General features: G+C 40.8%; 1 protein-coding gene and 1 pseudogene across 1 annotated transcript; one reads left to right on the top strand and one right to left on the bottom strand.

The window, feature by feature from the left end:
• Positions 1–25,549: 25,549 nt before the first annotated feature.
• nsfl1c (NSFL1 (p97) cofactor (p47)) lies at positions 25,550–35,543 on the top strand. The gene is made up of 9 exons (XM_047605686.1): positions 25,550–25,708; positions 26,381–26,481; positions 27,492–27,566; positions 29,231–29,396; positions 29,493–29,588; positions 31,746–31,855; positions 31,941–32,078; positions 33,321–33,491; positions 34,363–35,543. Exons 1-9 carry the CDS (start codon positions 25,607–25,609, stop codon positions 34,523–34,525), a joined length of 1,122 nt encoding a protein of 373 aa, XP_047461642.1. The 5' UTR covers positions 25,550–25,606; the 3' UTR covers positions 34,526–35,543.
• On the bottom strand, positions 35,331–43,808 carry LOC125020351 (annotated as a pseudogene).
• Positions 43,809–72,089: the final 28,281 nt, after the last annotated feature.

Here is a 72,089-nt window from a genome sequence, read left to right as displayed (position 1 = left end):
GAAACACCCGCAGACTTGTTTTGTGGAAAAGATGAAATGTTTTTGTGCAAATTTAAGTGGAACGAATCATTGTTGTCCGTGAAGGAGGTCCTCTGGCGTCCAGGTCGTCATATATATCTAAATATAAATAAACAGTTTAGATGATCAGATACAGGACCTACTGGATGTTTTATCTGATGCACTGTAAATCATTACAGCCCCATGAAGCCACGTGATGTTTTTCTTCTCTGTAATTCCAACACTCATGACACGTTTTTGATATTAAACTGTGGTTGTCGTCATTATGTCACATCCTTTTTCTATAGACTATCTTCATGACCCACGTCACTGTGACGTCACAACGTTAGCTGGAGGCAAAGCAGAGGGAGGCTTGAAGTGAACACTGTCACTTTCAACTGTGAAAATGTCGTCTTGCTGTGCTTTCAGGATAAATCTAAAACAGTAACTTGAGATTTTATCTCATATCAGCCACTGCCAGTAGTAGACAACTTTAGTTTGACTTTGCCAAGATCGATAGTTATCATCAGTGCGCAGGAATCATATCAGATAAGATTAATGTGTAATACATTATCAGTTTCAGCCTGGATGACATCATGGGTTAGAATAAGTTGTGACAAAATGTACGTTAAGTTAATCATTATTTGGAGGATTACTGTTACATATTAATGCTAATGCTAACTGCTAGGTAACACAACATTAGTTGTATGTTTCAGGGGTGTCCAAGCAGAAATTGCATTTACTACGTTCCCCTCTACAGTGGTTCCACTTATTTCTTGTAATATCTTTGTTGGAGAGACTTCACTTGATAAAGACAGACCAGCCTTCGTCCCCTCTGTGGCCTCCTTTGGTCAAATCATCCATCCAGTGAGTGGGAGTGTAGGGGTCGGTCAATATAGTCCAATCAGTCAGAGTCGACTTTTTAAAATAACACTCACGGTCTCAGGGAGTGAGTGTATTAGTATATTCTCTAAAATAAGCATATTTTCCTTGTCCATTCTGGACAAAACAGTCCGTTAAAATATGCTAACCTCCGTTTACAGCCTATAGTGTTTGGGATGTTTTGCCTCCAGCTAGGCCCCGCCCCTCAAAAAATGTCTATAGTGTCAAATAACCACAGTTGCAAAGTAGCAAAATACAAATACTTTGTTATCAGGTATCTGTACTTTACTTGAGTATTTCTTTTTCTGACAACTATTTGTGCACAAATATCTGTACTTTTGACTCGTTACACTGGAAAAACAGGATCGTTACTTTGATGATCGATGACTAGAGCATCGGACTGGAGAGGGAAAGAAGAAGAAGAAGAAGATGGAAAGTCAAAAGAAGAAGAAGAGGACCAGTTAACCTTGGAAAGGTTATGGATTAGCATTTAGCATTTAACTAATACTGTCCATAAACATAGTTCCTGGAATGAATCCTCCTTGAGTCCAAATAATGAGCTTTTGAACATCTGTGTTCAATTTAATATGAGGTTCCAGAAAATAGATTTTCTAATTTGTCTGAATATGACATATAAAATAGTTGGACTCTTTTATCTGGACTAAAGCTATAAAAAAAAAGAAGATAAAAATGTGAATACATTCTGTTGTGGATTAAACCAGAGGGGCTTGAATATGTTTTGACCGGCTCAGCTTCCAGAGGTCTGATGACCAACAATATTTCCCCATTAGACGGAGGAGAAATGGGGGTACTCAGAGGGCAGGGGGTGATTATAGACATGATCCTAAACCTCTTTTACACTGGGTGCTGGGGAGAGGTTGAGAGGACATGGGAAGGTTAAAAGGAGTAAAGGAACAAGGGGTGAAAGGAGAGTGGAGGCAGGAGATGAGCATCACCAAGGATGGAATACATCAGAATGTATTAGTGATTCACTGGGAAGGTACCTGAGGGGAAAACGAGATGGTTGAGGAGGAGATGAAGGCAGATTATGATGCACTGTTGTTGACTCGAGGCTTACAACCGGTTGATTGTTCATCTGTTTGTTTTCTCCACAGACTATTGGACACACGACCAATCCTCTTACATGCAGCCGTCTAATCCACGGACTCTTACACCGGGTCATTTTAGCCAACGTGGGTCTGTTATGATTGGAAACCGTGTCACTGAAAGCATCAACCCCCAGGCTGTTACACACATTGTAATAACTTTGGTTTCATAATAGAGGCCGGAAACAACAGCATAAGGCAAAAGAATTGGAAAATTCCTCATTACGAGTAGGTTAGCTTAGCTTAGCTTAGCATAACACAAGAAATGGCAAATCCAAAGCCAAACAGATCACATGTATCCAATAAATAATATGCGTGTTTCATATGAGCTTATCGTGGTCTACAATAAATGTAGCTAAATAAAAGATGCTAACGCTAAGAGCTTAACTGAGAAGTAACATTAGCCAAACAATACGTAACTCAAGGTAAAATACAGCATAAATTAATATTACCTGACTCTAAATGTGAACCACAACACCAGGTTTCTGTGTCTGGATTCCAGTTGTTTCTTTCGATCCATTTACTTTCCTTTTCTTTGGCTTTTGAGAGCCTGTAAAAATAAATCTCTGACTGCTTTTCAGATTAACAACGGCTGTTGCCAATTGTTTTTTTTTTTGTATTATTATTTAGTTTTACAGTTTAGAAATAGAGCACACGCTACATGAAAACCCAAAACTTTCCTAAAACATTAAACTCATGGTATAACGAGGAAAAACACATTAAAAAAATATAAAAAATCAGTCGCATAAAATAAAAAATAGCGATTATCATTTGGTTTGGCGGATGTTCATCCTCATAAACTGAATCAGTTACAATAGAAGCTAAAAAAAGAAAAAGAGGAGGAACATTATGAGGAAAACTGAGGTCATACACACATCAGCCACAATATTCATAGGAGAAGTAAATAACATTTAAACCACATTGTGACAAGTCAGTGTTCTATCGGGAAACTTTTGGACCTGACATTTATTGATGAGGATGTTACTTAGACATTTAACACCCACCTAGACCAGACCAGACCAGACCAGACCAGGCCAGACCAGACTCTCCCACGTCCATTCTACATAATATTAGGAATGTTTTTAGCATACACACGTCGGATTGCTGCTAATTTAAACTCTAACAACCGACCAGAAGAGTCGTAAAAGAGGCAGAAATTCTTCACGCAACTCAGGAAACTGAAGCCATGATAATAATTTCTACATAGTCACATGATCCAGTGATAAAATAAGCTTAAACTCCCTGATAAATTATCGTTTCCTATGTCAGTACTGCGTGTTGCAGCGAGTCTTGCAACACGACCGTCATCACATGTGTGTTACTCATGCGTTAACTGTGTGTCGTCATCGCTTCTATCTAACACTTTACACGTCCATTGACTGACAGTGGCATTTCCATACGGTTGCTTTTTCTTTTCCAGCTGTGAATCATTAGTTCTCTGTGAGAGTCTAAGGTCACAGAAAGAACAGATCGATAGCACAGGTGTGATAACATCAGTGTCTGTTAAACTGAACCGGTCTCATTTCAAATTTTAGTCTTTGGTTGTCACTGGTTGGTTGATCATTTGAACCGACCAATCAAGTCAATCGTGTGTAATTCTGAGTAAAAAGGAGGGAAAGATTTGTCACTTTAGCCGTTACTAGCAGAGGTTTCGCCTGGCGTCTACTTTCCAGTGCAGATCGGGTGCTGCCTGAATCCCACAGACTTAGATGGAATCTGCTCAAAGCTTCTGGTGTATTTGTTTTGTTTCGTTTTTAGTTGGAACACCGTCATGCCCTGAGATTTTGACAAGAGGTATGCGTAATCTAGAATCTGATCCATCAGGTAACAAAGAGAGAAGCTGTGATCGTACTCCTCAAGCAGCGTGGTGGAAAAATCAGTGGTGGAATGAGTGTGAAAGGATTAATCGCAAATACAGTTTGGAGGAAATTAATCAGTGGGGAAGATATAAAAGGACACATTCAGCTCATTCAGCTCCAACTAAAACAAAAACCCATGCTTTTTTTTAAAACCTGAAATGAAACCTGAAAAAAAGATTTTATTTTGAAATTCTAGAGGAAAAAAATGGAAAAAAAAGAATAAGAATCTCTTATTCTGTAGTTTAAAACAAACAAGAGAGGGTTAATAATACACAGGGGCGTCACTAGTATATTTATTTATTTATTTATTTATTGTTATTATTTCAGTCTGTTTCTAAACACAACACAAATTTAAACAACAAACACAAGTTACACAGTATCTATTAATAACTGATCAACATGGTGTCAAGGTTCTGTCTTTCTTTTATTTTGTTAAGTTCTGGTTTTCATGTCTGTGTTTCCTCGTGTGATTGTTCATTGGTTTCACCCTTGTTGATCGTCCTCATGCGTCTCACCTGTGTCGTGTCATCACCTGAGTCGTCTTGTGTGTATATAAAGCCCTTCCTTTCCCTTTCTCCCTTGTTGCGTCATTTAACGTTTTCATGCCATGATCCAAGATTCCATGTTGATGATTATTTTGATTTGATCTTTTTGATTTTTGTATTTTCCTGCCTTGCACAGGCGCCTTTTGTTAATTATTAGATACGTTTTGTTTAAACTTCATTAGTCAACACCTCCTTCCTACCTGACACATAGAGGCATGACTGCTGCTCACAAATATATCGAAGTTGATCAGATTAAACATGTGACTAAAATGGTTGCAATTTCGAGCCCTGAAAAAAATATTACTTAATTGAAAAAAGTATATTAAAAAACAAAAAAAAAATTGTGGTTATTTGATTTTGATTTTAAAATTCAAAAATCAAATGTGAAATTCAAGGCATTTTTTTTTTTTTCGAGGTCGAGAATGGATAAACAAAACTTTAAAACCCTCAATTTTAAATTTCCAAAAACAAAAACTAAAATCTTACTTTGAAACACGGCAACTTCCGGCTGTCTTCTAAAGATTTTCTTTTTTGTTTTTAGAAACACAAAATGAAAAGTTTTGCTTACCCATTCTGAACCCTGATAAAGAAAAATGCCTTGAATTAAAAATTTTTATTTTTGAATTTGAAAATGAAAATCAATAACCGCTCATTCCAGTGACCAAAACGTAGACGGGCCGATAACCTACAATAACCTCTGGTTTTACATGAATCACATTATGACTGTTTTCTCCTTTAGTTCTCGTTCTTTTTTTTCATACATTAAAGGACAAAACATAAAATTGACTTATTTAGCATATTTTTTATTTCGCTTTTTTTAAACTGAAATTCAAATAAACTCATTTATTTTTATTTATTTTTTTTATATTTCAGAGTCCAAACTTAAAATACAAAAACAAAGTTCATGCACCATTAACTAAGCCTCAAACAAGTGAAGGGAAGTAAATGAAATATCAGCTGAGAGAGACTGAATCATTATTACTCTGTATGGGGGCTGGTGACGTACGTCTAGACAAATATTACAGCTGGTAGAACAGGAAATAACTATGTCCTGATGCCAAGAAGTCTTTTGTTAAAAATATCAAAATAATCATCAAAGTGGAATTACTGGAGGTGAATACACAGCCAGTAAATGGTGCCTGGGTGCATTCACACGGGCTTCACATGGACTCATGGTGAATTAAAGAGACTAAATGCTGCATGACATGAAAGTTTAATTTTACTCCTTATTTTTTTATTTTTTGACCTGTAGTAAAACACTTATTCTCTTCTCTGCTTGTCAGATCTGTCGTTTGAAGATTCCTGCAGGAGCGTTTGTCTCTCCAAAGTCACTTCTCGCTGCTATCGATACGTCACAGTGTAACCGGAGGCAGAGCAGGAGGCTGGTGTGGAATTTCACTGGAAAGAGAGCGTCTGTGTGTGACTGACTGACGGCTCAGTCTTTTCCCGTTAGATTATACCAACGGTGTGTGTGTGTGTGTGTGTGTGTGTGTGTGTGTGTGTGTGTGTGTGTGTGGAATTAGCCGGAGACAAGGTTGCTCTGCTTCTGTTACTTTCACCTCCGGGCGGGTGAAGGAGAACCAGCGTGTTTGGTTTCTTTTCCCGCTCAGGTCTTTATGTTATGATATTAAATTATAGTCCGTCATGTTTCCATCCTGTTCATAGTCCTATAGAGCCCCAGAGAGAAATCCCAGACGCTTCAAACTATCTTAACCTGGTTCAAAAACAATTATGGATCCATATGGGAGGCGTATTCACAAGGGTCATGTCCAAATTATACAGACTTCATCCATGAATATGCAGCTAGTTGTTTCTCGGAGGTGAACAAAAATGTTTTTTAGAGTCTACATTTTATAGTGAGTACAACCTGGCACTGTGTCTGGGGAAAAAACAAAAATGCAAAGTAATGAGTGTGCAGTAGTCACTGGGTTTGACACCTGCAAGTGTGATCATGCCCCATCTTCCAAGAAACACAAAAATCAAAGCCCTTACACACCATCACACAACGTCATCACCAGGTACAAAAACATGTTGCATGACCCACACGACGTAGAGCACAACAGCCGCAAACCAAACGATTACTTACAGCCAGGTTAGCAACAAGTAACACACAACACACATGCAACTTAAAAATACAAAGTAAGACAAGTGACACACTAACAAATTGGAAAGCCACGCCCACAACAATCACCACCAATGTGGCACCACACACAGTTACCGCCTTCACCCATCTAGTAACGTCGCAACATTAGCCACCAAAATGGAGCCTACGACACTAAAGGTCACATGTGCACACAAAACCTGTATTTGCTGATGTTCACACACAAAATTCCTCCTTTTATCTCAACCAAAATAAAATAAGATAAGATAAGGTAGGACTTTATTGATCCCCAGTGGGGAAATTCAAATGTTACAGCAGCACAACAGTGACCAGAAAGAAAAAATTAAAGAGATTAAATAGGACAACAACTTTAAACAGGACAACGGGCAACAAGCAGCAAAAAGTACCGTACAGAAAGTACAGTACACAAAGTGACAGCAGTTGTGTAATATCCCCATCTTGACAAAGAACACAATAAAAACAAAGAGCAGTGAATTCTACCACATGTCACCACAGAATTAGAGGTTGTTACCTGGTTTCCTCTCTAACCCTGAAATTCCTCGTCGTCTTTCCAGGGGCCACCCCTGGGTGACCACACAACAAAAAATAAAATAAAGTGGTGATGGTCACACCAACTCCTGGAGGCTTTCTACACCAGGCAAGTTCTAGAAACGTGCAATTTTACTTCACGTGGCCTCACGTTTATTTCATTAAAGAGGAAACAAAAAGACGACAGGTGAGACATGGTGAGCTTCTCCTGCGGCTGGTTCAGGTGACTAACCACAGGCCAGAGACACAGAGGGGTGTAACATAAAAACTGTTACAATAATTCATCATCCTTAATCGAGGATCTGTCAAATGTTTGGTTTTCGAGTGAACAGGCCTGGACGGATGACGCATTTCAGACGTGTTCACTACTACTTTTGGTCTTCTCCACGTCCACCTCTCCGTCTTTTCAAAGCTTCTACCAAACCCTGAAACATGGCAACACTCCCATACTTGCAGCGACCTAGAGGCTGAATCACCCCACGTCATCCAGAGGGAGTCGACTCCACCAGAAACCACCGGCTCATATCACGCAGGGAACAAGCTTTTACATGCACGCTGCAGCAATCAGAGCGTGCACGTTCAGGCGACACACACACACAGACACGCACACAGACACACACACACACACACACTCCCCTCCCAGGTATAAGAGGCCTGCGGGCGTCTTATCAGCTTCAGTTCATTAACCGTCTCTAGTCCCAGACGAGAAACAAACAGCACATGCAACGCTTGTGAAACTTCTAAAAAAGTTGATTCCTGACTTCCTGTTTTTTTCCACAAAGTCAGAGGTTCCTCCTGTTTCTTTCCACTGTGTTTGCTTCTTGTTTTCAAATGTCACCGACGAACGTCCGGGTTCAAGTCCAGCTCGGGCCTTTCTGGGTGCAGTTTGCATGTTCTCCCTATGTTCGCGTGGGTTTTCTCCAGGTACTCTGGCTTCCTCCCACCTCCAAACACATGCTCGTTAGGTTAATTGGTGACTCTAAATTGACCCTAGGTATGTGTGTGTGTGTGAATGCGAATGGTTGTATGTGTCAGTGTTTTCCCTGCAATTCTTTTTTCTTTTCTTTTACTTTATGTATTTATTTTAATCTCACTGTCTTCACCTATTTGTATTTTTACTTGTGGTTCTCAAGAGTATTTATTTATTTATTTATTTAAACCCTCCTGTTATGTTCGTTTGTCAGGAAGAGCGATGATGTTCCTGGTCCATGTTTACTTATCCAAAAGACGCCAGAAACCAAAAGAAATCTTAACAAGTGTTGTTAATCTTTCATTTCTAACTCTACTACTAACTGTCCTAACAATATTTAGTGCAACGGTGTTGCGTTCCCCTCCCAAGTAATGGTTCAATTAGGACAATTCACTAGTTTTTTAATAAGAAAGAAACGTGTCCTAAACTTTTATTAGCACAAAGTGGTTAAACTTTGTTACTTGACAAACCCATAAAACACAATAGTTGCAGATAACTTGGAAACATAACAATTAAACATTTAAATTTAGTTTTACATGCATGAACTAGAACCAGAAATTAACAAAATAATGAACGATATGAACAAGTGTGTGATCAGGGTGAAATACTGTGCAGAAGTTTTAGGCAGGTATGAAAAAATACGACTGCTTTGAAAAACATCCTGATCGTTTTAAAGACGTCTGTTTTGGCCCAGATGTTGATCGCGACGTTGTTAATGGGGATCCAACTTAACCCTTTGACTTCCACACTAAGAAATACGATTAATCACGATTAAACATCGTTCATTTTTAATCTATATTAATTTAGTGCACTGCAAACGGTGACATATCATTATTAAAATGTTCACACGATTAGTACAGATTGATACAATATAAATATAGGCATTTTATTGTCTACCATTACTACTACTACAAAAAAGATCAACTGTGCAGTTATAATGTCAGTCAAAGGGTTAAAGATCAACTTATTCAGTTGTGTAAGGACTCAACTTTGTGCCAATAAGTTTAGTCTCTCCACTGGGAGCTGATTATGCTCCTGCAAAGATTTATCGAGCAGCAATACGTTGCGTAAACACTGTTTAGCTGAATTAGCTTAAAACGAAACAGCTCTGATTGGCTGAATAAAAGAGACAAAAAAATAAATGAATGAAGCGCTCCTGAACCTTTCATACAGCCACGACCTGCAGATCTTGATGCAATATCATTGCTCACCGTCATTAAAAATTGTTCCAGTCTGATGTGAATGAATCACGGCAGATTAATTACGGGAGTTAAACCACACACGCAAATAAAGATGCTGGGAAATCTGTAATGGACGCCTCTGGAGGCCTCTCGATTAAAAATTGATGCGGGCTCTTAGCGGAATCCACTCAATATTTTATAAACTGTCTGACTTGTTCTTTTCTACACGGGCACCGTCCCGCTGGCTCGGGTATCTGGGACAGGAAGTTGTGCTCTGCTACTTCCTGCCTGATAACGGCGGTCTTGGAAAGACCTGCAGGAAACCCCGGGGGTATGGGAAGAAGGGGAAAGGTGGGGCATCACGTTGCCACGGGCGAGAGCCACCGTTTGGTTACTCTGGATGAGGACAAGTTGTTTAGTTCAACCCCAAAAATATAAATAAATAAAAGGATAGAAGATGGAGAATGTTTTGGAGAGACAGTTCGACAGAGCGCAGTGTCACAAGATCCAAGGACTTGTTTTGTCTTTGTGGGAACCGGAGAGGAGAAGGAGGGAAGCCAGGAGCTACATATGTACGCCCGACAGAAGAAGAAAATGAAAGACAAGGAAGGAGCGTGTTTGTCTGTGTGAGATAGACGATGAGGAGGTGGAAGGAGGGGGGGGAGGCGGAGGGACTCAGGGGAGAAAGAACCTCCACTCAGTCTCCAAAAATCCCTTTCATGTGCGATTGGGGCTGCGCCTCTGTCTCCTCGTTATCTCCACGCGCAGGCCGCTATCGCCTGGCTCTGCAGCCGACGCCGAACCCGAGTCTCCAACTTTGGCTGCTCCCCTTCTCTCATCTAAAGTGATTTGAGAGGAAAACGTGAGACGTTAATGCACCCAAGATAAAGCTCCGTCACACTTCCACTTTTGATCAGACGAATGTGAGCAACAACGCGCTGAACGACTTCAGACTATAGTCTCTGATGACGTCACTAATAAAAACACAGTAGAAAGTAATGAAATCTATGTTTTGACCTGAATACATACACTGAGAACAAACAGCTCATGTGCTACATACTGAGAGCTGCACATATGTATAGCCTGTATAAAAACAAGCTTCAACTCAGCACCATCAGTAGCATTTAATAGTACTCCAGAGTGTTGTTAGCTAGGTAGACTACAGCTAAAGGTCTAATAACTTTATCAAATGATTGATGTGCAGCCTCCTCAGCGCATCCTGCACTATGCCAGATGTTGTGCATTGTCTCACGTGACTCTTTACAGCCAATCAAGAGAAACATGTAGTTTTCACGACTCTGCTACTTCCAGATCTACGGTAATAACACAGAGACGGTAAGCTGACGAAACTCACATGTTTTATGTTTCAATAGTTGTGCTAACTGACAACATATATGCTGATTTTGGAGGATTTAGTAAAATGAGTGAAAAAAGTAAAAATGCAGGCACCGTATATGATCATACACCTAAAACTAGAGTTAGCATGGTATGTCCATACAAATCCAACAGTATTCATACTGTCTATGACGTGATATGATGTGAAAAAGAAGTCAAAAAAGCCACGGTATGTACCTTATTTAGACCCAACCCATGAGTACTAAGTCGTACTCGGCCTTTTTTTTTTCTTTAAATAAATAAGTCAGTGCAACTGAGGACATAATACTATTCACGGTCTGTGATGTCACAGAGCTGCAGTTGCATGACAAGTCCCAGTTTTCCTGTGCGTCGTCCAGAATAACCAAACATCTGCAGTAAATAAATAACTTCTCTTCTCGTGGTGTGTTTAAAGCTAATCTCTGGTCATTAAGTAAATGTACTCTAAGTAGTTCTGCATCTCCTCCAACACGTTCATATCTATCTATCTATCTATCTATCTATCTATCTATCTATCTATCTATCTATCTATCTATCTATCTATCTATCTATCTATCTATCTATCTATCTATCTATCTATCTATCTATCTATCTATCTTTTATTCAACGGTCTGTTTCGTTTACAGTCCCTGGGGTCAGCCGCAGACATTTAAACATCATTTGTTGCTTGTTTACCTCTAAACCTCAACAAGACACTGGATAAAAATATACAGTAGGATAGTGTCTATGTGCTAAAAGTTTGTTAATCTCTGGTGGCAAAAATATTTATTCGTACACTTCTCTCTGAGTTTTGTTTAGTCATCTTTTTTTTTTTTTTAGGCTGACTCTGCATGATCTTGTGTCTTTGATGCCTCTGTTTTAGTCTCCTTCTTGTGTTTCCTGTTTCTATTGTGTCGCCTTCTTCCTTCGTGTTTCTTGTCCTGCTTTGCTTCCCATGTTTTTCCATCTTTAATCGTTGGATTAGTTTCGCCTCGTGTGCTTATATATATATTTCTTTGTGTTTCCCTGTTTCATCCAAGTAGCTTCTTCACTTCTAAAAGTCTGGTTGGGAAGTTGGGTTTTTATTCTATGAAGTCCAGTTTGTTTCAACTTTATTTCCCTGGATAAACCATGATGAGGACGACTGAAAACCTTTAACATTCAAAAAAGAATGTAGTGATACAACAACGGCCGTTAATCTAATTACTAACTCGAGTTATAATTAAAGCTGTCACATGATGGGTGACTGTCTCTATACAAAGACTATCCTTTATTTCAGACGCCTTAAAGCTTCAGCCTCCAGCTTCTATGAGACATCAACTTTAATGACACTATAAATTTAAATTAAACTGCAATAAACATTTAAATGAATCTCCACCCTTGGCAAACCAGACTATAAAGCTTTCACTTCATCTACAGCAGAGTCTGATTTTCCCCTCGGTTTAACAGGATGATCTACCTTGAAAGTGAATTTACGTGGTAATAACCTATTGAAAACAACACAAACAAGCGACTGTTGAAGCTTGAAATCGAGGCCTGGTGTCATGAGGTGACCCTGACCTCCGTCACCTGTGACCTGTGAGGGTCCTGACTCAACTATTGACGTCTCTGTGAGGTAATACACCCGTAATACACTGAAGCCCTTCAGTCAAGCGATTTGTTTCGGTGAAGCTCCTGGAACGTCATGTAGTGATGATTAAGAGCAGCTTCCAGCGTGAGTCCGTCCACAGTGACTCTTTGTTTGGCTCAAGATAATAATTCATTTATCTCCAAATCACCAGCGGGGCTTTGAACGTGTTGGAGAAGATGCAGAACTGCTTAGAGTAGATTTACTTAATGACCAGAGATTAGCTTTAAACACACCACGAGAAGAGAAGTTATTTATTTACTGCAGATGTTTGGTTATTCTGGACGATGCACAGGAAAACTGGGACTTGTCATGCAACTGCAGCTCTAGGAGTTCCAGTTGGTCGTTGCAGCAAAAAGATGCTAAAGATGAAGCTAATCCCGAAAGTACTACTGCAATGCATCTGAGAAGACATCCGCTAACGCTAGCAGAGGAACGGTCCAGTTAAAGAGAAGGAGGCTGCACATCAACTACATGATGAACTTATTAGACCATTAGCCGTAGTCTACCTAGCTAACAACAATCTGTGGAGGACTATTAAATGCTACTGATGGTGCTGAGTTGCAGCCTGTTTTTATACAGGCTATACATATGTGTAGCTCACAGTATATAGCACATGAGTTGTCTGTTCTCAGCATAATGAAATATAGATTTCATTACTTTCTACCGGGTCTTTATTAGTGATGTCACCAGAGACTAATCAGTGTCGACTTCACTTTCATCACATCATCACGTTTGTAAGATCAAGAATTAACGTAACACGTATTATGTCCACAACTCTCACTAAAACTGCATGAAACCTGGGAATAACACTTACTTTTATTGGATAAATTGCAGTTAATGACACCTGTGATCTAACACAACCTTTTATTATTATCAGAGACTTCACTGATGTCTTCCACCACACCACAGTCTTCACATGACACTTAGCCAAGGAGTAAACAGTTGGTTAAAAAGGGGACAGTGTCATATTAATTGATTTTGTCCCTGAAGACAGTAATCTGTGAAGCTTCAGCGACGGTCACGCATCTGCATAATCCCGTTAATCGCTCTCTCAGTCTTTCCAGCTCCGTGTTCTGTGCCTCTGTCTCCTTCTTTTCTGTCATTTTTCATGCAGCAATATTGTGTCGGCGGCTTAAACAGAAGGAGCTGAGAGAGGCGAGGGAAACTGAACCCGTTTCAAGTGATGAACCAGAAACAGAAAGAAGACGCCCAAAAGAAAAAAAAAAGGAAGATGAAAAGACACAAGAGTAAAAAAGCAAAGAGAATCTTTAATTCAGACACTTCAGAACATCTGTGTTGCATGTTAAAAGACCTACTTTGGATGGCACATCAATATTTTAGCCAAACTCTTCATGCCAGTCGTCAGTCTCCATGAAAAAACCTCATTTATGGCAAAAAAAATAAATATCAAAAAGCTTTAAATAATAAGCCATGATGCATCTAAATGAACAAACTAGACAACAGTCATCAGCCTCCTCCCCCCCTTCCTAAACGCACCGACTGTACAGTAACTCAGACACCGAAGGCTGCCAAATGTCAGCCGAGATCTGGGGCAATTTCCTCACGGGGCGTGGCAACGGATGCCCCCGCGCAGCCAGATGAGCTGCAGCATCATCCAGCCGAGCATGCGGTTACCACGCTGACCCTCTTCCACCAATAAACACGGCAGAAAGTGTGGAGGGGGTAGGGATTGTCTGGGAGGCATTTACTGGAATGTCATGTGGTATTACCCCAAAGAGAGTATGTACTGCTCTCGGGGGTGTGTGTGTCGGGGGGTTAGATGTGACATTTAAAGGGTCTGAAAGGGCCTCTCGGAGGTGGCGCGGATGCTCTGGCGTTGCAATAAAACTCACACAAAGAGAGACGAAGTCCTTTTTACGGGCTTTTGATTTGGTTTTAGTGGCTGTTAGCAGCAGCACAAAGAGCCCCGGGGCCCTGATAGCGCTGATGATCACATGCACCCATTGACTCCCATCTTTAAATTCCAGCCTGGATCCAAACATTAAATGGATGCTGTCAGGTTCAAATGACGTTTAAATAAACACACGCGGCCCTTTAATTCAGACTCGGTGCCTTCTTCGGACAAAACGCGTAGGTGTTTTTTTTTAATGACTCCAGCCTTTTCAGACCCATTCGAGTGCCTGGACCATATTTTTATGCATTTGTCTGCACGATTTTTCCATTTTCCATCAGTTCCCTTTCCAGTGCACCGTTGGTTTGAGGGTCACCAGTAGCGCTCCAGCTAAGGATGTAACGATTACCGGTTTCATCATAAAACATGGTTAAATTCCCAACGGTTAGTAATACAGTCTCATGTTATTATCATTAAACCGTGGCTGATTGCCACGATGATAAGGCTCATTTCTGGAGAGGCAGCAGCACCAATCACTCCCTCAAACACCGGCGCACATGCACAACTCTGAAAACATGGTGGAGGTAATACTTCTAGTTTGATGAACCATCTCCACGAACTCCACCCACAACAGAGTGCAAATTAAGCTAACTCACAGCTGAATGCATCATATGTGGACTTAGAAATAGAGGAGAATGTCCTGGTTTGTCAAACTTTCCTAAAGTTCATCAATAAAGGAAACTGAAGCTTTAAATGTTATGTAACATTACTTCTGTGTTATTATTATAAAGACACGTAGAGCAGCAGAGCAACAAGTGTTTCTGTTGTGTACGAACGCTGCCACTTAATTATGAATGTCTGGTCTGTTTCCGCTCCAGAGCTGCACTGGCTCTGGTCTGCTTCCAATATGAATATTTGAATATTTGAAAATGCTTTGAATGGGGATCCTTAAAATAGACAAACAGGAAGTCCGACACAGACCTGGTAAATTCTGAGAAGAAAACGTTCCGTGTTAAAAACAAATCCTAAAGGAAACATTGAAACGTGTTTTGTTTTTACAGGAGTAACGTTAAAGTGTGTCTCAGTCAGATAATGACAATAATAATGGATAATAATAATAATACCTGTGATTGAATCATGACATGAAATCTTTACATCTCCAGCTCCAGACACTTTTCTTTTCTACCCGTGGCCCTTCTTTTAAAAACAGCGTTCAACTTCAGCCCAGTGCATTTATTGATTCACTTCTTCTGTCATTTACAGGTGAATCATATGTTCTAAGTGTCTAATCATAAAGGATGGACCTGCTTTTTTTTGCAGCCTTCATTTCTGCATGAAATATCACACACGTTTCTTCAAGTGAAGGTCTTTAACTTTATATGTTTAACTATTATTTTTAACCTGTACCTTTCCGGTGACATGTAGAGATGAATATTCTCTGCAGAAGATGATGTTAAGAACCAAAATCCTTAAAATACGCATTAGATTAAAGCGTAAATTAACCAGTTTCAGACGTATAACACAGCATGCACATAATCTAAATTTAGATTTTAAAGGCGGCAAGACGGCAAATTCAATATATTCTCTGTTCAATAAACTAGATTGATTTTTTTTTAAACCCTACATCACTCATTGCTTCTGTTTGCAGCTGTAAATAAATCACTGTGGGGTTTAATTAAAACGTGTCACAGTCACAACCGAACCCTGTGACAGTGTCATGTGGACAGAGAAACTCCAGCAAAGAGGAAATTTAGACAAGGAAGGGGGGAAGTAAAGGGAGAAGGATAGAATAATAGCGGGAGGGTGGATGAGACTGCATGCTAGTCGCAGTAAATCTCTCTTTCTGTGTGTGGGGGGGCAGAGGTGAGGCCAGATTTACGACTGCAAGCTGGGGGCAATAAGCGAATGAACTGGTCCCTTTTCTTTTCGGTCGTCTCCTGCAGCGAGAATCAGGCGTCCGTACGACGGCCCGTACGCTCCACGCTGCGCTGCCACACTCTGCATTCAATTTAATCAAACGTGATTCACTCTGCATATACTCTCGTCATATGTAGGTCACCGGCTTCTGTCTTGTCCCTGCAGACCCCCTCCACCCCCACCACCCCCACCCCCCTCACTCCACCTCGGTTCTGCCAACTGTATCGGGTGATTGTCTGCTGCCATGGAGATAAAAAATGGAGCTGGCTCTGGTTTTTTTGTTGGCTTTCGGAGGAGCCAGAAAAGCAGCGTGCAGGCAGTTTTTCGTGTTTTCATGTGTGTGCACGTGCAGAGAAGATTCACCTACTGAGATAGAGGCTAAAACTAACAGTATAATGGCCAGGGAGATAATAAGCCCCTTCCTCTTTGCTTCTTCCTGTTGATGTTTCTCTTGTGCAAACTGCAGAACGCGGAGAAAGCTGGAGATGATGTTGTGTGGATATACCCGCCCTGCCCATGCAGCTCATGGGAAAACTCACAGTCATGATTGAGAACGACGATACGGTTATTCCTCTGCTGGGCTTTGGCAGCGGCGGAAAGTAATCAGTAATTTCTAGGCCGCTTGGGATCACGTTTTAAGTGGATATGCAAAACTGTTATCACTAACACAGCATCAGGCAGCATCAACATTTGTTTGTGCATCCTTCCTTCCACAGGAAGATCCTACTTCAAATATTAACACACGTTTTTGTTTGGTTTTGGACCAAATCCAGGAGAAAATGTCTGGTTCTTTAGCAGCTAAACGTGACACTAAAATACTTCTGACAGCAGCAAGAGAGAAAAACGTTTAGAAGAGAATAAAGTTTCTATTTCTGATCCCTCACGGGGGAAACCGTTAAGAGACACCTCAGGCGAAACTTCTCGAGGAATATTGAGACTTGAGGCTTCAGTGGGGAAGTTAAACAGGATCAAATCAGTTCCCTCTGACTACAGGTAAATTACATCAATCAGTCATAACATTATGACCACCTTCCTACTATTGTGTAGGTCTCCACTGTGCTTCCAAAACAGTTGTGACTCATCATCAGTTCTGTGGTATCTGGAAACAGGATTTAGTTGGTGGGGGCCTCTGTGGATTATCCCACCGATACTTGATCAGCTTGGGATCTAGTGAATTTGGAGGCCAGGTCTTCTTCATGGTTTTTGAGTTGGTCCTAAAGCGTTTGTGTGTGTGTGTGTGCCTGTGTCAGGCTGCATCCTGCTGGGGGAGAGTCACTGCTATGGGGTGGGGGGGTAAAATCCACATGAATGAATGAATGCCCGGTCCAGAAGTTTCCCAGCAGAACAATGAATTGTCACAACACGGTTTGAATGTTATTCACGTCTCCTGTCAGTGGTCATAATGTTGTGGGTGATCAAAGTTATTGCATATGCTTACTTTTAGATAAGTAATGGATTTCCTTTTAACATATTTCTTCAAAAACTGGATTTAGTTGTTATTAGTCACCTCTGTTTTGTCTGTCGTCTCCCTCCTCAGTCTGTCCTCCTCCATGTTGCTTTTACTGAGTCTTTTTTAGTTTATTTTTCACCTCAGATGTGTCTGATTTACTCTCCTCTCCTTGGACAAGGACTAGACAGTCAGTGCGTTTACATGCAGAGCTTAATCGAGCTATTCTCAAAATTCGACTTTCTCACTACAGTCCTTGTCCCAGTTTACATGCAACGCAAGAAAATCGAATAACTGTTCTCCTCCTCCACACTAGGTGGCGAAACGTGTCTTTTCAGTGGGTTGATACCACGTTAATACGGCCTGATTTCCGGGTGACCTATTACGTCTCCGTAATTTTAATCGGAGTAACGTGTTTACATGCACTTAAATTCTCCTGTTTTAGTCCGATTAAGGCAATAATTAGTTTTTTTCACTGGCATTTAAACGCACTGGGTGTTGTTCTGTTCCTCTTTCTGCTACCAATGTACCCACTTAAGTTACGCATCAGGAATGAACCTGAGTCAGTACAGAACAATGAACCAGCTACAGACCTCTGGTACTCCCATCCTGTTTCTAACTTTAGTGCTTAAGCCCCATTGGGACCTTGCAAACACATTGGCCAGATGTTACTGTAAGTAGCCACGTACCTGTGGTCACACCTGACATTAAAAAGAAGAGTCTCCACAAGAGGCCTCCACTTGAGCTGCAGGATATTATAACAGCTGCTCTCTCTGAAGGATCTCTAGCTGCTGCTGGATCAGAACCAGGAACAGCTGTTTGTTGTGTGGAGAGAATGAAGAGTTGGGGAAATGATACGTATTTTGGAGCAAGTTTAAAGTCTCTCTCACTCACTAGCTAGTGTTTACATGGAGACTTCTTTTTTCTCGTTCTGATTTGAGGTTTCAGTTCGACTGTTTCCACGTGAGCTGATCTATTCTGATCTGGTGTTCACATGTCTCACTACTTTGAATCTTTTACAGACATGTGACAGATCGATGAAAACGTCACGTGACTGATCAAAGATGGAGGTCTCTCGTCTAATCAGCGCAGTAGTTTCAGTTGTTTTCACACTTTTATTATAAAAGCAACAGCTTGACTCGTGCAGACGGAGCCCTTTTAGTTGGTGCTTTGAGATGTTTGCCGGTTCTGCCCCTGCCCCCTCCCAAGACCAGAACGTGTGCTCTGTTTAGATGCCGCCATATTTTCACCTGAGGAAACATCATTGCACATTTACGTCAGGACAGAGCGTCCTCAGCCTGGAAAAAAAGGTTGGAGAAAAGGAATATTCTACCGCCGTGAAACCAAACGAAGTTTCATCCAGTTTGAGCCTGTTTATTCCGACTGAGGTGTTTATATGGAGCATTTTTATTCGGTTTGGACTTCTAAGCACATTATTATTTATTTATCACCGCCCTGGAGGTTAGTCGTTCTTAGACATGTGCACAAAGCGCAGAATATAACTCAAACTACTAAAAACCTGTAATTTTATGAATGAACGAACATCTTTCAGACTGCTTTTACCTTTTCAGGAGCTCATTTGTGACAGTGGTTGTGGTTGTGACTCTTTCTTCTGAGTAGGTGCTCCTTTAATTTGACCCAGATCTCATCGTGTGTTCACACTAACCAAAGGAATGAGGTCAAATGCACCTCTACATGTGGTCTGAGATCAGATTAAGCAAATGCAACGCCAGTGGGTGCGTTCACACCTGTACTTAAATCTGACCTTTGATCAGATATTAATGCCCAGTCTGAACGGAGCCGTGCAGCCCTTAGCCACTCATGCTTAGAGAATGACATGAGGGGAAACCCCAGTCGTGTTACATCAGCCACGTCCTCCGAAATATGCCTGGCAGTTTGTGATTATGTCTCACGCTGGTGATGGGTGAGAACAAAGCCACCACGTTGACAGGGACCCTCGGGGCAGTCATTGTTGGAGACGACCTCACCTGCACCTCCGTGTCCACGTCTGTCTGGTGGTCTGATGAGGGTCTAAATACGCTCGACCCTGAGGGGAAATACCGATGCAACAATGGGGGGGATGCTCTCGTGCTTTCAGTCGACTAAACCACCGTCGGTGATGACACCGATACCAGCAGCAGGATGAGGATGATAGTGCAGGGGTCCAGAACTCCTCTGGCTGCTCTACAGAATACAACAAAGGCATCGCAGGAGTCTTTTTCGTCATGAGTTGGCTGCAGATTTTGAAAAAACAATCGACAATCTTTGTCAAACTTTTCTACAAACCAAATTAAAATACATGCATGAAGAATACGGTGACGCTGAATTATAGTGAAATATGTTTTTGTTTTGTTTTTTTCACCCTCGTCATCATCGTTCCTCTATGGAGCCAATTGTTTGTGACCTTTATCGGGGCAGTTAACTTAACACGAGGCCTTGACCCCCCCCACCCCCACCCCCTCTGAATGCATTGTCACTATTAGCTACTGCCTGGAGACGAGGGAGATTTATGGCTCTGCTCCACGGTCCTGCAGCACAGGGGGGGGGGGGGGGAGATGACAAATCATAGTAATGTTGTTGGATGTTTAACTGTGAACTGATTTAAGATTCAACATGTTTATTGTCGTATGCACAGTTAAAACAGATTAGACCATGCAGTGAAAGTCTCACTTTGCAAGTTTGAGAAGCAATAAGAAGAATAAGAGAAGAAAGAAAGTCTGAATTTAGTGCGAAAATTACACATAAAGCTGCGATTTTTCAGTGAAAATAACTGCTATTTCTAATGCGTCCACTGTTTTTAATAAGAGAAGGGGACAGAACACAACACTGAGAGCCAGGACTAAACAGCAGACAGAACTGAACCCAAAGTTTTCACTTATTTTTCTCAAGAAATTTAGAAATGCAAGATATCTGGAGTTCATATTATTTCCTCCGTTTCCTGTCGGTCAAGTCTGATCATGCGGTAAATACATCCCAGTGCATAGAACTCTGCTGGTTATTAAGAAAGACATTGATGAAACTTGAAGTTGCTTCCAAACGTTTGGCCTGTGGTGTGTGTTATCTTAATGTTAGAGCCCATTTGAAATCAAATTGGGCTGCATGTGGCCCCTAAACTTAAATTAGTTTGACAGCTCTGGACTAAAACAAGGTGCAAGAAATTAGTTAAAAACACTTAAGTTTTGGAAGATTTTTGGATTGTGCAGGAATGAGTCCTGTGTTACAGATACAGTCTGTGGGAGGGGTGGGGAAGTGGGAGTCATTGATGCATATGCAGGTATTAAGGAGAACCTTTCTGTCCCGGAGCAACAGGTCGAGGTGTTGATGACACTCTCATTTCTGCAAAAGTTCTCTGACGCACCACATTTCTTCAGCCATGGCGAGGACATGGCGAGTACAGTCTGTGTTGAGTCTTCTCCAAGAGCTGCAGATTGTATGAGATAATGGACAGAATTGTGCAAAGGTTTGAGGCAGAACTGGAAAAATGCTGAATGCTTTCAAATGCGGAAGTGTTAATAGTTCATTTTCAGCGAATGAACAAAGGGAAATCTGTACGGAGGCTTCAGCCGTGGCTTCGACCGAGCGTGATAATTGGACAACCGAGTCTGTGTGATTTAGGAAGGGCGGCCGACTCGGCTCTTTGGGTTTATGGCTGCTTCTGCTAATCAACCAATAGCTCCGCTTTTACGAGCGGCCATTTTCACATCACCTGACTTCCCAGCTGCTCCGCTGGTTATCGGCTTCCTGCAGGCTGCTCAAGGTTAAGTCACGATGCTCGGCTGTGTAACGAGAACGTTTTTCTTCCAGTGGCAAAGTGCAAGAGGTCAAAAAAGCCGCAAGCTTGTTCTCACATTCAACAAGAGGTTCAGAATCCTATCGGAGTCAGGGAGATGCAGCGCTGCTGCAGTACAGACTGAAATCACATCTGGGTTTAGTGTGTTCTTAAAACGATTCGAAACTATCTAATTTTGTGCATAAGTGTAGTAGACTTATGCATATTTTTTACAAACATTATACAAATGTGTTCTAAAAGGATTTTTAATTAAATGTAGTCTAATTTAATTTAATTAATTTATTTTTTTTGTAATATCTAATATATAATAACTGTTGGTAATGAAGACCTATGCATATTCTTTAAATGTGCATATTTTATTTTATTTTAATTTAATTTGTTTTAATAAATACATTTTATATATGCATCTATTTTATTTTATTTGATTATCATTTATTTTAATATATTGTAATTTCATTCATTTTGTATATATGCATCTTATTTTAATATATTTTAATTTAGTTTAATATGTTGTATTTTCCTTTATGTTTTATATATGCATTTTATTTTATTTTATTTTATTTTAATTGAACTATGTCTGTTTTGTCCCTGGGTGAGCCACAGACAATTAACCATCATCTGTTGGTTGTTTGCCTCTAAAGATATACAGCAGAAAAGTGTCTCTGTGGTAAAAGTTTGTTAATCTCATGTGTCAAAAACATCTATTAGTTCGCTTTTCATCGTCTTTCCATCAGGTTCATTGACTCAGTTTTCTCTGAACCTTTTCTCTCTCTGTCTAATGTTTTTTTTTTTGACACGTCTCAATTAATCAGATGCTCCATGACATTCAAATTAACTTCGGTGTCGGCGTCTGCCTCCGGCCTTCTGTAACTATACACTCGTGGTAACGTGACACTTCAGCCTCACGTCTCGTGGGGGAGATAAACACACGGATGCTCGCGCCTCCAGGGCGTCTTTAGGCGACATTCACTGCTGTCAAACCGTCACATTGGTTGAGCCTGACTCGTCCTTTTCCGCTCGTTTCCACGTTTAAGAAGCTGCAAAGTAATAATACAATAAGTGCACAAAATCTTACGTTTTTCCCTCTAAATGCACCGGTTGCCTGTAGGTTTAAACACATTTCTTTTTTTGTCTTTCCTGTTTCTTGCTCTGTATCTGGGCTCTGTTGCCTCATCACACAGACCCTGAAGCTAAAAAAAAAACGATCACCTCCGCTTAAACCTCCTCCTCCTCCTCCTCCTCCTCCTCCTCCTCCTCTGTTTTTCCTGTCTTTATGATAATCTTTGTGTGCGGTAGAGATGATGCGAGGGAGGAGGGGGGCTGTCGTTCCTCTCACAAAAATGAAGTGACAACATGATTTTCTCACTTTGCTACAGATTAATTAGCCTTGAACATAAAAAAAAAAAAATGACAGCCGTTTGCATGGAAACCTCATCAACCCCCGTTTTCCCCCCAGAAACAATTAAAACGCTCCCAATCTGTCGAGAGCTTATTGCTTCGCTGCCACATGACCGGCCTGCCATCACACACCTCACCGGAGGTACAAAGGTATCTCCCATGGGAATATTCTCACCATCTGCTTATCGTACTGAAATCAGAGGGAGGCACATGTTTACGAGGTACACGAGCCGACGCGTTTCACACTTCAGTCGGCATCTGTGTTCACATGGACTCACTCAAAGATACAAACGAGAAGATGCAAGTTGCTGTATTAGGGCTCTCATGCAAAGATGTCACAGCCTTAACCTCTTATCATTCCAGCCTTTATGAGAAGAAAATGTAAAAAGTAAACCGAATGCAGTTCACGAACATGTTGGAGCTCATTCATGGTCTTGGTCTCTTTTAAAAGCCAAGACTCTGAAGTTTCTATCATAAAAGTCAGAAGTGATTTTGTTCTGGAGGAATCGAAGTTGGCACACAGTTAAAAATTAAGACGAAGTAGTTTGGTTTTTGAAAATTGACTCCTTTAACCTCCTGAGACCCTGCGTCCTCATATGGGGACATTTTAGGGTTTGAGGCAACTTATTCTGCTTCATTTAAACTTTTATCCTCATAACTAGACACTAGCTGGTGTAAAACATTGTTCATAGTTAGCAAGTACTCAATAGAGGATGTCGGCACTTGATTATTTGCAATGTTCAGACAGTTTAATATTTTGTCACACATTGAGGACTTCATTATAATATTGAGTGAAATAACGAGGACATAATTTCTTCCAAAATCTACTTCCTGTTCAAAGACGATGCTTAGTTTTTATACTTCTGAGGTCCTACTAATCCCAAATAAAGACAAATGAAGAAATTAGAAATGCATACCAAACTAAAGTTCAGGTTTTAGGACTTTTATCAATGAAACCAGAAAAAAAATGATACATTTCATGCATACACAATAAATGTTTAGTTACGGCCAAGTCAAAGTCCTGAACTTAAACCAATAGAAATGTTGTGGAAGGACCTGAAGCATCAGTTCATAAGGGGAAACATCAACATCTCAGAACTGAAGGAATGGGCTAAAATTCCTCTAAGCTGCTGTGGACACTGATCAGCAGTTACCAGAAACATTTAGGTACCAGGAGCTCACAGCAGATACCGGAAACAAGGCTTCACTTAATGACATTTCCACTTTACAGATATGCACTTATTATAAATTTTCTTGAATAAATACACCCAAAAGCATAAGTTTTCATTTATTTGACTGGGTTCTATCTACTGATGTTTTCAGTCATTTTTATGCCAAAATGTAGACGTACAAATGTGATTTTACCCAAAGTGATAGTCTAGATACTTCATTTTATTTACAAAGTTGCTAACCTGAGAGATAATAAGTTCTACAATGAGGTTGCTGCATGTGAGAGTTCAGTTCAAGTTTATTTGTATAGCGTCGATAACAATACAAATTGTTAGTAATAGAAAAGAGAGATTAGAGGACAGGAGCTCAAGAGAAAGTAGAGGACATGACCTCAGTGCATCGTCCCCCTGCAGCCTAGGCCTATAGCAGCATAACTAAGGGATGACTGAGTCCAGCTCTAACTATAAGCTTTGTCAAAGAAGTAAAGTCTTAAGCCTGACCTTAAAAGTAGAGGCGGTGTCTGCCTCTCGAGCCCAAACCTAGAGCTGGTTCCACAGGAGAGGAGCCTGATAGCTGAAGGCTCTACCTCCCATTCTACTTTTAGAAACTCTGGGAACCACAAGTAGACCTAAAGGCTTTTTAAAGAGTATTTGGAGTCAGACAGTAACAAGTTACAATGATCCAGCCTGGAAGACACAAATGCATAAACTAGTTTTTCAACATCTGGTTTTTCGGCATCAGTTTTTCAGTTCTTTTGTGTGTTATCCCTCAGGTCAACACTCAAGACCTTCGTCCCAAACAGATTGTTCTCGTTAGTCCTTCGTAACTTGAGTATCCCAATAATAATAATAGATAAATAATAAATGAAAAAAGTTCAGCTCAAAAAGCATTTCTTGGGCATTTCTTGAAGACATTTCATCCAAGTTTTCAAAGACTGGTGGGTTTTAATGGGAACATCTGTGGGTGTTATATACATTTACATTTATATTTGTGGAGGAAAAAAGCTGTGATCCCGTTATCTTTCTTTTTCTAATGAACGGTCTTCTAATAACTGTTTTTTCCCATTCAGATTGTTATTTTTTGGGATATGAAGTGACCTGCATGACTGAGAACCATCACAGAGATTTTGTAAACTGTGGATATATTGCCCCCTTGTGGCTATCTGAGAAAAAGACATGATAGATAGATAGATAGATAGATAGATAGATAGATAGATAGATAGATAGATAGATAGATAGATAGATAGATAGATAGATAGATTAAGCTAAGCAGTTTCCCTTGTGGATCATTAAAGTCTATCTAAGTCTAAATACAGTACGAGCGGTATACATATACATATACAGTACATAAGGACATAAAATTAGGGGTTCACATACATTTGCATTTAGCAGATATAAACAAATTATTAATTTTCTTGAATAGATAATACACAAGTGTAATCTTTCTGTGTCATTTCTTTGTTCACTAGTTTTGAGTCTTTTCAGAATCATTATGTCCACGTACAAGGAATTTGACTGGGTTTTCCTCACTTGTACAATAACACAGAACTTAAATAACAATCAAAGCGTGAAAAATAAAACTGCAAGCATAAATTAGACTTGAGGAAGTAAAAAATTGAAAAATAAAGGACAAGTACAATAGAATTTTTATATACAATAGATTTTTAAGCAAGAAGTGAGATGTGCAAATGTGTTTTGATCCACACGATTTTATTTTATTTTATTTTATTTTATTTTATTTTATCTTATTTTATTATTTCAGCGTGGTGAACCGTCTGAACCCGGGGGGCCTAGGAACCATTGTCTCGTTGCTTGTTTCCTCAGGTGGAAGCGGACGATTCATCGTAGGAGCAAATCAAAATGGCGAGCCAAGAGGAGTCTGTGAGGGAGTTCGTCGCTGTTACCGATGTGGATGAGGAGAGGGCCAGGTTTTTCCTGGAGTCCGCCGGCTGGAACTTGCAGGTCCGGGTTATTTCTCACATTTTTTATCCCAAACAACGCCGCGAAGCGTTCGTCGGATTTGTTAAAGAAACGGCGGCGACACGGGATGTGTCGGACGATTAGCTCGGCGGCTAACGTTAGCATGTGTTGCCGGTAATTTGTGCAAGTCACCCTTTGACAATGGCCTGACCGGTTTATGTCGGTAATAAAACACACGGTCATACTTTCGCTTGGCCACGGTTAATCTGAAAACCACATGGTCTCATTACAAATTAGGGGTTTTCATTAAGTTTTAGCTGCTCTCCTTTGAGTCCATTGACCCATGCTATCTGACTAACTAGCGTTAGCCTGTAGCAATGTTACACTAAAAATATGACTAGATAACGGTAATATATGTGTGTGTTACTTCAGCATCACTTATGGGGTTTAATACTGTAGGAAAATGCAAATACTGATTATTAAAATAGTAAAGAGAGAATAAAATTGAACATGTCTCCAGAAAACACGGTTTCCTGTCTTTTTTTTAAACGATAGAGAAAGAGAAAACACGTGTAAACATACACGTAGATGGCCTTTTTTTTCCCCAGTGAGCTGTTACACATCAGTATGTGACGTTTTATTGGGTGATAAGTTGGGTAAATTGTGTGTCAGCAGCTTGTTGTCATGTTCAGTTTCCTCTTTTTTTTTTTTCAGCTTGCTCTCGCCAGTTTCTTTGAGGATGGAGCTGATGATGACATAGTGACTCTTCCTCAGCCGGAGGGGGGCTCCTCAGTGTCCCGGTCTGCAGGCCCAAGGTGAAGTCTCAATCCGCCATTAACTGTTAATAACAATTCAGTGCGAAGGGTTAAGTAATCAACGTGTTTCCTCTCTGCAGATTGAATTAAAAGTTAATGTCTTATTAGGTATTAGGGATGTGGAATAGGATTCATCTCCAGCCAAACCTGAACGTATTCATTTTAAGTCTGACCTAAACCAAAAGCAAAACCTTGTCCCTATAGCATCAAAACATTCTTCTTCTTCTTCTGTTTTAATTCCAGCTTGTTAGCGTCAAAGTCGAAGCGTCAAAGCTGTCAAAAAATAAACAGAGAAGAACAAAAATCACGTGACTGAACATGTTTGTTTACTTTATGAAGTGAAGTGTAATGTTGATGTTTGGTGCGGTGGTATTAGGACACCATCTTTAACTATCATACTACCAACTTAACAAAAAAAAGAACTAAATGGAGTCCGTGTAGACAACAACAAACACTGAACGCTGCGTTTAAAGGAAGAGAAAAGTTTTCTGGAGACAGATATTCCAGAGAGGATTCAGAAATCTATCTATGTATCTCCACACTACATTAATTCTGACATCTCTATTTATTGGACTGATTGGAAGTTTTATTAATTTAAGATTCAACCAGGACTTGATCAGGACATTAGGTTCACTAGTGTGAACACAAGTATCTAAATCTTATCTCTGTGAAGGTTCTGGGTTTAAAATAAGAGAGAGAGATGTTGGTTGTAATGATTTGTAGCGCTATAACGTTGCATTTTGTTTGTACTTGTTCTTATTATTTTCACCTCTCTGTTTCTGTCAGTGGGCTGAGCTGACGAATGTAAACACTTTAATTCAAACCAGTTTAACGGTATCATAAATTACATCCTATGAAATGATTGTTTCTGTTAAATTACCACCTTTTCTAAAGCTGTTTCAACATAAACATCAGAACAGTCATAAAGAGAGATTTAGTGCAGGAGCGTTACCTAATGAACCGGAAAGTTTGAATCCTATGAAACATAGTTTTATCTTTTTCCACAATAGTCAACCGAGGGTGACGTCCTTCAGAGATCTGATGCACGAGGCAGAGGAAGAGAGTGACGAAGAGGAAGGCCAGAGGTCAGTTTAATACACACTGTCGTCCTTGTATCTTTAATGAACATGTCACTTTATATAAAATGCCAGAGAACTGTGCCCAAGTCTTCCTCCATCTACAGCTCTGAGCTCTCAGCTCTCAGCTCTCAGGGTCGGCTTTCTTCTTTTCAGCGTGACACCCTCAGTCTCATAAATTAACGTTGCGACCGTCCTCAGAGTGTATAAACGTCAGGTGTTTGTCTGAGCCGTGCATCCTCTTAGTCGGCCGGGCCGGTGGAAATCACACCTAGTCACCGGGTGTGACTTCAGAATGCACCAAACTATTTTTGGTCTCTGCTCATTCACTGTGAGCTGGTCGCGTTTTATTCTGCAGCGTCAACAGATCGTGCTGCCGGGGCCGGTGCAGCGAACCGGTGGCTTGGGGACTGTGTGGGGCACTACACTCTACTATTTATTTTTTAATTGCATTCAGCCTGCAAATGGTACGAAGGAACAGTGATCGTTTCATCCGATCAATCATATGAATAATTTACAGCTCCCCTCGTCGTATTGTGGATTTTGGCATTTGCTTGGTTCCATTAGTTTCGTTTGATGAGTTTCACGGTGAGAAATCTCACTGGAAATGAACTTTTCTCTAAAACTGACGAAAACGTGAAAGAATAAACGTCTTGGTCTTTGAGTCCTGGCTGAAAAGAAAGATCTTGCCACAGCTTTAACACGATTGTGTGGACGTGGATAATTGAATTAAGGCTTCTCCTGTTATTACCAGGCTTCTATTCCATCTCATTAGTTTGAGTTGTGAGATCATTTCCAGACAAGAAAGTCCCACTAATTGGCTCCATGCTATTTATGCTGATGTCAGAAGCTGATGAACATCTACCTATCAGATCCTAAATGTGGACGGATGTTTAGTTGTTTTTTCCAGTTAAGGCGTTTATTTATTGAAGGTCAAGTATTTTCTTATCTTTTAAAACATTTAAAAGGCTCGTCCGTGCTTTTATCTCATCCTGCCCCGACTGTTGTAACGTGCTCTTTGCAGCTGTTTGCCAGACTTCTTTCTGTGATGTTTGGTCGTCACATTTCGCTCTGTTCTGTTCTCTCAGTACGTTTTATGATTGATTTTAAGATTTTTAGTGGTCTCCTATAACTCACAGGCTGCATATATCTCTGATCTGCAGTAAAGCACACGTCCTCTTTAAGGTCACTCAGGTCTGTTGTCAACTTGCTTCTGATTGTCCCAAGAACAAGAATGCAGCCTCCAAACTATGTATTTGTACTTTGTTTGACTGCCGTGTGCAGAGCTCTGGTGACAAGTTGTTGTTTGTAATTGTGCTGACAACACAGTGTCACTGACAACAAAAGACCCACGTAGCACGAGTGCACTGTGCATGAGACTTTTCAGCTCTGGAGGTCATGTTTTAGACGAGGAGGAGGAGAGGAATTTATTTTTTCTCCAAAGTTTAATTTCATTTTGTGTTCTGTGCACATTTTATGTATTGATTTTATTATTTATATAAAAATGTAATCTTTATTTGAACCACGTTGAATGGAAATGGGTCTAAATAAATGTTTTTGCAAACACACACTTGCATTTTAAATTGCTTCCACAACTTTAGCAAACTCATTTTTCACAGTATATCTGGTTATTATTAATAAATATTGTCTTTATTTTATTTACTCCCTGTCAGGTTTTTTGCAGGGGGCTCAGAGCGCAGCGGGCAGCAGATAGTTGGGCCTCCCAAGAAGAAGAGCTCCAACGAAGTGGTGGAGGACCTGTTCAAGGGCGCCAGGGAACACGGAGCTGTGCCTTTAGACCGGGCTGGGAAGGGCCCGTCAGAGCCGGGCAGAGCCAAGGTGAAGTGAAGCTCATGTGGACAATGCTGATGTGTAGGGATGTGCCTCCTTAATAGTATATGTTCATCATTAGTTTTGTACCAACTTGCCTCCTAGGCCTTTGTAGGTGGAGGTTACAGGCTCGGGGCCGCTCCCGAAGAGGAGTCGGCCTATGTGGCCGGAGAGCGACACGCCTCCAACAGCCAGCAAGATGTGAGTGTTTCTTTTGTTTTGCCCTTTTTTTTTTATAGCTCACAACCCTTTGTTTCCTGTCTTGCACGTCTGGCATTATTCAACCTCTTCAAGTGAGACTTTAGCCAGTGAACGCCTCAGGCGCCGCTAAGTTCACTGACTAATTATTAATCCCATTCAGTTTCTAGATTCCAGATCGTTTCGAGTGAAATCACATGCTGCTTTGTAGCTTGTGAACTGGGACTGATATGTTGCATTTTCATAAAACATCTTCACATTTTGTTTGTTTGAAGAAATTTACAAAAAAGAAGTGTCTCACAGAAGAAGGTGCCCTCAGCCTTTAAGATGAGTCACATCTAACATGCACTCTGCACCAGCATAACATGGAACATCGCAAACATCATTTAGACATATTACCATACCTATTTAGACATGTGACTAAAACCAGCGTGTAGAGAATGAAGAATTCTTCCAGTTAGAAACATTTATCTATTCAGGCTTTTATTTGAAAGGCATTTTATTTTGTAAGTTGTGTTAAAGGTGATGTTAATGAATGTGTACATTCTGTTTACCTTTTCTGATAGTGTTGTTTCACTCCTGGTGTGTATTTGCACTCTTTAAAATGTCCCCTTTAACTTAGCATGGTCCTGATTTAGCATCTTCTAGGCTAACTGAGTTGTTTTTGTTATGTCTGTTAGTCTTTAGATTACTTTAAAAAGTATTATTTTTATAATATTAATTTTTGATTTTAATAAAATTAAGTGTTTTATCTAACGGACTGACAATAATGTCAAACTGAACCGCACTCATTTAAGTTGTGATTTGCGCTGCTCCTACCGATAATAATAACCACAAATTACTCTGATCGCCGCCGACTTCATTTATCACGGAAGAGAAACCGAGTGTGTCGGTGCCGTCGGAGGGGACGGAAGCAGAGACGATGCTTGTTTTGTCTCCGATTATCCAGCCTTAGAGTCGTTACGGTGTATTTTCATTGGTTACAAACGGTTGGTAATTCATAACACGCTCAGATGCTCAAATAAGAGATTTACAAGCCCAGAACTCCTCATGATGCGATATGTGAGCTTGTATAGTTTATTATTTATTATTGTCACTGCGCAAATCACATTTTTAATTGGTGCATTAGCATCTGCCTTAGTTAGTTACACTAATGAATAAAGGAAGATGCAATATGATAATACGATTGTGGCTGTGTATCTTTATTCACTGCGAATTTACAGCAGTATGCAAAGATAAACTTGTCCTTTATTTCTTATATTTTGAGACACTGCTCTGTACTCAGAGCACATCCTCAGTAAAATGTCTCGAGTGCTTCCTGACCGAAGCCCTGCAGTGGTCGGTTAAAGTAAAATCAGCATCAGAGGTCTCATCCCCCAACAGCCCAGTTTATCTTCCAGAGTATAATGTTATCTAGAAAACCAGCTGGTGTTTGCTGCAGACGAAACGAGCTGCACCATAAATGCACCTGATCTTTTCTGGGCTTCAGAGCTCAGCTGAGGAATAACGAGGGGAGGAAAGTTGGGAGGAAATGCGTCTTTAGTGAGTAGATTCATTCATCAAACATTGATGGCTCTGGAGATTAGGAGCTTTCTACCAGCTAAAAGTTCACAACCGCACAGAAGCATGAGATGGAACAAAGTTATGCCCTCAGTACAGTATAGAGGTAAGTAGCCGTATAGATAAGAATAAAGATGAATTAAGTGGAAATGTGAATAAAAATGGCAACAAAGCAGCATGTGTTTGTGCAGGTTTGTGCAAGGAAATGTGTGCAAAGTTGCATCGTCTCAGCATCGTAATAGGAAAATTTATTTTTTTTTATGCTAATTAACAGAAGTGAGATGTCTTATTACCCTTAAATAATCTAATGTTGTGGAGTGCACAAAGCTGTTCCCTCTTAAATCAAAGAGCCTGTGTAGTGTTTAGTGGCACATAGGAGCTGGTGAGTAAAGAAGAGGTTTGTGGTGCTGAACTAAGAGAAAAACTTCTCCCTTTAGTCGTATACAAGCGTGTGCTTTTGATTCCCAGCAGTTTGTTTGGTAATTTCCTAAATAAATCCCAAGAGATGCAGCTGTGGCTATTTCCAGCTGAATGTTTGTAACCGTAGGAGAATAATATCCTCATATGTTGATCAATTGTGTGTGTGTGTGTGTGTGTCAGGTACACGTGGTGCTTAAGCTGTGGAAGACGGGTTTCAGTCTGGATAACGGCGACCTCAGAAACTACAGCGATCCCGGAAACGCCAACTTCCTGGAGGCAATCAGAAGGGGGTGAGTTCCACACGAGTCCACGAGGACTCGGACTAATTTTGTGGCCGCGCACTTACACAATGAATTCATCGTCACCCCACCACAGGGAGATCCCCCTGGAGCTGAGGCAGCGGTCTCGAGGGGGGCAGGTGAATCTAGACATGGAGGACCACAGGGACGAGGACTTCACCAAACCCAAGGTGGCCTTCAAAGCCTTTGGAGGCGAAGGACAGAAGCTGGGAAGGTGAGATCTGGGTTGTGGTGTTTTCTGAGAGAGAAGATGTGGAACCAGATGGAACCAAAAGTCATATCCTGATATATTTTTCACAAAGTGAGCTAAATGTTCAGTCTAAGTCATATATGATACAGGAGAATTATTGAATAATAACTTCTTAACTTTTTTAATCTGGTACATAATGTGTGCGCTGCTTATGGTCACTTTGATTTTGCATTTGATCAGATACTCAGTAGTAATGATAAATCTGCTACACATTTACTGAAGTTAATTTAAATACATGCATCTGGATCTCCACAAATAACCAAAACCTAAACTTTTAAATATATTTAGGACATGTTTAAAATAAAATACAGTAATTATTATCAGTAGGATCCGTTTTATTCTAACAGAGCTGTGGATGATAAAGATTTATGGCCACACTTGTTCAAGATTATTAAAGATAAATGTAGATTAACTTGTACTCATCTTAAGAACAAACATGAGACATATTTATCTGAAGAGTGGAGCTGGAGGGAAGTACGGGGTCTCTGGTTCCTGTTTATGAGCCTAACATGAACTCAGACCAGTAGTAGACTTGTGTTTCTGGCCCTGTTGGTTTCCCACTTCACCCACATTCATCTGCCTGTTCCTGTACAGTGACACTAGAGGGAGCCCTCTCCTCAGCAGCCGCCCTCACATAAAAACAGTTAAAGAATATATTATTATATTTAATTATTTTATTGGTTTTTAGTTTTTTAACCTGCCTATAGTTTGTGCTCATCTTGGTTTTTATTCTGTTTTTACTTTGTTCTTATTAGTTTTTGAAGATTGCAGCACCTTCATTGTTTTTATCAATTTATCAATTAATCAAATTTCTATTGATACAGCACCTTTAAAAACAAATGAATGAATGGCAGTCAAAGAGTTTTACATTTGATTGACAGGAAGAGGGACCAATGCACACTGTAAAAGTTAAAATAATAAAGGATAAATGAGTAAATAAACATATAAAATTGCTAAAACATAAAAACATAATAAGATATGAGAACATTAAAAAATGAATGAAGTAAAATACAGAATAAAATGTAGAAAAATTCAAGATAAAGATGTTTATTTTTTGTGGGATGTGGATTTATCAGCATTTATTGCCTCAGTTAGAATCACTATCACGTTTATTTTCAGTAACTAGTTACATAATGTGTGGAAGAATTAAAAGTGAACTGAACCGGTGTCGTGTGTTGAGTTGGGTTCCTCTTTCTTCCCCCTCAGTGCTACTCCAGAGCTGGTCACAGCTCCAGCTACGACCCAACAGGACCAGGCCGCCAACGAGGCCCAGGCCAGCGCCTCAGTGAACCTGGACCCCTCCCAGCCCGTCACCAACATCCAGATCCGCCTGGCCGACGGGGGCAGACTGGTCCAGAAGTTCAACCACAGCCACAGGTGAAGCACAGCTCTTTACTGCTGGATGGATGGATGGATGGATGGATGGATGGATGGATGGATGGATGGATGGATGGATGGATGGAAGGATGGATGGATGGAGGGATGGATGGATGGATGGATGGATGAAGTTTAGACAAACAAATAACAGCTAAAGACAGACATCCTCTGTTTTAATGGTCGTTGGCAACAAAAACACGTTCCCTTTGTTTTTTCTTCTTTGTCTCCTCTACTTCTTTCATTCTTCTTTTTCATTCCTGCTCCTTCTCTTCTTCTTTACTTCTCTTCTGTTCTTTTTCTTCTTCTTTCCTCATTCTCCTCCTCTTTTTTCTTCATCACTTCCTATTCATCCCTTCGTTACTTCTTCTCTTCTGTTCTTTTTTCTTTCCTTCTCCTTCTCCTCATCTTTTCATCTACATCACTTCTTCTTTTTCTTCCTTTCTTTCCTTCTTCATCACTTATTTTTTTCCCTTTTTCTTCTTCTGTACTACTTCATCTCTTTTCTTTTTCTTTATCACTTCTTCATTTTCTTCCCTCCTCTGTACTTTTCTTTTTTCTCACTTTTTCTTACCTTCTTCTTCTCCTTCACATTCTTCTCTTCATTTTTCTTCACGTCTTCTTTTTCTTCTTTGCTCCTTCCCCTCCTCCTTCTACTCTTCTTTTTCTTCTTTATTTTTTCTCTCCTGTTCTTCTTCTTCTTTCCTTCTCCTCCTCCTCCTCTTCTTCTTCTTCTTCTTCATTATTTGCCAGCTTTGTCTCTAGTCATCAGTGTTTGAATCTGAGGAGGAGAAACATGTTGTGTGTGTGTCTTTGAATTAAACCAAACCATTGTTGTGTGATGACTTTGTTTCCATGGTTACCTCCTCCTCAGGGTGTCTGACGTGAGACAGTTTGTGGTGGCGGCTCGTCCCTCCATGGCTGCCAGAGAGTTCATCCTCATGACCACCTTCCCCAACAAGGAGCTGTCGGACGAGAGCCTGACGCTGCAGCAGGCCAACCTCCTCAACGCCGTCATCGTCCAGCGGCTAAACTGAAGGCCCGCCTCCCCCCTCCTCCTCCACCCTCCTCCTCCACCTGCTCCACCCGCTCCACCTCCCCCCTGGTGGCGTGGCTGAGCAACTGCAGCCCTGTGAAACCTGCTTAGCCCCGTACGGAGGTAGCAGAAAGCACGGACTTGATGTATGGACTTCTAATTTCTGAATTATTATTTTTTTTTTGTTTTTCTAAAATGAAACGCTCTGCTCCCCCTGCCCCGCCCTCCCCACCCTCCGCCCACCCTCCCCAAAACAGTCTCACCCTCTCCAGTCTGTTGGTAGACAGCGATGAGGGCAACTAAAAACCTTCCCACTGAGGAGCCTGTCGGGAAAGCCTGCGGATTTTGACGGGGATTAGTCGTTCGCTAAAAGCCGTCTCTATTTTCCATTAACACCCTCCCCTACTTCTCTTCCTCTATTAACCTTAATTCTGCCTCAACAGCACAAACAAGGACAATAAGTCTCATTAAGGAACATCTCGACACACGTTTCCACTTCTCTCCACATCTTGTTTTTGTAGAGAGAAGTGTTAACGTTGCAACACAAAAACTGAGGCTTTTATTTCTAGTTCTCTCCAAACCGACGTGTACCGGTAGCCTTACTCTTCTTTCTCCACCTGCAGACCACCACGTCACACCCGACCCTTTCTTCAAATAAAGATGGAATTATTTTTTTAAAACTTGCCCTTAATCCCCCCCCACAACAACAACAACCACCACCTCCACTTTTTTTCCTCCTTTACAGATGAAAGGCTTCTCTCCCAGTTAGTCGGTGGCATTTTGATAAATGATGATGATGAGAAATAAACCGGTCACACTTGGATTTATTTTCCAAAAAAACAAAAAGAAAGAAAGAAAGAAAGAAAAGCAACGGTCGAGCAGAAGAACATAGATTGTAAACACTGGTTTGTAGTCGTGGAAGTAACACTGACATCTTCTTCTATGCATCCTGGAGCAACACAGAAATATGTTTAGACCTCTGGTGAAATAAATCCATTTTATGGTTCATGTATAAAGAACTCCCCGTCTTGTGTTTTTATTATAATCCAGGTGGTAACGACTTTTACCGTTATCTGAGTATTTAAGTTTAATTTACCACTTTAGCAAAAACGGCTATAAAAACTAAACGGATTCATATTTGTTTCAGTTTTTTTCTGCATAAATCTCTTAAACCACTTCATCACTTTACAAAACTACCAAAAGTTCAATCATCTGGAGGAATTTTAACCCTTTAAATGCCAGTTTGATGACTTGAAGTCACTGGTTTGTAGGGAAATAAAAGAACATAAACATAAAACTAATGTCGTGGGGTTGGGGCACGTTTTTTCAGATCAGTCTCGTGTATGAGCAAGATTATCTTAAATATTGACTTGAATGCATTATTAGTTTTTGTGTAGCATCAGATTTAAAATTTACTTCCCTCTTATGACCTTAGGGGACAAAAATGTCCCATTGACTTCCATTATATCTGCATTTTTTTTTTATCTCTCAGCCGTGACAAAATAAAACCATTCATTCTGTAATATTAGGGTTTCATTGATTTTTAGTGTTCAACACTAAAATCAGCCATTTCCCTGTTGTAGGGCCTATGAATGAAATGTTTGTTATTTCATTTGTTTTTGTGCTTGATGAGAAGGGTGGCTAAGCTACATGTGTGGTGCACAACAACACAGAATAGAACAAAATGCCCTTTATTGTCATTATACAGTGTACAACCAGATTGGAGAGGTTCTCTCCTTTTCCCTGTAAAAACACAAGTATATACAAAATAGTAGGAGTGAGAAAAAATATTGCCGAAAAAATAACGGCAATAGCGATATATAGCAATGTGTGTATATATATATAAATATATATAGCGATATTCTGTCATCTGATACAATATTGCTTTTAAATGTCTTAATATTAACTCAAACAGAAAAAAGTAACTTATTACGAGCTTATGTGAGGATGTTTTTGTTACTGAGACATCAGTAAGATGATGAAAGTGACATTTAGAAATCAGCCACTGTATGAATTGTACTAAGTAGGCCATGTTATTCCTAAATTATGTATTAAATCAGTTTCATATATACATATAACCAGGGACGGCTGGTATAAATGGGGTAACAGGCCTGAGTCCTCCCAAGCCAACACAAAAAAGTAGTAGTAGTAGTAAACAACACCAAAAAGTAAAAAGAAAAATATCTCTAAATGGCCTGATTTTTTTACATGGTTCAATCAACCTCTGGATCATCAGGACACAGCTCATCCTCCTGTTTACTCCCACCTGTAGAGAGGAGGAGAAAGAAGAGAGGAGGTGAAGGAGTGTTTCCAGAGATTCCCTTCATCATCACATCCAGTAGAAAGAGCAGCAGGGACTTGAGTCCTGTTCAGAGCAGCAGTGGAGCAGCTGTGGAGCTCAGCCAGCTTCCTTTCAGCTTCATGTTAACGTGTTGGAGTGAACACACACAGACCTGCAGAGACTTTTAGCATCAAGTCTGTTTCCTCTGCAGTTTTCGCTAAGAAACTGCTGAGAGTCCTGAACGCTTCATTACTGCACCAACACTTTAGTGATGGATTTACTGCTGCTCCATGGAAACAAAGATCAGCTGACTAAGAAACTCATGGTTACTAAATGTAATGCTGCTTCTGTGATGTGCAGGCTTCAGTCAGACTGATCTCAGAGCTGTGATCAGTTGTTGGTCAGATGTGATGAATGACCACCACTGTCTCTATCCACCAATGTCTCCTCTCACAGCTTCACTGAGAAGCTGCAGGTTTACAGGAAACACTGGATCTTTGATACTAACTGTGTTTAGGACGATACTGATGAAAGCAGCATGAACTGACTGGAACCCTCTACTCACCACAGAGTCTCCAGTTTATAGTATGTACTATTCACAAGATCGAGAAGCTGCTGCACTCCTGATTTCTTCAAGTTGTTGAATCTCAGGTCCAGATGTTTCAGATACGAGGGGTTGGATTTCAGAGCTAAAACCAGACAAATACAGCTGCCCCCTGACAAACTGCATTTCTCCAATCTGAAAAATAGAATAAAAGATGAAATGATTGATGATCAGTCAGATGTGTTGAGGTTTTCAACATGTCCTCATCAATGTGTGTTGACTAGAAATTAAGCTCCATATTATCCAGTTAATTAAATCAGTTTTTATTTGTCTTCACCTTGAAGAACAGCAAAATTATTAATGAAAATAAATTAGATTCAGTTGGTGATTACACATATCAGATCAACAACAGTAACAGACAGTGAACTCACTCCAGAGTCTCCAGTCTACAGTCTGGACTCTTCAGAAAACCACACAGCTGCTTCACTCCTGAATTCTGCAGACAGTTTTCACTCAGGTCCAGATGTTTCAGATGGGAGGGGTCGGACTTCAGAGCTGAGACCAAAGAATCACAGCTGATCTCTGACAACCTGCAGTATCTCAACCTGAATAAAGAATAAAAGATGTGAGGTTAGAGGGAAAAGTTTATTTACATTTATTATTCATCACTGATCTTTACATTCCTCCGATTAGTTGTCAAACTAATCAGAGAAACCAGAGAAAAGAAGAAAATCATCAGAAACTAGAAACAGCAAATGTTTGCTACTGATCAATGGCTCCAACAACCAATCAGCTGATCCATCAGCTGACTGATCAGCTCAAAGTTTTATCAGCAGGAAAATAAAGCACAGAAGAAGAAAACAGACTAAACCATGAAGATCCTCAGTGTGGATCAATAGAATATCAGCCTGATGTCACCACAACTTTACCATCATATTCATCTCAGAACACAAAGAAAACATGGAGTGTGACCTCAGAGTCTCCAGTCTACAGTCTGGATTCTCCAGAAAACAACACAGCTGCTTCACTCCTGAATCCTCCAGACTGTTGTTACTCAGGTCCAGATGTTTGAGATGGACTTCAGAGCTGAGATCAAAGAATCACAGCTGATCTTTGACAACCAGCAGTAAGGTCTGAAATGTGTTCTGACACAGCTATTCTCCATTTTTTATGTATTTTTCTATTTATTTATTTTTTTTACACTGAGGCAATGATCGCTACAGCTGCTGGTCAAACAGCGACAGTAACTGCTATATCCTGTCGTCACCTCTCCTGGCGCTAACAAGAGTGGCAGCTTAGTAGCTTCAGTTCAGCTTCAGCTTTAGTTTTTTGTTACTTGTTTTTAAGCAAATTTGCTTTAAACTTTCTTTTTGTTAGTAGTTTTTTTAACAATTACACACATTGTGTATTTTTGTATCCATGGTTATGGAACTTTAATGGATAACAAAGTTGGTAGTATCACGTATACAAGGGATCAGCTGTTGGCACAATAAACAAACACCAGCATACACAAACTCCACTTACGTAAGGAGGTAAGGTGGCCGTACCTGGGCTGAAGAGCTAAAGGCTAGACATTTAGCGAACAGATGGAGATACAAGATCTGTGTTCCATCGGTTATTATGGGGAATGTAAACTCACTGGCCAACAAGACAGACAAACTGACTGGACTAGTGATGAACAGTAGAATCTAGGAATGCAGTCTGCTGTGCTTCACGGAGACGTGGCTAACACCTAGCATCCCTGATGCTAACACTGATCTACCAGGATTCACTACAGTCAAAGTGGTCAGAGACAACAAGACAAGTGGGAAAAGGAAAGGTGAGGGGCTCAGTATGTTTATTAACACCATAATAACCCTACTGTAATCCTGGGCATGTAACGGTGAAGACAACCATCTGCTGCCATGACACTGAACTTTTATCTGTGAGTCTCCAGGCACACTACATGCCAGAATGACTTCAGAAGTAGTACCCTGATGCCTTCATGCCGATGAAGGAGAAATACAGAGCTAAGGTGGAGCAGAAGTTGAAGGTAGGCTGCACTAAAGAGGTGTGAGAAGGTGTAAGTGGAGCTCCAACAGGAGGACCACTGTGGAGGGGGATGAGGAGAGGGCCAACCAATTCAATGACTTGTTTAACAGGTTCGACTGCTCTGACTCCTCAACTGCTCTTTCTGCTTTGGCTCAGCTAGTGGACACCTGATGTGTCTTAGCCACTCTTCACAACACCACCATCATCACTTCAGTGTAGGTGAGACAACTAAGGAGGCTTAATCCAAAAAAAGCAGCTGGTCCAGATGGAGTGTCACCACAATTAGGGCCAGGTGAAGACATCCTGCATCATCAATGTGCCCCAGAAGTCCAGCATCATGAAGACCATGGAGAGGCTGCTGCTTCACCATATCAGGCCCCAGGTCTGCTCTGGACTCATTAAAGTTTGCCTACCAGGAGAAGGTGCGGGTGGAGGATTCTTAATCTGCTCCATCTGACTCTTCCACACTTGAGCAGCGGAAATGCTGCTGTGAGGATCATGTTTTTGACTTTTCCAGTGCATTCAACACCATCCAGCCCCTGCTCCTGAGAGACAAGCTAATAGAGATTCACATCTCATTTCCTGGACAGTGCACTATCTCACTGGGAGACTTCAGTATGTCAGGTTGAATCTGCAGGACATGTTCTTCCCCCATCCTCGTCCCATTATCCCATCTCATCTCATCTCATCTCATCTCATCTCATCTCATCTCATCTCATCTCATCTCATCTCGTCTTCCATACTGCTTAATCCTCACTAGGGTCGCGGGAGTTGCTGGAGCCTATCCCAGCTTTCACTGGGTGAGAGGCGGGGTACATCCTGTACAGGCTGCCAGCCTATTATTGGGCTAACACAGAGACAAACAACCATTTGTATTCACACTCACACCTAGGGTCAATTTAGAGTCACCAATCAGCCTAACAAGCATGTCTCTGGAGATGGGAGGAAGCTGGAGTGCCTGCAGAAAAGCCAAGCACACCCCATTATTATTATTGTTGTTGTTGTTGTTGTTATCTATGTCACCTTCTACAAACTGTTGATTAATTCTTTGATTCCAGGACCTTCTTCATGGATTTGGTGTCTCAGGAGGTTTGTGCCATTCAAATGTTTAAGGAGACGTTGACATGTTCAAGTGTGTCTTCCAACAACAGTCACACGTCATATGGACATTACAGAGTTCTTCAGATTCCTGTTGTCCACACTGACTGTGAAGTGGTGTCTTCCTAACACAAATCCACTGTTGAGCTGACACTAATATGAAGCTTCAGCAGTCAGACTGACACTAATCAAAGTTCCTCTTTGAGTTCCTGTCCCTCCACTGCAGCTCAGCAGGAAACACTGTGGAAACACAAACTGATACTGACTGGATGTGCTGAAGAACAAGATGAGTTGAAGATCAACTTTACAATCATTCATCCACACAACAACACAACAACACACACAACAACTATAAGGAAATTTCTCCACAGACAGTATAGACAGAAAGAGTAATGAGTGACACCAAGAACTCTGCTAATGTGAACACTTGATCTGGTTTGTGATCAGACCCACCACCGATAACTGAGGAGATACCTGCTGATGTTCAGGAACATGATGCTCCTTCATTTCAACTCTTTGAGTTCTTTTTCAATCTGACAAGAGAACTCATCTAAACTGGATCTCCATTCTTCAGAAGACTGAGAAGAAAATAAATGAAAACTGACCTCAGAGTCTCCAGTTTACAGTTTGGACTCTCCAGTCCAGCAGACAGATGCTTCACTCCTGAATCCTCCAGGTTGTTGTTACTCAGGTCCAGAAGTTTCAGATGGGAGGGGCTGGACTTCAGAGCTGAGGCCACAACTTCACAGTGACTCTCTGAGAGTCCACAGTCAACAAGTCTGTCATGAGACAAATAAATAAAATGTGTTATAATGGAAGAAGACATTTCTATGAAGGTGTGTTTGATGAGTGGACAGTTGGACACATCCTGTTGGACATTTTGTCTCCACATTAGTGGTTCAGCTCATCTTCTCTGACTGTGTTTGACAGGAAACAAAATATAAAGAAAGACATAAAAACAGGATGATGTGACTCAGCTTCTCTCCTTAAAATTAAACATTGAACTCAGTCAACAATGTGCTCCATTGATGGGTCAGTGTCTGTGTGGGATGATCAGTAGTTTACGGTGGCTTTTGTTGACCTTAACAAGCATTAGATAAAGTAGATGTTGATGTGGAACCACTTCACTTCAGGATTATTCTGAAAAAGCCTTCAATTTCCTCTCATTGTAATGTCAGGCATCAACAGTTGCTTCAGCTAAATTATCATACAGTACTTATGGAAGAATAATAAGACAGAGAAACAGAAAGAAGAGTCAATAACTAGAAGAGCAGCTTTCAGTGTAACATCGCTTGAAGAAGAATGAGAACATCTCAAGAACTAAACTACTAATCTCCACTGATTGATTCTGTTAATGATCACATCAGGACTCACCGAAACTTTCTGCAGTTCCTCACAGCTGGGATCAGTCTCCGTCGTCCCTCCTTTGACGTTCTGTACTGATCCAGGTCCAACTCATCCAGAACCTCCTCTGACATCTGCAGCATGTAGGCCAGAGCTGAGCAGTGGATCTCAGAGAGTTCCTTCTCTGATCTGTTCTTTGAATCCAGGAACTCTTGGATCTCCTGATGAACTGAGAGGTCGTTCATCTCCATCAGACAGTGGAAGATGTTGATGCTTCTGTCAGGAGAGATTTCATCAGTGTTCATCTTCTTCAGCTTGTTGATGGTTCTCTGGATGATTTCTGGACTGTTCTTTCTCTGACCCAGCAGACCTCCTAAGAGTCTCTGGTTGGACTCCAGAGAGAGGCCATGAAGGAAGCGAACAAACAGGTCCAGGTGACCATTTTTACTCTCCAGGGATTTAATCATGACTCTGATCAGAAATTCATCCAGAGATGAGTTATTGTAGTTTACTCCCAGGAAGTCCTCCAGCACCTCTGTCTTCCTGTTGGTGTAACAATGGGTCATGTAGACTGCAGCCAGAAACTCCTGAACACTCAGATGGATGAAGCAGAACACCTTGTCCTGGTACAGGCCTCTCTCCTCTTTTAAGATCTGTGTGAACACTCCTGAGTACACTGAGGCTGCTCTGATATCGATGCCACACTCTGTCAGGTCTGATTCATAGAAGATCAGGTTTCCTTTCAGCAGCTGATCAAAAGCCAATTTTCCCAGAGACTCAATCATCTCCCTGCTCTCTGGACTCCAGTGTGAATCTGTTTCAGCTCCTCCATCATACTTGACCTTCTTGACTTTGGCCTGAACGACCAGGAAGTGGATGTACATCTCAGTCAGGGTCTTGGGCAGCTCTCCTCCCTCTCTGGTTTCCAACACATCCTCCAGAGCTGTAGCAGAGATCCAGCAGAAGACTGGGATGTGACACATGATGTGGAGGCTTTGTGATGTCTTGATGTGGGAGATGATCCTGCTGGCCTGCTCCTCATCTCTGAACCTCTTCTTGAAGTACTCCTCCTTCTGGGGGTCAGTGAACCCTCTGACCTCTGTCACCATGTCAACACACTCAGGAGGGATCTGATTGGCTGCTTCAGGTCGTGTGGTTATCCAGAGGCGAGCAGAGGGAAGCAGTTTCCCCCTGATGAGGTTTGTCAGCAGCACATCAACAGAGGTGGATTCTGTAACATCAGTCAGGATCTCAGTGTTGTGGAAGTCCAGACGAAGTCGACACTCATCCAGACCGTCAAAGATGAACACAACCTGGAACTCTTCAAAGCTGCAGATTCCTGCTTCTTTGGTTTCAGTGAAGAAGTGATGAACAAGTTCCACCAAGCTGAACTTTCTCTCTCTCACCACATTCAGCTCACTGAAAGTCAATGGAAATATGAAGTGGATGTCCTGGTTGGCTTTGTTTTCAGCCCAGTCCAGAGTGAACTTCTGTGTTAAGACTGTTTTCCCAATGCCAGCCACTCCCTTTGTCATCACTCTTCTGATTGGTCCATGTCTTCCAGGTGAGGCCTTAAAGAACTCTTGTGGTCTGATGGTTGTTTCTGGTCTGTCTAGTTTCCTGGATGTTGCTTCAATCTGTCTGACCTCATGTTCATCATTGACCTCTGTAGTCTCTCCCTCTGTGATGTAGAGCTCTGTGTAGATCTCATTCAGAAGGGTTGAGTTTCCAGCTTTAGCAATCCCCTCAAACACACACTGGAACTTCTCCTTCAGACCAGATTTAAGTTGGTGTCGACAAACTAGAGCAAAATGTCCTGAAAAAAAAACAAACAAACAATAAGATAAATGAATAAACTCACCAGTAAAAATCCCAACATGACATTGCTCTAAAGAATGAGTGTGTGAATATATCTTCAGCTTCAATGTTTAGAGAAATCCTCTTACTGCTCTGAAGACGATTAACCAGCTCCTCCTGCTTCATTCTCCTCAGGAAGTTCATTGTCATCTTCACAAATAAATCTCTGCTGCTCCTCCTCTGCTCTTCATCCTCACCCTCCAACACCTCCTCATCCTCCCTCTGACCCTCTGAGCATTCTGGGTAATCTGAACTCAAAACATTATGGATCATCTTCAGCTCGTTCTTCACAAAAGTGATGATGTTGTCCTCCAGCAGCTGGAACAGAAGATGATATGAATGACACAAGCAGACTGAAACCATGGAGACAAACATCAGATCCATGTTGGACACACTGACAATCCACTGGTCTACAAAGAGCAGCATGGACATGATGGAAAGTGGTTGTTGTACATATACAGACCAGAAAGATGGAGTCCAGCTGTGTCTGATGCTGCTGGGTAGACTGACCACTGAGAACCTCTGAGCTCTGCTGGTGGACTCTGTGGACCAATCATCAACAATAAGTTCTCATCATGCCTGTCCACACACAGACAAACACAAGCTAAATGTCCCTGGAGTGATATGTAGAAGTGAAGACTGAATCAGATGAGTCTCTGTAGGTTTACTAGTCCTCCCACTGACTGAAGGAACCCAGAGCCAGAGACTGAACACTGGAAAACATCCTGAGCACCAGAAAACAAACCAGACAGAAACATGAAGAAACCTTAGACTCTCTGACTGATCATGTTAGAGATGATAAACCTAGCGAGGCACATGTTCTTCACCTCAGAGCCATCAGCTGTTTCTTTCTCTCCTCATAGTTCATTATTTTAACTTTGGCCACTAAGAAACTAAGTTTCAACACAAGTTACCCTGGATAACCTTCTCCAAACTCATTCAGTTTACTTTCTGAAACACGGTCTTCAGGTCAGGACTCTGTCCACCTACACCTGAAGGACAAGGGACAACAACGTCCACATGTCTCCAGCGAAGACAGACAGTTTAAAGAGGAGTAAAGGAAGACGACTGTCTGGTCAGAGGAGGAGGACTAAAGTCTGATCTACATCAGTCTGAACATCGGAGGAGGCTCTGGACAACTTTGATCACATCATCAGAGAACCACCAGTCCAGGTCCAGGTGGGTAACCAAAGAACTTAAAGCTGCCATAAAAAATAACAAAAAAATGAATAAAATTGAAAGGTATTACTCTAGTGGCAACCTCAGGACTATCTGGCAGGTTATTAAGGTAATGGCATCATTAAATCAAACTCCTTTAACTTCTTCTTTTCTCCATTTGAATGGTCAAGCATCTCAGGTGATATCTCCCTATTAACAGAGTCCCTTAACTTGACATAATAATATCACAGACACATGTGATTAAATTATTCAAGAGGGCGGACATTAGGACTGACAGAATTTGTGGACACACACTGTGGCACTGTGCTGATCCACTCAGTGGAGTCTTTACATCACTTTTTTAAATGTGAGCTGAAAAGGGTCAACAGACAAAAATCTGGAACTATTTGTTGACTTTTCCTCTGCTTTTAATAAAATGCTGCCATGTATTTTAATTGAGAAACCACCTTTTCATTTTAAGTTACTGGAGCAGATTTTACTTGATTTTACATTTTTTAACCAACAAACTATCTTGACATGAGTATTTCAAAAACCAAAGAATTGGTCATCGACTTCAGGAAGGACAAACTGGAACTAAAGGCACTATTCAAGGCAGGCCTAGGGAGTAACAGATTACATGTAACAGTGTTATGTAATCAGGATACAAAGAAGCGGTAACTGGGACCTATTGGCACAAGGCTCAGACATCTTATCTTATCTTATCTTATCTTATCTTATCTTATCTTATCTTATCTTATCTTATCTTATCTTATCTTATCTTACCTTTGACTTGGTTTAAACTCAGTAACAATGTCCAATGGACAATGGACAATGGACCAGTTGCTCTTAAAGGACACGCAGCTGGGTTCAGGTCCAGGTTCAGGTTGCTTTCCTGGTCCAGATCCAGGTCCAGGTCCAGGTCCCTCCAGTCTGTCCTGTCTCTGGTCCATGCTGCTGAAATACTAATCATTCATGTTGTAAACAGATCAGCTGATCCTCCACTGATGATGATAATTTCACTGACATTATGTATATTTTATACTTTCTTACAGTTCATAGACTTAACAAAATATTTAGTTTATAGACACATTCTTCATACACCTGTAAAGCTTCTGTTCATTTCCTACTTTTGTATTCCGTCACATCTTGTTGTGACTTGTCAGCACAGTGGAAACAGGACAAACATTCTCACACTAATATGTTGACAGTCATATACTGAGGAGGCAACTGCAAACTTTATATATATTTAACTCTTCTTCTTCACATATGAACACAACATATCTCTATATTTAAATTCTTATATATTCTATATTATGTTCAACTCTGAATCTTACCAGGACTCTCCAGTATCACTCTATTACTCGACCTTGCACTTTATTGACACAGCTGCAATATTAAAAATGTGTGCTGTTTTACTACTAGTTTTATTTACTACAAATCATCGTATCTTATCTATTCTATATATAAATGTATATATCATGTATAAAGCGCCTCTGTGTTGAACTAAAACTATATACTTTCATCACTTCCTGTTAGAAAAGCAGATCAAACTTCTCGAGACAGATTTAAAATAAAAAACTGTGTCGCTGATGGAAATAATAAACTAAGTTTAAATCATATTTAGGAAGCAGGTGTCACCCTGATCAGATATAAAATGGCGGATCAGTTTCTTACCAGGCCTCCTCCAGACTCTACCAGTTCAGCTGTGAGTCAGATTAAAGTGAATTTATTCAGCTGCAGAATTCTGCTGCTTCTGTCGGAGTTGAGCTGCTGAATATTGGATATTACCAAGGAAAACATTAAAAATGGCTTCATTACCTGCAGACGGAGTTAGACACGGAGAAAAAAAACATCTGTGACACGATCCTGGAGAAAATGAAACAATACTGAAACCAAGAAACTATTCACCTGTCAGGTATTTAGAGGAGGAGTCAACAGAAACGTTTCATGATGCAGATTAAAAAGTCTTAAGATGTCCTCAAATAAATAAATAATGTTTCCTGCCATCAACTAAAAAGTAAATAATATTCTGGGTAATATCGATATATTGTCAGTGGGCTCTGAGCTGGACTCGAATCTGGTCCTGAAGATTTGTGGCTGTTGTGTGAGTTCAGCCTCCTAATGTGTTGGGCATCTGCTTAGAAATCATGACATACAAAATTAATGGTAGAATTATCTGTTTTACCTCTTTAGTGAACTTGTTTCCAACACATAATAACATATATTAAAGTTATCTAATTATTTATTCCGGTTTCCTCCCACCTCCAGAGACATGCTCGTTAGGCTGATTGGTGACTCTAAATTGGTGTGAATGTGAGTGTGAATGGTTGTTTGTGACTTTAGAACAGTCAGGGCCGAGTGTAGCGAGTGCTGAGTCGTTGCTCCTCGTCGTTTTCTCTGCCCAGCTCCCTGTTAATGGCTGGACCGGGTCTGTGTTGTCCAACGAAGCCGTTTCCCCCGGCTTCCCCTCTGGGTGATTATTGGATGGCTCTGATTTGGTGACTTTGAGTCTACCCTTGGTGGAACCCACATTTTATTACAGTATTATCTGACTGTTCTCAGCATAGTCACATCTCCCTGACTCCACTCCTATAACCAGACAAACAAGAAACTCCCGGTGAAAATTCCTCTCAACAACACACGAAAACACAGTTTAGTTCCTGTTCACCTGTTTACACTTTAGTCACTTTACTCACACAGTCATGTTTACACCCTCCATGGACAGTCTAGATAGTTAAACATTTATAGCAGATTTTGTATTTAATTTCTATTGTTCTATTTTTTGTCCCTTCCTTGTTCTTCCACTTCATGCTGCTCACTTGTGCCTTGAATTGTCCCCAGGGACAAATAAAGTTTTCTGAATTTGAATTTGAATGACCAAATGTTAGGAGGTGACTTGTGTATTAGACGTTTTGCTCAAGATCTTTTGTTATTAAAACTTCTATTGAGCCTGAACATCTGAGTCCTGTGCTTGGGTTCATTCTCTCCCATTTTGCCACGACACACCACCAAATTTACATAGAGCTATATAGACTGCGGATTATCGTGTCTGAGGTTCTGATCAGAGACAAATGTGTTGGTTCTTGACCTCAGACTGGTAGATGGTGTGTGACATATTTTCATACAATCTCATTACAACTCATTACTACACATTTAAACTTTTATTCTCTGTTTATGGACAATAAATGCAATTTACATGAAGGCATGCCCTTGTCCACCTGGCCAGTGTGACTGCCACCTGCAGGGTTCATTATGCTCTGAGGTACCTGACCGGACCTCCTGAGTTTGTGTTGGGGGAGGCGGCCAATAGCATTTTTGAGCGTATAGGAAACTTAGACCTGGGTGCTGCTCCGTTTTTAACAGTTGCACTGTGTGCATTTCTGACAAATTACCTGCTCCTACTGGTCTTCGAAAACACGTACATTACATTTCACACAACGACTGTGGACTTTTCTTTGTTTCTTAGTCAGAAACAGTGGTACAGAAGGAGGACATTGTTGTACGTAGAGGTACTGTTCTGTCCTGCTGTAGCCTGGTGGGCCACTTATTGTACTTTAAAGTACCTATAGTACTAGTAGTAGAGGTAAAAAGGCACATAAATGTTCCCCAATATCAAAAGGTATAAAGGCATATGCACTCCTATAGTGCACATATTTAACTTAAGGTTCACTATCAGAGTTGCATTCACATGTTTCTTTATTTTTTATATATTTGAAAGTCGGCCTCTGTGTGTTCCTTACACTTTGTGTGAATGAGCTTAAGATAGTTTTAACCCTTAGACTAAAGAACTGTTTGTATCCGTTTTTTTCTGATCCATTTTTCTGACTTACTCCTATTTTATTAACACACTGGACCCAAAAATACACAAAAATCTTAAAATCCGAATTGAAAAATACACTGAACAGAGACGCACCCCCGCCAGTAACAAGTCCTTAGCCTGAAATGCCTGGATTGTTTGAGTGCAAAATGCAAAACGAGAACCATTACACTCCAGAAACTGATGGGACTATATTTTGTTGTACAAAGTTTTTATGAAATAAAATGCAATTAACGATTAAAACCTTGTGCTCTATTTTTGTCTCTCCAGATTCCAAGCATGGGGGGTTTACCTACATAAGTGCACTATTGTATCCTTTTGATGGGTGAATATCTGTTCCAGGCATGAAAGTCTTCATCAGAGGAGGGACGTCTGTTCTTGTCCTGCAGCCACACAACTCTCTCATTTACCGTCAATACTCAGCTCAGCCACTAGGTGGAGGCATAGATTAAAGAGAACGAAAACGCCCTTAAAGGTCCAGTTCGTGTCTTTATTGAGCTGCTTTGAGGACTTTCTAAGACACGGACAACTGCCTGGCAAAGTTCTCGCCCTCTTGCAACATTATCCCGAAGCTAAAACCAGACCTCGACAGCGGAGGCTTTATTTTTATAAGCGCTCTTGAACTCTTCAGGCGTGCTGCACGCTGCTGCAATCAAAACAAGGAGGCTTGTAAAAAAAAAAAAAAGAAAAAAGAACAACGTATTAGAGCTGACATGTATGAGGGGCAATTTTCCATGATGTTAAAGAAGAAAAAGAAAAAAGCTTTCAGGTGCAGCGAGTGTTACACGGTGGTCTGTGTGGATGATCCACGGCTGCAACGGGCTTTAAACGTGAGCTCCATTCAAGTTTATAGTAACGTGATCCACGGTGTAGTTATGGATTCCTTTATCCCCTCTGCTCAGAAATGGAAAGCGGCCGGAGGGTATGGAAATCTGGTTTACAGTCCCTCACTGTTTATTTTTGACTATATGAACTATAATCAGAAGCAGGAGGGAGCAGGATGCTTTCCTATAGATTCTCTCCTTTTTTTTCTTCCTTTTTTTTTTTATGTATGGGTTATTGCGGCCTCACGCCACCGTGGCTGTGTGAGCCCTGGCATTTTCTGCACCTCATTAACACCTTCATGCAGACACGACATGCAGGCATGCACAGACACATGTGTATGTACATGTAGCAGAAAACAGAAAAGTGAAGTAAGAGCCCGGCTGCAGTGCACTGTCATAGCCAGCAGTCTAGTGATAATCTGATAATTTGAGGGGGTTTTTTTATATTAAGGAGCCTTTAAAGAATGAGTGAAGCCCTGATTTTGCACCTGAAGTAAAACAGAAGGTAGTTGTAAAGTCTAATATATTTGATATGTATTTATACATATATATATTTTGATTGTTTTTTGCAGCATCTTACCATCATCTGAGCTGACAGATTGACAAAAACTCAAATCTGACCTGTCGCAATTGTTTCTAAATCACATAATTTGATATAAATGTTGTCAATACACCTTTAAGAAGACAGGGGAGGAGCAAACTAGGAGCGGTTCATCAAGCGTGTGGAAATACTTCACTGAAGATGAAGCCCATACTACAGTGACATGTCAGTACTGGGATATAACTAAAGTAGCACCCACCTACACCAGACCAGACACCCCCCACCCCTCCCCCCACTAACAACATCATGTTACCAGACACGACAGGACTCCCTCAGAAGGTCCATGTCAGTTCTCTGATGAGTCACAGCTGATTTGGAGGGACAAGGGGAGATCTCCACGATACTACAAAGGTGGTCATAATGTTTTGCCTGATCAGTGCATTAAGCATAATTTACCTCTGTGTATTTTCAAGTATACCTCACCTTAGTGGCATATATCTTTCCAAACCTGGCCACCCTGATCTAACGTGCGCCTCCTATGAAAACATGAATGACTGAGTGATGTGGCCTGTGAGAGTGTCGGAGCTTTATGAGCTGCTGCCGACAGCGGAGCGCTGGTACTCGTGTGGCGATAAGCGCAGGGGTTGATAGATAGCTATGTGCGTCCACGGCTCTCTGGCCCGCGTGGTGGAAACTGTCACGGAAACTTGTAATGTCGCTATAAATAAATGTCCCCGTCCCCTTGTTGCCAGCCACACTATTAGTCCTTCACTCTGTCAGTCAGTCAGTCAGTCAGTGATCCGTCTGTGTTGTTGTCCTGCTCTTCTGGTTACTAGTTTGAATGTCTGCATATTTTTGCGTCTTTAAGCCGCGTGACAGGCTGACACAGAGCTAAATGGTTTTCATGACTTCCCTAATGTCCTGTAACAGTTAGTGACAAACATTTGAGCCTCAGGATACCCTAAGGCTGGGTGGTATACCGGTTATACCGAAGACCAGTATTTTTTTTCCATCATGATCTGATTTTTTTTTTGAGTTTTTGAGACACGTCTACATGCATGTGAAAATAAAAATGTGTTATTGCCTTAGTCCGACTTTAACTGGACAACTCAAGTCCATGTAAACATGTTACTCCGACTAAAATCTGAGTTCTCTTTATCTGATTAAGACACTCAGATAATGTGATTTTCTCCGGCATGTACACGTCTTAATTGAACTTTAACTAGACAACGCTTGTGCTGGCGTATGACCCCGGAACAGAAACATCCAAGAAATCCAGTCGCAGAAGAAGAAACTAAACAGAGCTGGTGTAGATACCAGATCAGCTCGGAGAGTATCCGACGCTTCTAGCTTTTAGACATCAACTATGTGTTCGGCTTCATTCGGCTCCATTTGGCTCGGGCTGTGAATTTTAAATTTTCTACGAAACACAAAAGATACAATCACAGCACATTATTCATAAAAAATAAAGGAATATTTCAATAGTAATAGTTCCGTCCATTCGTTTGTATAGTAGGCACAAAAATATTCAAGAAGTTTTATCCTGAAAAATATCAAATCGTAATACAACTTTTATCAATTTATCCAAAGAATAAAAGGACAAAACAAAACCGCTAAGTTGCTCTGCCTAACCACTAACTGCTAAAACTGCTAAAACTGCTAATCTTCTCCGCCTCTTCCTGTTGTCCACCCAGTTATAAAACACGACACCACCATCCTTAATGACTACATGACATCATCTAGAAGTGCCAGATGCTCCCCGAGCAGATCAGGTACCTACAGATAGAAGAACCACCTGAGGGATAGTGCCATCTTATCCGCACCATAAGTAGTGCACACATTATACGTCCAAGATTAAAAAAGCTGAACTATTATCCATCTTGTTGTTTGAAATGCCAGTCTGCCACGTAAACAACTCTTGTTTATTATTATTATTATATGATGTTATAGGTCACCCAGAAAGGGGACATATTAACGCGCTGACAAGACACATATCGCCACCTAGTGTGGAGGAGGAGGACATGTTCCCATCAGTTATTTGATTTTCTCTGTTGCATGTAAACTGGGACAAGAAAGTATAATTTTGAGCAAAGCTCCATAAAGCTGTGCATATAAACACACTGACCTCTCTGAACCAGCCCTAGGAAATCCTATTTCTGAAGAGGGCAGAGGCAGCGTAGGTGAAGTTATCAGGAAAAAGACAGATTAACTTCGGTGTTGCACCGTAAAAACTGAACTCAGGTGAAATGTCTTAAATCAAGACAAAATGTATTTGTTTTTCTGTCTTCCAACATAAGCATTTGACTCACTCACGTGTTTTGATCCTAAATTATCTTAAATGCTTCTATTATAACTTGTTATTGAGATTTTCTTCTTACTTAAGTTGAAGTTTAAAATGAGAACTAAGGCAAGTCTAAATGTTGTACACAGACAAGTGAAACAACTTCTTTATAAAAAGAAAAACACATAACAACCAAACGTACTTGTTTTATTGTCTATTGACCAAACTGTTGTGTTCATATTTCGAATGCATCAACATAGATCTATTTGTTTTTAGTGTAATAAAACCAGCTTGGAGATATCTGTGGGTTATTTGTGGTACTGTTACATCATTTAACTAATTTTATTACTTTTTTTTTCCTCTCGTTTTTAAGCTGGATTTTTTTAGGCATGTCTTTTTTTGCAGTGTGTGCCTCTGGTTTACCTTGGAGCACCTGTTGCTGGTCACAAGCAGCAGCTGTTGGCCTTGTGATGCTCCCACTTCACCCAACAACCTGCTGCCCTCTCCCTCCACACACACACACACACACACACGGACACGGATACGCACACACACACACCCTTTCGTTTATTTGAAACCTCAGGCTTCAGCCAAGCCCGATCTCTTGTATTTGTTATTTATTTTAGGTCAGCCATGAACCGAAACCACATCCCTTTGGTGTCAAAACATTTTATTTATCTTCGGTGCCAAATACAGTCAAAGCTGCTAGATATTAAAGTAGAAGAAGAAGAAGAAAACAAAATGATGTGACTAATTATGTCTGTGTGGAAGTAATTTACTCGTGGAAAACAGACTTTTGTAACTAGTGTAATGTGGACGTTTTGTGAGGTGGTAGTAGTTGATCATCAGTCAATAGACCCCTTCATGTCACTGTGATGTCACGGCATTAGCTGGAGGAAAAACAGAGGCGAACACTGTCACTTTCAACCATGAAAATGTATTTTTTTGGTGCCAAAACCAAAAAGTCTAAAACACTAACTTGAAGTTCTATCACATACCAACCAGTGCCAGTAGTAGATGACTTTTTGGTTGAACGCTGTTAAAAATAAAAAGATTTGAGTGAGACAAACATCAACAACTCTCTGTTTGAAGTACACGTTTGAGATTAGGTCAGATTAACATCTAACACACAATCATTTCACTACGTTACCCTCCACAGTGGTTCTACTTCCTTCTTGTAATATCTTTATTAGAGAGGCTTCACTTGATAAAGACAGACCAGACTTCGTCCCCTCTGTGTCCTCCTTTGCTCAAATTGTCCATCCAGTGAGTGAAGGTGTAGGGGTCGGTGAATAAGTGGAGAGTGAGTGCATTAGAATATTCTCTAAAATATGTGTTTTCCTCGTACATTCTCGCCAAAACAGTCTTGAAATATGCTAACCGCTGTTTACAAGCTACAATATTTGAGATGTTTTGCCTCCAGCTAAGCCCCGCCCCTCAAAGAACGTCACACGTTTATACTGCCATCTTGATTCAACAACAAACACTGAATGCTGCGTTTTAGAAGAAGTGAAAAAGTTTGGAGATGGCGTCAAAGGGGAACATTTTCCAGAGAGCGTTAGGGAGTAAGACTAGAACATTTGTGGAATATAGAACTTGTTTTATTTTTGGAGCCAATGCACTAATTACCACCTCCTGGCTACATAAAGTTTGGCAGTACTAAATAAATCTCCGATGTCTGTTGAAAACAAAGCAGATTTTAAACTTTTTATTTCTAATTAGGGACACAACCTGCATCAAAAGACAACTAAAATGAAAAAAAAAAAAAAAAAAAAAAACTAAGTTCTGCAACAAATGTCTTACTAAAAGGAGATTAGTTGTCAGAATGTCGGACGTACAATAACCCAAAGGAGTTGGAGCTGGAGTCTTTTCAGATGAGATATTAGTCCAGAGATAAGTGCAGTTTACCTGTTGCTGTGATGTTTCATGCCAGATGGGATCTCAGGAACAACCAAGCAACAATCCCCAGGTCTGAGCATGGAGCCCACACCAAGTGCAAAAAACTGCAGTTCATCTAGTGGCCACTTGAGGCTCCAAAAGGAAACAAATCCCCATAGACCCCCATGTTAAAAAACCCAACATTTTTGTTGTTTAAAATCTGGTACAAAAGAAACGATTGTGGTCTCAATAGTTTATCTCACTATTCATGACAACTGTACTTTTTTCCAACACATTTGTTTATTTTTTATTAAAGTTTAAAATTCTGCATAATTAAGCTTGTTCCCACTTTGAGTGACAGTGCTTTGTTAGCCTGAGCTAACAGGTAGCGGAGAGTTGGGTGGTCTCAATATCTGACACGATACTCCATGTCCATATTTGGCTTCATTTTCGAGGTTCAGAATCCAAAGAGTGACGTCACAATGGGGTTTTCCTTAGTGTATACAGTCAATGTGTTCAACCTTCCTGTGAGGAAGTTTTCACTTCTTGGGTTTTCATTTCATGATGTTTTGTCAAGTTATTTTTAGTTTTCTGATTATCTAAAGTTTCAAGTTTACGCCTCCGTTCTCGTAGCTCTGGCATGGACACAGCTGTCACATGGCTGTCAGTTGCAGGGTATATATCGTACATATCTGTCCCAGCTTGCATGCCTGCAGGTGCCTCCAGAATGTACTGTATGCATGTGTGCCTGTGTGTCAGCTTTCACTCAGTGACTTCATGCGAGCCATCTGCTGATGTGCGTCCTTTTTGCGAGGCCGCTCTGTTAAAGTGACTTGTTGCATAACCCCGCTGATGTTTACAGCGTGATGGATGACTGCTGCGCCTTACACGGTTGTTGTTGTGTGTGCCAACACCTTTCCTCCAGGATATTCTTTCATCATACGAGAGCCCAGCGCGGAAGGAAGTGTTTTAAATTCTGGCATTTACATGGGGAAATTACTCTTAAATAAACAAATAAATAAAGCCAGGCCAAATGTTTTAAGTTCAGATTGATTATTCCTTGTGCTCTGAGTTTCTGTACTCGGGCCTGGTGATGATAACCTCTCATATTCACCCCATTCTTGTGCCGATCGTAAATAAAATAATTGGCCTCCCTGCACAGCATAGATCCACTCTGAGACTTTGAGTCAAATTGAAGCCAGATGAGCCAGATGATCCATTCAAAAAGCTGCAGTTCTGTTTCTTAAAGTAGTTTATGGGTGATCAAAGTCCTTCTGTAAAGGCTGATCCATTATCCCCTCAGTCTGTACAGTGTTTCCACAGGTCTTTATTTAAAAGTAAATATATAACGCTTCACACTACATTTATCTGTATTTTTTGGTCATTATGCTCCATCTGAAACCTCAGTAAATACCCTACTCATACACTAAGTTGTTTTTTGTTATTTGACAAAACATTGCCTCAGTACTGATTGCTTGATTTACTTACAGTCTGAGCGATTTATTCATTATTTCCTTGGTCTCTTTGGTTTATATACCATTGTAGGTGCATCCACATGGTACAACTCCTTACTAAAAAACAGATCCAATGATTTTAAGCCTAAAAAAGTTCAAATAAATAAATCTGACGTAGGTTTTTAACACGTCTTACCTGAATTCTAATAATAGGACAGAACTTTGAATCATGAAATGTGGAACAGTGGAACCTATTCTACCCTCTATCTGTGCAGCGCTTCCTTCGCTAATGGCCAACACACAAGGCAGAAACAGAATGACCACCGTTGTGCTTAACAGCTGGCAGTTTGTCTTTATCTGCTGATATAGCTTCAGTCACATTTGGCCTACGATCGCAGCCTTATCTATGGGCTGAATTGTCCAGATAACAAAACAGTCTGTTACTTTGCAGACTTCTGACACCACCGTAAAGGTTGCAGTTGTTGTAGCGAAAGCTTGGCTCAGACTAAAAGGGTTGCGCTGCATCAGCTGGACCTTAACCCTAACCTTAGCACCATCGGTACTCGTTGGACGCCAAGTCTCATCTAAAGTAACACCACCAGAAACTCTGGGCTGAACAATGAGGACCAGAATTCTCTTCCAATTGTTCCTCCGCAGAGAGCTTGTTCAGGCATCCCCAGTTCCCCATAACTGCCTTTGTATTTGTGTGCATTTCCGCACATGTGTGAATTTTGTTCTTTGGAAATGTCATTTACTCAATTCATATTGAACGTTCTTGCCAGAAAACTTTAGAAAGTCAGGAAGTCAAGGAAGTTCTGACACTTCTTATTTTGAAGTTGTGTTTCTTTCATGCCAGAGTCAGGTTTTGTTCATTCCAAAAATGAACATACAAGTGTGGCGCAGAGTGGAATTATGCTATGTTAAGGAAGATAATAGAACTAACTGAGGAACCAACAACGCCACATGGGGACTTGCACCAAAGGATATGAGAAGCCAAAAAATAATCTCGAAATGCAAAAAAGGTAAGGATGCAGAAGGTGGACACAGTAGTTAAAGCAAATGAAACTGCAGTGCTGAAATTTTTATTCACAAAATACTTTAAAAGGCTACAACAACATGAAAATGTCAACAACTGTAACAAAACTAAAATCAGCGGGCTGAGGCCTCAATGGGGTGACATGTGCCACTCAGGAGTATGTGTCCCTTCCCACTAGCCTGGGGTGCGACACTACAAAAGAATCACAACTAAACATGCAATAAAAGTACCCCAGTGCCTACTTGTAAGCGAGGGGAGTGGGGTTGTCGCCACAGTGCCTAGCCTCCCACCCGACGACACCCAGGACACACAAAAAAATCAAACCAAAAGAGCCAAAAATGACTCGAAGAGCAAAAACAGGCTTAACAACAACTCAACTGATAATTAAACAACATCTCAAACAGAAAGATAGTGAGACTAAACGAATTTGGACCAAAGAAACAAATCAGAACCTACAAAAACAAAGAAAAAAGAAAAGATATGAGGAAAGATGCCAAAAATAAGACGAAAGCACTCAAACCAAACTAAGGTCAAAGCAAGAGAGAAACCTGGTCCAAGAAGAAGAAATAGACCAGAAAGAAAGATTAAAAAACAAAAGCAAAGCAGACGAGCCAAAGTCACGCAATTTACCCAGTCCTGATCTGGGGAGGTAGTGACGAAAAATAACAATACAGGACTCTTTCGAGGGCTTGTAATTGGAATGAGTACCGTACAGTATCGTCACCTTCAGGCTGCTCTGAAGGTGTCAGGGTGGTTTTGAAACAATTTGTGTTGTTATTGACACTACATAAATAAAATTGAATTGAATTGTATGAACATATTTAAGGTATTTTAAAATAGCAGGTCCACAAACCTCCTGCAAGTGCAGTGAAGTTTGAATGACTGCCAAGTTGTTGGGTGCAGCCATCGGGGGGTCAAAGTGTCTTATGCTTGACATTTTGAGAATTCGTGTAACGGGACGGGGGTCTCAGGGTGCTCGGTGCACTGACATCTGTGGAGAGGCTCAAAGGGCTGGGGTCAGTCGGGTTGTGTGAGAAGGGTCAACTCATGGGGACGGAGCCAGGCGTCTAAAACTTGGTTTATATTTGTGCGCTGGTGTCGTCATTAGGCAGGTTTCTTGAGTTCCTCCGTGTGCTTTGAACCATGACGTTTGGAACTGAGTCACGGTAAAGAGAAGACGTCTGAAGGTGATGGTTTGGTTCTTTCAGTGCTTCTACGGCCACTAAAAGACGAGGGATTGGGATATTCACAGTTGTTGCAGTCGGCATTGCTGCGGTGCTTGGTGACATTTCTGGGGAGTAAGTGGTTAAGTTCACGCTGTAGAGTAGCATTTCTAGTTAGCGACAAAAAAATATCTGAAAAGGGTGAAAAATTAAGGACCCTCTAACATTCCTCTGGCTGGTTTATGGGACAGCAGTATGTTTTTGAATCAATCAGAGCTTTGGACATTGAGTACATTGAGTATTTGAGTAAATGCTGCATGATGTAATATGTCATTTTCTTGTGGTTTCATTGATAAATTGTACGATTCAACCCACGAATTTTTTCAGGCAAACCCAACAACTTCGAATTTTTCTTGTTCTTTAACTGCGTGCCAACTTTGACTTCTCAAGAACAATACCACTTTTGACTTTTGTGATAGAAACTTCAGAGTTGTGGCTTTAAAAAGAGACCAAGACCATGAATGAGCTCCAAAATGTCCATGAACAGCATTCAGTTTACTTTGGCTACGTCCTAAATAGGAGGCTGGAATGATGGAACGGAAACAGATGGAAAATTACCTTATAGATGGTGTAGTTGTCAACGCATAGGGACCTAATGTCTCAAAATATGACCAGTCCTGTGAGTTCAGGGTAGTTCACCCGGATAGCTGTCTTCACACAAACTCATGCGTTCTGTTTGTACTGGCTGACTCTGCACTTTACTTCCTCTCCGTCCCTCTTCCTTCCACACTTTTTGGACACTTCTACAGATGATAAAAGCAGGGAGTGCAAATGTGAGCTTTCACACCAAAAAGCTAAATTCGTACCACGTACAAACCCGTAAATGAAGAACACATTTGAAACAACCTTGTGTTGCACTGATCCTGCCACACAGTGATGTGTGATTTATTTCCACGCGCTGTCACTTTAAATCTGAGGCCTCCACCAGTTGTCCGACTCTGCAGCAAACACACAGGTGCAGCTTGTGTTGCTCAAATGTCAATCTGAGTTTCATTTCATGCCATTAATATGTCTGTTTTCACCAGTGCTATAAACCACTTCATTAATAGACTGCAGCAATTACATGAGGACAAAGTTTACAGCTGGTATACTAGTTCGTTTTAGGGTTGTTTCTGTTCTTGATGTTCCTTTATTCTCGGATATTCTTGTCGTGCATTTCCAGTTTGAAGTATTTCTGGCTGCCGCTGACCGGTCGTTGATGTCTGCTGCTTCTTACAGGTGTTGTACTGGGAACTGTTCCATGAAATTTGTAACACGCAAGATGTGACCTGCAACACGATTCTCTGGTGATTTATTTTTGACGCTTTTAACTCATTCAGCACCGTAGTTGCGTGCGAGTTAGTGAGAGAAAGGCAGAACTTGCAAATTCTTCTGCAGCTTATAAGTGACAAATAATTTGTCAGATGGGATCCTGGCACTGTTCACTGTCTGGGTGAAAACCATGCTGATACCACACTGTAACAAGGTCACTTGTTGTCTGTGACACTCAGGGAAACACCTAAAAACAGTTCTGTAAGCTGGATGGTCATTAATGGAGAACAACAGACATATCTTTAAATCCATATTTATTGCATTATGTATATATTCTAGTGCAGGGGTCTTCAGTGTTTTCCAGACCAAGGACCCCAAACTGATGGGGAGATTAAGTAGAGACCCTCTACTTACTATATGTGTTCTATATTAAACTAGTGCAATTTATAAATATACATTATTATTATCATTGTGCATTCAATATTAAGCTATTCAAATAATACACGGTTCAAATATCAATTTTCATCTATTTCAAACGTGCAAGTGTCGTAAACATAAACATACCTACATACATACAAATAAAACAAGGTGATCCATTTTGGTCTCAGTAGCTGATAGGAGAGAGCTGCACTGTTAGCTTCTCTTCTGCTAATGTTGCAGCATGCTTCTGGATTTCTCTTTGGGGCTGAATAGGCTCAAGGACAATCGTGGGGAACCTGACTCAGCGTATAATATGCAGCCTCATGACTGGCTCAACAGCGATAGGGGCGGGGCCTACTGTGTACAGGAATCTTTGATTGACAGGTCTGGTGTGGTGCTCTGTTGAGACAGCTCCTGTATCGCTGAATGAGTGAAGTGCTGACTGAAGGATAACGTCTTCTGCCTCCATTTATCTCTTTATACTGGATTCATGTGTAATCTGTATTTAAGGAAATTTAAGTTTGTGGGAAAATCTAAAAGAAATATATAAAAAATGTCTAATCAACCAAAGATTCTGCGATGCCCCTGCAGTACCTCCTCGGACCCGCTAGGGGTCACAGACCCCCTGTTGGACTAGGTGACATTGAACCATCTCTTGGTTAAGCTGCTATAGTCCTAGGTTGCAGGGAAACTTATCCTCTAATTTCTCATGTAATTTCTTCTCTCTTACTACTCATGCCTTATGTGCTACTAGTGTTTAGCTTGTTTTTAGCTGCGCCTCCCTCAGTTCATCTCCCTTTCCTGCCCTCCTCCTCCATCTCCCTGTGTGTGATCACTTTAGGACCTCCTCTGGTTATTATTGATGCAATATAAATAAAATCTAATTGAACTGAACTGAATATCAGGCTTCATCCACAGACTACCAGACTAATCAAGGAGATGAGATGAGGTCCTAGCATGAGTTTAATCATTTACGTGGTACCTCATTTAATCTGTCATCGTTTAATGATAAACTCAAGGAAGAAAATTGGCACTTCCCCAACCTCCCAGATAATATAAAAAGGTCTGCACAGGTACGGATAATATTTGTTGTTACTGTGATGTCTTCAGTGCAGCCACTGACTCTGGAGTCCAGGCCTCGGCTCAGTGAGTCCGTTGACCGGCTGCTCTGAACTTTTGTCTGCGTGTCTGGATTATCAGTCTGATTCAGGAATATTGACTTTGGTCCTGGATTTATTTAACACATGAGAGAGGGGTCCAACCACCTGGTTACAAGCCCTAATGTCTCTTCCCATAGCTCCTTTGTCTGCATAGTGGTAGAGAAGTAAAAGAATAATGCCAAAACAAACAGCAAAAAAAAAAAAATTTCAGCATAATTAGGAACACACCGGGAGCATCAAACATGTTGCAGGGAAATAAAAGGAGGATGCATCAATTCCTAAGAGAGCACGAGAAGACTAACAATCTGCATTAGTGTTCTTACTCCTACTGACAGCAACCAGATGTGGAGAGCCGAGTGTAACTTTACACAGGCTCTCTACCTAACAGCCCAAACAGAAACACAACTAAAATACAGAGTTTGAAAGGAAGACAAAAAAGAACTTATTTTAGTCTTGTTTTCTAAACAGTAATTCTTCATCATAATAAGAGTATTACTAATAATACTGTTTGCCAAGAGGCAGATGGCTGAATGTTCTGAGTCTAGCTGGTACATGACAGTCCAGAAGAGCTCATAACGACCAGCAGGGCTCTTACACCCTGATCAGCCACAACATAATGACCCCCACTGACAGGAGAAGTGAATAACAATGACCAACCTTTGCACCTGGCATTCATTTGTGTTACTTAGACATGTAGCACCCACTTAGACCAGATCAGCTCTCCCCACCCGATAGCAATGACACTCAGCAGGATGCAGCCTGACACAGAAACACACTAGCGGTGTGTAATGGCAAGGACTTCACGATAGTCACAGGATACATTATTCTACATAGTTCAGTGAGAAATTTTAAGTGCAGCTTAAACTATAAGTTATCAGTGGCTTTGCATTAGGGACCAGCTTTAATAAGTTTTCCTGTGTCAAAAATGTTGTTGCGCGTAAGTTTATAAGTAAAAACTCAATGAAATGTCAACTAGGACATTCAACCAGGAGTGGTTTAAACAGAAAAAAGGCACTTGGTGAGTCTAATTTATTGTTAATCTAAATTGAATTGGTAATGTAGTTTACATAATGTTTTTAATTATTGAATTTTAATTGAATTTGTGTAATGCACAACTGGTGATACATGTGTGGGGGACACAGCCTCATGGAGCTGTTTACCTGTGTGTGGGGCTGAAATGGCCGTGGTATATTGTGTGTGGTGACTTTGTATATTGATTGCTGTGTATTGGATGTGTGCCATTCACGCCATGAGTTGTGCATTGTGTTTTTTTTTTATTATTGTCATGTTATTGTTTTGATCTTTAGTATCTGAAATAGTGTGACCTAGAACACTGCTATTGATACGATAATGTATGTTGTCCGATTGGCATTGTTTGTGCGATGACATTATTCAGCTGCACGTTTATCGTCACCTGCTTGTTGCCAGGTGCTGTGGTCACCCTCTCTCGCTTGCTTTCCTGTTTTTGTCGTGAGAGCATTGATTATGATGTCTCTGGATTGTATTATAAGATTTTCCTGCATGGCTCCACCATAATTTCCAAGCCATAAACACCACTGCTGCACAATATCAGGAAGGCGGTCATAATGTTATGCATGAAAGCTGTGAAGAGAGTGGAGTGATTCCGCCCACAGATCTAACCGCCTGCTGCGAGCGAAGGGAAGCGGGCCAGAGAGCAGAGGGAAGGTTGTAAAACAGAGCAGAGGAGAAAGATGACAACCGGGAGAGGCCTAACAAAACAACAGCTACGGAGCAACAGCTGCACGTTGCACTGTGTTCTTTTCTTTTTATTGGAGATGGAATGTCATATTTCACCACTCATAATTCCTCTTCTCAAATATTGCAGGATGTGTTTGTGATATTAATTTTATCACTGACAGTCCTGAAATCGTTTCCACATCAGGTCCTGGATGGATCCTGGACATGAAGCAATTCTTTCCGGTGTCTTCATCCAAAAACTCAGAATTTAAGACTTTGGTGAAATGGCTTGTTTGTCTGTCCTCAGTTGAGTCCTCGCTGGACTGCACCAACACATGCATGCACAGACCTCCAGATAGAAAAAACAAAAATGAGGTGATAAGTTGGGTGAAAGGGTTCAACGCAGGGAAGCGAGAGGTGTTTACAGGTGCGTTCAGTGTGAACGTGCAACCTTGAAGCCTGAAGCCGCCGGCCACTCCGTCTGCCCGTTTCTGTTTGCACGTCTGACTCTAAGCGTGAGCACACAGGATGACGCAAAAGAATGTCACCGAAGCGCTTTTCGATCCCTGACTCACACTTTGGAAAACCTTCAAAGGGAGAGAACGGTTTCTTATGTGTGAAAGTAAGACCACTTTTCTCTTTTTGCCAAGTAGTGTTCAGAGCCAACGGGTCCTTAAACCAGATCTGCAGAGCACATTAACTCAGACTACAGTTTTTTTTTTTTCTCCAGTGCCCCCCCTTCCTTTTCCTGACCTGGTTAGATGGCTTCAGTGAGGTTAAATTAAATCAAACCTAAATTCCTTATAACGTGCAGAAGAGTTTTCCTCCACATGCATACACAGCTGGGGAAATGTTTGCTTTCCTCTGAAAACTGCTGGCATGAAGTGGGCGACTAATTCGAGTAAATATCAGGGACGAGCTCCTGTCTTAAGCTGTTACTGTAAAAAAAAAAATAATAAAATAAATAAATCTGTTGCTGTCAGTTGATGGCACTGTGTGGTAAACTTGTCATTCACTGAAATCTACCACATGTTTTCAGTTTTTTGTGTCCTCCCACAGTTAAAACGAAACCACTTATCCTTCACGAGTCAACGCTGTGTGACGGGAGGACGCAGTGAAGGAGCCTCCGGGTGAGATTATGTAACTGAAAAGAAAAAGAAGAACATGTTTGGATTCAAAAAAACACCAAATTATGCTAGAACATTTTCTCTTTGTATATTTTAGCAGACTTTAACTGAATAAAGCTCAGTTACTTGACCTTGTGCCGGATTCTCTGCTGCTGAATGACTCTTATTCATGAACACATGGTGCAGTTGTGCGATGCTAGCCTTGTTAGCCAAGTGCACAAACAATCAACCATTTTGTTGGTTTATACACTGATCAGGCCAATATGGATTGATACTGAAATATCGATACTTCCGATACCAGGGGTTTACGCTGTAAAATCGATTTTCAAATCAAAATATTGATACTTTCGTTGGAGGTAATGTAGGAATCCAGTGGAAAGTAACTAAATTATTGAGTTGTGGCAACACAACAAACCTTGTGAAACACAAACTCAGGTTAAACCACAACACAGAATATGAGACATTTATGTTGAGGAGGACAGAAGAGGAGAGAACAGAGTTACAATTAAGATGAAAGGTTTCATTTTGAATTAGTTCTTAATAGTTAAACAATCATTTATTTTAATGGTCTTATTATTTTACTTGTTTCTTTTTATTTTTAGTGTTTGAAACAGCATTTCCACATATTTTGTATGATTGCGTCTCTGGTTTTTCTGTTGTTGTATTAGCTCGACTACATAGTAAATGAGGCCACTACCTCAATATACTTCAGAGTTTAAAATAAATAAATGAATTACTCTGATGTCTTGTATTCTTTATGAAGCTATAATTTAAAATACACTACTTTTTTTTAGGTTTACCACACATAAGGGTGTATTTGCACAAAGTATCGGTATTGGATCGGTATCGCCGATACCAACCTGAATTTTACTTAATTGCGGATTGGAAAGGAAATCGGTGGCATCGAACATCACTACTGGCAACATAATGTTATAATTTCTGAACTCAAAACCCAGTGCTAGCGTGTGCATCAGGAGTGAAACAATGTCTTCTGCGTTCAGGGCGCAGAATAAAGTAATAGTTTGAGACAATAACCGAATGAAAGTCTATATCTGTTCTGTGTTACAGATGCCAGAAACATTCTTCATTTGATTTGGGGCGTGGGGGTGGGAACTTCCAGATCCAAAATCCAGATATTTTCAAGCAGTTTTTATGCATAATATGAGTTCTGTTGGAAACTGTTAATACCACATGCCGACAAGGATCTATGTGATTATACACAGAGAAAACAACCGAGTATAAACTTCCTCTGTACGCTCTGAACACTAATATGACTTGGACCCACTCCACGGTGGTGCGGAGTAGTATTGCAAGTGTCTCTGGCCTTTTTTGTTTTTCTTTTCTTTTCTTTTTTTTTTTTTTTAATTGAGAGTTGTTGAAGTGTCAAACACAGCTCTGGAGTGAAGCGCCACGCCACTTTCTCTCCCTAAGGTCCGCACAAAGCGTTCTCTGTGAATCCGCTGGACGGAATCGGCCCGTGAGATGTGCTGGATGTGATTTTCTCATCTCATTGTGGTTCTGGAGCGTGATGTGGGATCATTTTACTCAATGAATGGTTTCTCTTAGAAACGTCCAGGTCTGGTCTGACATTCATATAACATTTGGGGAAATTAACCGGAGCATGCACACACACACACACACACGCATGCATGCACACACACACACACGCACATGCATGCACACACACATATGCATGCACACACACAGCAGTACATGTGTGTGCAGAGAATAGCCTGACCGCAGTAGATACTTTAATGCTAACCAGGAAATGTTGGACAATGATGACAGTTTCTGCAAAACACATTTTTTTCCGACTGGCCATGCGTCTTCTTACATAATTCTCCCACAGAACCATTGTGCATTGTAATAAGCCTCATCTCGAGTATGTGAATGGCTGAGGTAAACAAGCCTTTAACTTCTGGCTGCGTTTCTTATTGCAGGCGAGCAGAGCTTCATAGTTTTCTGCCAAGCGCAGCCTAATCACTCTCATAATTGCTCAGCGTCCTCAACAGTGGGTAATAAAACAGTCAGCTCTCAGACACACTCAGATAAGTGACAGATAAATACACAAACACACACACTGGGCCGTGCACAAACACAACTGTTATGCATATGGTTGCATAATCACACACATAAACACATGCAAACGCATACAGAGCTTTTCTCGATTCGTCTCTTGCTGCTGGAGTCGTAGCATGTGAGTAGCATGTGGAAGCGTTTAGACACTGACACTCAGACATTGTACTCCCGGCTCTCGTGTGCATGCATACACGGGTGTTTCTACTTCTCTCTTCTGTCTTAGATGCTTTACCTTGAAAGCTTCGCTGAGTCTCAGTTTCAATATTATAATCTGTGTAAAGGAGAAAGCAGATATCCCAGGAGAGGGATTGTTTTATAACAAAACTATCCCCGACCTCACTCTTGGAAGCACCACTAGCCGTAGCCAGCACAGGCTGTATAAACCCAGATGCAAGAAATCTGTCTGTGGCACGAAAACTATTTGTTAAAAGACTATATTTTCCGACTAAGACACAGAAAACTAATAAAATCAAACTAATATCTGATGATAAAAACTCTTAGCGAGACAAGACGGGGCTAGAATGTCATCTGATTTGATGGTAGCCAACCAAAACTAGCACGCTGCTGCAAGCCCTGTGGCTACAAATGAATACATTAAATTTCCCCCCGTGGAACAATAACATTTTCTTAATAGAGTTTACTGGAATTGTAATTATGTGGAATAACGTGGCGTTTGAAGGTGCATCACGTTGCTATTTACGCAGCCTCCACCACAGTCAGTGAGCTAACTATGAAGTTAAGGATCTAAGTACTTTACAAGTTGCTCTTTTGCGGTACATGAAGTTATTGCTAAAATGTTACATGTATTTCAACCATGTACAGCAGAGGTGATGTGCAATGAATTAGCATTTAGCATTAGCATTTAGAAAAATTCTGATTATTTTGTCGAGACGTAAAATTTAATGTTAGTTGCAGTTTGACTAATTGTAATTATTAAAAGCTGACAAAAATACACTGACTTTTTGTCGTCTAAAACTGCGTGATAATAAAAATGACTAAAATGTGACGGAGAAAAGTAAGTATTTTCATTTGAAGTCTGTGTATAAATTAACTTTTTTTTTGTCTCTATGTCCTATTTTATATCTGTTTTTGGTCACTATTGTATTTTTTCTTGACTTGTGCTGCAGTAGCATTTGGATTTTCCCAATGGGAATCAATAAAGTATTATCTTATTTAAATATAAATATCTTGCACCAGCGTAGGCTACGTACGTAGGTAGCACATATGTGCCACAGTACTCTGAACCTTAAGACTAAATTGTCAGAATGAACACTGGTGTGGGTAGATAGGGTGGAGCCTTCAGTTCTATTTTAACAGGGGTTTTGTTACAGTATGTTTTGAAATGCGGTCCCTGGCTCCAATTTATCAATTCGTTTTCAGCCCTGTTTTAAATATGGTGGATTATATTATATGTTCTGAGCCTGTTCCCACTGTCAAGTGTTTGCTCTGTCAGGAGGTGATTTTCAAAAATAATCTAATTTTACACCGTAACATTTGGTGCAAATGTATTTCTTTCAGCAGATATTAAGCGCGTTTAGTCGCCTGCAGCAAATAAATCCTGAAACACTGGAGGTCAGAAAAAGTAAAACGTAAAATTTGCACATGCATTTACTGTAAATGATTAAAAACAAGCAAATATTTTCATTAAAGGAATGGGAGTATGGTTTAATAATGAAACAGAAAGTGAATATACTTACAGTTCCACAGAAGTCTTTCCTAACTCTACATGACAGGAGTCTGGAAGCAAACACAAAGTCTCTGGCGTGACAGTCGTCTGCTTTGTGTTCTTCCCTTCTGCTGCAGCTGTGGTGCAACTGCAATAAAGTCATTACGAAGGTTGCCTGTAAACATAATCTAGCCATCCATAATGTTTAGCACCACAATGCAACTGGGTAAACACTTGAAGCAATAAAACAATTTAATCACTGGGAGGCAAGGTTGGTGTTGTGTTTTGAGTGTGAGTTGGGCCTTTTTAATATTCTCTTATTATACTATCAACAACATACTCAAATATCCCATAATGCAAACATGCAAGCGACTATCTGTTTTTTATTGATTCAGGACAAGTGAGGCCATGTTGTACCAGAAGTCGCTCTGCAACCAGACGGTCAGTGGGTGGCAGCTAAGAAAACTGCTGCAGGTGACGAGCTAAGATGAACTAAGAGCTAACACATTAGCTGTCAAGTATGCTAGCTTTTTCAATACCTGATGAAAAATGTCTGTGTCTGGGCATTCAGTTCAGAACCGGAAAGATCACAGCTGCCTTGGGACAGGGTTGTGTTTTATCATGTTCATGAGACAGACAGCACCTTCTTGTCACACTCATAACCACTTAAGGTGAAGTTTAGGCTTCCCCACAGGCCCTCAGAGGACAAGCAGTGACAGAAAATGAATAAATGTTGAGTTTTTATTGTGTAAATGGAGGGAGAAAAGTAGTATGAGTTCCAAATATTGGCTCAGAAAAATCATCCAAGGCTGATCCAGAGACTTGTGAAACCGATGATGCCATAGATTGTAGATAATGTCTGCATATAAAAGTTTGAACCATATGACTCTAAGTGAGAATAAAACAGTATATTACTACAGCTTTCCATATCGCCATCTTAGAGTTTGAGTTTGGGGATGATGAGGCAGAATTAGAAATCCACTTTGTTGGGACTGTTCCAGCTCAAAGTGACACTGGAGCTAAAGTCCAGGTTTTCAGGCTCTTGCCAGCTGACAACATCGTTGCTTTCTACCCAAAATGCATGATAGGCTGCAGGCCCTGATTCTGGTGACGCACAGGTTCTGGGCAGTGAAAAGGCTGTTGAGCGTTTACTCTACTTTTTTTAAATGGACAGGCGGTAAGTGAAATAAGAATCTGTTTGTTGGTCGGAGCAGCTAATGGACCCAGATTGATGGTGGAGACAAAGCGCTCAAAAGCTCTGCTTTAAGACCGACTGGGGGAGAAGAGAGGCTCCTTGCTTTCTTTAATCAGGCTGATTTCCCTTTAGGCCACATCCCAGGAGGAAACAACTGGTCACTTTACTCAGACCTGACAAGACTTGAGCCTCTATCAACACTCCGTATTTCACAAACTCACTTCATTATGGATGTTAATGAGTCACCAAAAGAGAAGCTTGCGGAAATATATTACGAGGCTACTGTATTAGCTGCCTTGTCTTTAGGTTCTGAGTGGGTTGGACCTATCTGTCGTGATGAGAGCAAACCCACCGAAAGCTCGTCCAAATCAAACAAACACCTGGCAGCGTCCACCGCTGCTGCAATTACTTGAAAAAGATTCAATTTGAGTCTGCGAATGGGCTGAGTGTGTGGTCGGTCCAAGGGCTCGGGCCAAACTCGGACAGATAAAAGCCTAAAGAGAGAGAAAAAAAAAAAGGCAAACCAGAGCCGAAGACAAGGATGACTTTGTGTCTGTTTATGTTTTGAGCATTTTATTTTTGGACTGTTTGAGACGGCAACTGATATCCGAGGCTGGATTTGTACCAGGCTCACCGCTGACAAAAAGCGCTGCTGTGTGCCTGCCAGGTCTCCGACTCTGTGTGTAATGTCAGACTTTCAGTATCTGATTTGGACGACATGCAGGAAGTTGAGCCCAATTACAGGACCGAGATGAACGTGCGATCTGAAACTCAAAGCAGTTCATTCAACTCATGTACGCACGGATCACGCTGTATGCAAATCAAATGCATGTGATTATGAGTGTTTGTATACGACTGTATGAGGATAAAATGAAAACAGCAACCCTGACAAAGACCTTTTATTTTTTTACTGCAGGAAAATAAATGACCTTCTACAAGAACATGTGGTTCAAAATGTAGTAGAAAAGCCACCGTAAAAGCTCCACCGGTGGCTTATAAACGGCGCTATATGCGTAAAACAGCTTCAGGTTGAGATATTTAGTTTCCAGGTCCTGCGTACTGCAGGGCCGCTGCCAGCTGCAGTAATAATGAATCGGGTTTGTTAGTCAACTGGGCGCTGGGCTGAGAACGCTGGCACAGACGGCTGGAAATGTGACTGAGGGGGGAGGTCACAGGTTCACATCTCAGGTTAATGAGTAACTTGTACGATGGAGAACACATACACAGTATTTCAGCCAGCAAAAATATTATTTTTTAATGTACCTCAGTTTTGTTTTTGTTTTTTAAATGATACGCAGGCTTTTTTTTTCCTCCAGTCTGATAGATGTCCTGTTGAACATAATGTAATCCCTTTAATAGGGTCTTTAAAAGTTCCAAGCTGATTAGGGTTAGCTAACCCTAACCCTAAGTCATTCTTGGACATTTTGGCTTGTTCATAGTCACTTCACTTTGCACCTTCGTACCATTTACAAAGATTAATCTTGAACCAAGTGCTGTTAACATAATGTTTTCTCATGCTGATCCAGTCATACTGAACAAAATGCGCCAGAAAAAAAATCCCTTCATGAATCCCCCGTAATCATAAGGTTTATTTTCAATACGTAATAGCTGTAAAACGGTGCTTATTATTCCAAGACGCACCGAACCACACTCGTTTAATTTGTGTCAAATACGCAGGACCCCTTTTATGCTGCAAGTTCTGCCTGTCACAGAAAATATAAAATAAGTTACAGCGATCAAGATATGGAGACAAAGTGTAGAGAAAGTAGTGGATTGTGTCACATGCAACAGCACTCGTATAGCTGCAGGAGCTTCCCTACAAAGTGAGCTTGGTCTCTCTAATTAAACTTAAAATCCAAGCAGTCTGCACATATATTACTTATTTTTTTTTATTTTGTTTTTCAAGTCAAACAATTGAGCTAGTAAGACAGGACAATGGTGCTTCCACAGGTGCTCTCATGCCATCTTATGGCAGACAGTCTGTACGTTTACATGCATGTGATAAAAAAAAACGAGTTATTGCCTTAATCTGACTTTAACTGGACAACTTCAGTGTCCAGTGCGTTTACAGCTCCATTAAGCTGTGCATGTAAACGCACTGATCTATATTGTCTGAAGATGCAGTGTACTGTATGTGATTGAGTTTAATAAATATGTCTTTTGTTCTTTGGTTTCCTTGTTGATTTGCAAGTTTATATGCACAGAGGGTAGGAGAAGTTGGGGGTGAAGACACGCAAACTAAATGGCCTTTAGTAAACTCTGTCCCCTCCTCTCATTGTGTGAACTCTGAGGGACAGTTGTTCTCAGTCTGGCCCTTGCTTTAATTTCTAACTTGCTGGTTTACTGCCAGGTAAAAGAGTCATTTGGACAAGAGTACTCATTCCTAGAATGCATGGAGATTTTGGCAGCCACCCTCTAGAACCATCATCCGGCACAAAATCACACTCAAATCTGTCTTTGACATCTCACTCTGGGACTTGGTAGTGTCGTAACACTGCAGTTATTCTAAGCCACTTCAACTCTGAGTTCACCGAGTCCTTTTTTAACTCAGAGGTGATCTTTATCTATCGGTTTTATAGCAGAGTTGCTATTATCTGAGCTTCGAGAACCTTTTGGGAAATCATGGGCCCCGGGTCGGTAACTTTCCAAGCCTGGCTCAGTGCTTGTGCTGCAGCGCGAGGAATGCAGTGGTTGTTTTAACATTACAATGGCTTGGCAGGACTCGGCTGTGGTCGACCACTTGGTCCCAGACTCCCTCAGACATGCCCTGCAGGGTGCCTCCGATGGCGAGCCTCAGAGAGTGGAGGCTATCAGAAAAGTTTAATAAGATATGTTTGAAAAAAGTCCCTGAGAGCAGGTTCTGCTGAAAGAAAATCTGAAATGCACAGCAGGGATCTCAGAACGTGTTACCGTGAGAGAAAATAACGCCTCACCGCAACCTGACAATCCAATTTACACATCGTGTACTGTATGAAACTGCTGCAGACACTGCATATGCATTTGAGGAATGTAGTTGTACAGTATTTTGTGTTAAATGAGGGCTTTCTAAAGCAGTGAAGACTTTACACAGATGTGAATGGAACATTAGATCTCGGTGAAACAAACGTTTGTTTTAGATTGAAATGATACCCCACACTTGTGATACTTTTATTCATTTACTGTGTTTAAATAATGTTAGCTTTTGTCTTTTAGCCAAGGAAAACAAGGATCATTGAGTTAATCTGTTTCTCAATATTTGACAATGACCTCATTGGCCCGTCTGTGACTCTTAGCCCTGTGACCCTTGGCTGATGAAGAACAGCACAAGTTGTTGGCCTGGCCTCCAAATTCACTAGATCCCAAACTGGTCAGTATCCGTGGGATGATCCACAGAGGCCCCTCCCCTCAACCAGTAGGACCGTAATGAAAACAGCAAAATGTTGTGAGCCGTGTTATGTTCAGCAACATGTTTGGGATTTGATTTTTGTCTTACTGTGTTTAACCACAAGTTTCTCCGATCTTTTTGACTCTTTTTGAGTAGCAGCTAGTGTACGATAACATATCAGTTTGGAGTTATTAACTGGCACCCAACAAGACTGGAAGCTGACACTCTTTTAATGTTA

This window comes from Mugil cephalus, chromosome 1 (genome assembly GCF_022458985.1).
Source record: "Mugil cephalus isolate CIBA_MC_2020 chromosome 1, CIBA_Mcephalus_1.1, whole genome shotgun sequence".
In the NCBI taxonomy this organism is placed as follows: Eukaryota; Metazoa; Chordata; class Actinopteri; order Mugiliformes; family Mugilidae; genus Mugil; species Mugil cephalus.
The sequence above is the reverse complement of the archived record's forward strand: the minus strand, read 5'-3'. Positions and strand labels throughout refer to the sequence as shown.

Bases quoted from the DNA above. Each gene is read 5' to 3' on its own strand.
- nsfl1c (XM_047605686.1), top strand. From the start codon at position 25,607: ATGGCGAGCCAAGAGGAGTCTGTGAGGGAGTTCGTCGCTGTTACCGAT. The intron at 29,589-31,745 runs GTGAGTGTTTCT...TGTGTGTGTCAG, and splicing joins CCTCCAACAGCCAGCAAGAT to GTACACGTGGTGCTTAAGCT. The intron at 33,492-34,362 runs GTGAAGCACAGC...CCTCCTCCTCAG, and splicing joins AAGTTCAACCACAGCCACAG to GGTGTCTGACGTGAGACAGT.